Source organism: Polyodon spathula, chromosome 11 (genome assembly GCF_017654505.1).
Source record: "Polyodon spathula isolate WHYD16114869_AA chromosome 11, ASM1765450v1, whole genome shotgun sequence".
In the NCBI taxonomy this organism is placed as follows: domain Eukaryota; kingdom Metazoa; phylum Chordata; class Actinopteri; order Acipenseriformes; family Polyodontidae; genus Polyodon; species Polyodon spathula.
Genome location: NC_054544.1, coordinates 1,182,784 through 1,254,872, shown reverse-complemented (window position 1 = coordinate 1,254,872; position 72,089 = coordinate 1,182,784). Strand labels below are relative to the sequence as shown.

Here is a 72,089-nt window from a genome sequence, read left to right as displayed (position 1 = left end):
ACTCTTAACCCTTCATTAAAGAATGCTGTCTCTCAATGAAATGTAAACTCTTAACCCTTCATTAAAGAATGCTGTCTCTCAATGAAATGTAAACTCTTAACCCTTCATTAAAGAATGCTGTCTCTCAATGAAATGTAAACTCTTAACCCTTCATTAAAGAATGCTGTCTCTCAATGAAATGTAAATTCGGTGGGGTCTCACTATGCCCGCCCCATATATATTATTACCATGCTGGTTAGTAATGAAGCCACAGCTCAAACTGAAGTAATCTTAACTAATATATTTTCATTTCTTACTAATGCAGCGCAATGTGTTATATCTATGTGTATATAATATATATATATATATATATATATATATATATATTCTGGCAGAGCAGAGGATTTGCACAAACGTCTGTGGTGTGTGGTGGTGTGTTGGTTGGGTGTGTGTGGGTGTGGGTGTGGGTGTGGGTGTGGGTGGGTGTGGGTGTGTGTGTTTGTTTTGTGGAGAAACAGCCTAGAGTCAAGATGGCCACCTTTTGCACCGCCACATAGTTTCAATTGTGTTTAATTATTAGTTTGATTAGAAAAGTGTGGAATGTGGCCATGCTATATAAGACAAAGGAATGTTTGTTGGTAGAGTGTGTAAGAGTGTGCCAAGGAAGGGAAAGGGGAGAGTTCAGTGAAGGCGTTACCCAGCCTGAACAATGCGTGAGAGCTCCCTATCGCACCAACATAAGACTAATGAGCTGCTGAGTCCACAGTATTGTTCTAAGCAGACATGATGAAATCCCTGTTTAGCAGCAGCCTGTGTAGTGTGCAGGTGTACCCTATTAATGGGGTTCATCGCAATGCTCTACACTTTGAGCAGCCTGTGTAGTGTGCAGGTGTACCCTATTAATGGGGTTCATCGCAATGCTCTACACTTTGAGCAGCCTGTGTAGTGTGAAGGTGTACCCTGTTAATGGGGTTCATTGCACTGCTCTACTGCAGATACACTTTGATCACTGCAAAGCTTTGACTGTGCATAGGGAATGGCTGGAGGTAACAGCTTCTTGTAAGCATGAACACACATTGCAAAAGAGGAACTGATTACCTAAAGGTCTTATAATCCAACGTGTCTGAAGAAAACATCGTCCACAGAGTATGTTTTAAAACATTACAAAACAGATGATCTATGAAATAGGCAGTGTTGCATGATACCCCACCGTTACAGATTCTGACCCCTGTCAGTGACATGAAATCAGGTTAAAAGCTCTATAACCATAAATGTAGATGAGCCTTGCTCTTTTGCATCGTGATTAAGAAGCTTTTTTCCACTGATTTGTGCCCAGCCTCCACCCTGTTACATATATCAGTTTTAAAATTATAAATCTAACCAGATTTTATTGAGAAAAATAATTAATCTTCTCGCCCTTATTGCATCCAATTGTTGTATTCTTTCCCAATACTAATAATACTCAGGTACTGGGTTCAGCACCAATTGGTTTACTGTGCAAGTCAACAATAGCTTTGAACCTTTGAAAGAAAACCATCTAGTAGAAATTAAAGGCATCTGTTAATTCAGTATGCAGTACATCTAACCAGTATAAAACATCAGTTGGTCAATACAGATCGTTTAATTCACTGCTGCCACAACTGATCAACTACTCCAGCTAACAGCCTTTCAGAAACAATCCCAATTGAAAATGAAGCATCAGTAATAAGTGAAAGCTTAAGAAGTGGTGTGACCGGCGTGCCCTGTCTCAAAGCTCTGAATCCAGTTAGAGATGAGCTGTCCGTTACCGTCATGAGCAGCGTTACAGGCAGTATGGTGCTGAAAGATAACTTTGATGAGGCTCCTGAAGCAATGCAGCCTTGCAACACAGCTTTCTGTACTGCATATTGCAGGGGAGTGTCAAAGAACTATGATTACTGCTTTTCCTGGCTTTAAACCACAGCAGACCATTAAAGCCAACCACATAAAATTGAAGAGACAGTTCAGCTCATTGGATACGCATGTCAGTAACTAAGTAGCTTAGAATCCTGACAGACTTGCAAACAATGTGTCGAACACAGTCAAAGATAAAGGCAGCCAAGGCAATGGTTAATGCTGTGCAGTGCTTTGCTATTGTGTAGGGATATGAAAGGTGTATTTCAGTTTACATTAAGTGTCTCTAATTACTGGGTATTTACATCATGCCATTGTTAACCCTAACTCTAACAGTTGTATACTGACACAAAGCACACAAAAAGATTTACACATTAAGTACATTGTAACTATGCATAATAACATTGTAATGATGTGTAAGTACATGTGGATTTACTAAGTAGCTACTATGTAAATACACAGTAATTAGAGACACAATGTAAAGTGTTACCCAACTTTGTTTCACTCAAAAAAGTTCTGGAGATTTCTTTTCACCCTGCCAGTGTATAGCAGAGGATGTTTTCAGTATGCTCTCCCTCATGTCCACAGTATTGTCATGACTGGATCATCATTATCATCATGATCATCTTTATAATCATTATAACCACCTGCCCATCACCTGTCCCGGCATCCCTGACGTCACGGGAAAACTGAAATTGTCAAAAACAGTCAAACTATTAAACGTCAGGGTTTTTCTCTTTTGTATTCTCATTTTGCGTGACCATCGCTGAGCTCACTGTAGCAGGGGAGGAGTCCTTGGACAAGGTTCTTGGGAGGAATGGACTCCATTAGGTTAGGCAGACCCACTAGGCAGAGCTTTCTGGTGCAAATATTGCAAAACTGAGCACAGTCATCCTGGTAGTGTACAGCAGACTGTAGGGGACAGGGTTACCAGCGAGTCCTTGTCCGGCGAAACATTCATTCATTGGGAACTACTGTAAGTTTGGGGCAGCTGCTTGGGGAAAATCATGGTCACTGGTGGCCATCTGAACCCTGGTGGAAAGCAAAGGTGAGCTATTAGGCTTGGGCTGCTGGAAAACATTGGGAACAGGATACCAGGGTCTTTAACCAATACCTGTTAAAATGGTGTTGCATCAGGAGCTTGATTTATCATTCTCTTAAGAAGAGCTTCCATCCTTAACATTAACCTTAAAATAACACTTTCCCATTGTTCAGCAGATTAAATGTTTATCTTTTGTAATTGTGAGCCTCATTTGAGCAGGACTCATGTTCCAGTATCTCTCTTTAAAGGACCTCTGCTGCAAGGTGAGTTGTTAAATTGGTTATGTTCATTAAGTGTGTGAAAATGAGAAGTAAAAGTACTCCAGGTCAAAAATGTCATCAATGGCTACTGAGATGATAATCAAGTTTTTAAGGAAAAAATCACTGCACTGTCACAGCTAAAAATAATCAGTTTGACAGAATGAACAGGACTACAAAGATCTGAACTTTTAACACACTCCTTGTCCAAAGTAAACATGCAAGAGCTGCAAAACAGGGGTTTCATTCTTCTCCAAACCTGTAACCCGTCCTCCTTTAGGTTTTGCATGATCAAGAGCATGCAGAGGTATATTTTTCTGCACAAAAGTTTAATTTGAAAAGCTTGCTTCTCCTTTAAAGCTGCTCCCTCTGCTTTCATGTAATTGTTTGAGATACTGACCTGCTAGTTGCTTAGAACTTAATTTAGTCACTTTTCTGTAGTTCTGTGTAAGGATTCCCCGTTGCATTGCTGCCAATTCAGAAGACTTGGACTGATCACTTCCTATTTTCACAGTGAGTGGAAACAAACGGCAAAGAAACTGATCTCCTTCTTCAGATAGCATGGTAGGAGCAGATCTCCTTCTTCAGATAGCATGGTAGGAACAGATGTCCTTCTTCAGATAGCATGGTAGAAACAGTCTACCTATGTTTCTTCTTCATGAGATATTTCTAGTGATTGTTGAGTATCCTGTTGGATCCTAATCCTCCTTGGATAGAGAGCTATTGCTGAGCTGCTGCTTTTGAATTCTCGGTGCTCGCAGACAATGTCTAAAATGACAGAGAGGAAGACTGTGAATTCCAAATATACTCAATGCATCCTCTTAGCTAATATACTAGATAACAAGTATTTTTAAAAATGCTTCCACTCCAATGGGACCCTTTGTGACACTCGGCTGTCTAAACATAATCATGCAGTGTTCTCAGAGGATAACATGATTTGGAATCCCAGTGGAAGAGAATGGCAGCGAGAAGCAACTTGTTATCTAATGCCCTTTCTACAGCAAGAACTTGAACCACTTAGATAGATCACACCCACACAAGCACACTGCAACACTGACTACAACCACTTACACAGATCACACCCACACAAGCACACTGTAACACTGAATACAACCACTTACGCAGATCACACCCACACAAGCACACTGCAACACTGACTACAACCACTTACACAGATCACACGCACACAAGCACACTGCAAACACTGACTACAACCACTTACACAGATCACACCCACACAAGCACACTGCAACACTGACTACAACCACTTACACAGATCACACCCACACAAGCACACTGCAACACTGACTACAACCACTTACACAGATCACACCCACACAAGCACACTGCAACACTGACTACAACCACTTACACAGATCACACCCACACAAGCACACTGCAACACTGACTACAACCACTTACACAGATCACACCTGACTACACAAGCACACTGCAACACTGACTACAACCACTTACACAGATCACACCCACACAAGCACACTGCAACACTGACTACAACCACTTACACAGATCACACCCACACAAGCACACTGCAACACTGACTACAACCACTTACACAGATCACACCCACACAAGCACACTGCAACACTGACTACAACCACTTACAGATCACACCCACACAAGCACACTGCAACACTGACTACAACCACTTACACAGATCACACCCACACAAGCACACTGCAACACTGACTACAACCACTTACACAGATCACACCCACACAAGCACACTGCAACACTGACTACAACCACTTACACAGATCACACCCACACAAGCCCACTGCAACCACTGACTACAACCACTTACACAGATCACACCCACACAAGCACTCTGCAACACTGACTACAACCACTTACACAGATCACACCCACACAAGCACACTGCAACACTGACTACAACCACTTACACAGATCACACCCACACAAGCACACTGCAACACTGACTACAACCACTTACACAGATCACACCCACACAAGCACACTGCAACACTGACTACAACCACTTACACAGATCACACCCACACAAGCACACTGCAACACTGACTACAACCACTTACACAGATCACACCCACACAAGCACACTGCAACACTGACTACAACCACTTACACAGATCACACCCACACAAGCACACTGCAACACTGACTACAACCACTTACACAGATCACACCCACACAAGCACACTGCAACACTGACTACAACCACTTACACAGATCACACCCACACAAGCACACTGCAACACTGACTACAACCACTTACACAGATCACACCCACACAAGCACACTGCAACACTGACTACAACCACTTACACAGATCACACCCACACAAGCACACTGCAACACTGACTACAACCACTTACACAGATCACACCCACACAAGCACACTGCAACACTGACTACAACCACTTACACAGATCACACCCACACAAGCACACTGCAACACTGACTACAACCACTTACACAGATCACACCCACACAAGCACACTGCAACACTGACTACAACCACTTACACAGATCACACCCACACAAGCACACTGCAACACTGACTACAACCACTTACACAGATCACACCCACACAAGCACACTGCAACACTGACTACAACCACTTACACAGATCACACCCACACAAGCACACTGCAACACTGACTACAACCACTTACACAGATCACACCCACACAAGCACACTGCAACACTGACTACAACCACTTACACAGATCACACCCACACAAGCACACTGCAACACTGACTACAACCACTTACACAGATCACACCCACACAAGCACACTGCAACACTGACTACAACCACTTACACAGATCACACCCACACAAGCACACTGCAACACTGACTACAACCACTTACACAGATCACACCCACACAAGCACACTGCAACACTGACTACAACCACTTACACAGATCACACCCACACAAGCACACTGCAACACTGACTACAACCACTTACACAGATCACACCCACACAAGCACACTGCAACACTGACTACAACCACTTACACAGATCACACCCACACAAGCACACTGCAACACTGACTACAACCACTTACACAGATCACACCCACACAAGCACACTGCAACACTGACTACAACCACTTACACAGATCACACCCACACAAGCACACTGCAACACTGACTACAACCACTTACACAGATCACACCCACACAAGCACACTGCAACACTGACTACAACCACTTACACAGATCACACCCACACAAGCACACTGCAACACTGACTACAACCACTTACACAGATCACACCCACACAAGCACACTGCAACACTGACTACAACCACTTACACAGATCACACCCACACAAGCACACTGCAACACTGACTACAACCACTTACACAGATCACACCCACACAAGCACACTGCAACACTGACTACAACCACTTACACAGATCACACCCACACAAGCACACTGCAACACTGACTACAACCACTTACACAGATCACACCCACACAAGCACACTGCAACACTGACTACAACCACTTACACAGATCACACCCACACAAGCACACTGCAACACTGACTACAACCACTTACACAGATCACACCCACACAAGCACACTGCAACACTGACTACAACCACTTACACAGATCACACCCACACAAGCACACTGCAACACTGACTACAACCACTTACACAGATCACACCCACACAAGCACACTGCAACACTGACTACAACCACTTACACAGATCACACCCACACAAGCACACTGCAACACTGACTACAACCACTTACACAGATCACACCCACACAAGCACACTGCAACACTGACTACAACCACTTACACAGATCACACCCACACAAGCACACTGCAACACTGACTACAACCACTTACACAGATCACACCCACACAAGCACACTGCAACACTGACTACAACCACTTACACAGATCACACCCACACAAGCACACTGCAACACTGACTACAACCACTTACACAGATCACACCCACACAAGCACACTGCAACACTGACTACAACCACTTACACAGATCACACCCACACAAGCACACTGCAACACTGACTACAACCACTTACACAGATCACACCCACACAAGCACACTGCAACACTGACTACAACCACTTACACAGATCACACCCACACAAGCACACTGCAACACTGACTACAACCACTTACACAGATCACACCCACACAAGCACACTGCAACACTGACTACAACCACTTACACAGATCACACCCACACAAGCACACTGCAACACTGACTACAACCACTTACACAGATCACACCCACACAAGCACACTGCAACACTGACTACAACCACTTACACAGATCACACCCACACAAGCACACTGCAACACTGACTACAACCACTTACACAGATCACACCCACACAAGCACACTGCAACACTGACTACAACCACTTACACAGATCACACCCACACAAGCACACTGCAACACTGACTACAACCACTTACACAGATCACACCCACACAAGCACACTGCAACACTGACTACAACCACTTACACAGATCACACCCACACAAGCACACTGCAACACTGACTACAACCACTTACACAGATCACACCCACACAAGCACACTGCAACACTGACTACAACCACTTACACAGATCACACCCACACAAGCACACTGCAACACTGACTACAACCACTTACACAGATCACACCCACACAAGCACACTGCAACACTGACTACAACCACTTACACAGATCACACCCACACAAGCACACTGCAACACTGACTACAACCACTTACACAGATCACACCCACACAAGCACACTGCAACACTGACTACAACCACTTACACAGATCACACCCACACAAGCACACTGCAACACTGACTACAACCACTTACACAGATCACACCCACACAAGCACACTGCAACACTGACTACAACCACTTACACAGATCACACCCACACAAGCACACTGCAACACTGACTACAACCACTTACACAGATCACACCCACACAAGCACACTGCAACACTGACTACAACCACTTACACAGATCACACCCACACAAGCACACTGCAACACTGACTACAACCACTTACACAGATCACACCCACACAAGCACACTGCAACACTGACTACAACCACTTACACAGATCACACCCACACAAGCACACTGCAACACTGACTACAACCACTTACACAGATCACACCCACACAAGCACACTGCAACACTGACTACAACCACTTACACAGATCACACCCACACAAGCACACTGCAACACTGACTACAACCACTTACACAGATCACACCCACACAAGCACACTGCAACACTGACTACAACCACTTACACAGATCACACCCACACAAGCACACTGCAACACTGACTACAACCACTTACACAGATCACACACACAAGCACACTGCAACAAGCACACTGACTACAACACAAGCACACCCACACAACACTGACTACAACCACTTACACAGATCACACCCACACAAGCACACTGCAACACTGACTACAACCACTTACACAGATCACACCCACACAAGCACACTGCAACACTGACTACAACCACTTACACAGATCACACCCACACAAGCACACTGCAACACTGACTACAACCACTTACACAGATCACACCCACACAAGCACACTGCAACACTGACTACAACCACTTACACAGATCACACCCACACAAGCACACTGCAACACTGACTACAACCACTTACACAGATCACACCCACACAAGCACACTGCAACACTGACTACAACCACTTACACAGATCACACCCACACAAGCACACTGCAACACTGACTACAACCACTTACACAGATCACACCCACACAAGCACACTGCAACACTGACTACAACCACTTACACAGATCACACCCACACAAGCACACTGCAACACTGACTACAACCACTTACACAGATCACACCCACACAAGCACACTGCAACACTGACTACAACCACTTACACAGATCACACCCACACAAGCACACTGCAACACTGACTACAACCACTTACACAGATCACACCCACACAAGCACACTGCAACACTGACTACAACCACTTACACAGATCACACCCACACACTGACACTGCAACACTGACTACAACCACTTACACAGATCACACCCACACAAGCACACTGCAACACTGACTACAACCACTTACACAGATCACACCCACACAAGCACACTGCAACACTGACTACAACCACTTACACAGATCACACCCACACAAGCACACTGCAACACTGACTACAACCACTTACACAGATCACACCCACACAAGCACACTGCAACACTGACTACAACCACTTACACAGATCACACCCACACAAGCACACTGCAACACTGACTACAACCACTTACACAGATCACACCCACACAAGCACACTGCAACACTGACTACAACCACTTACACAGATCACACCCACACAAGCACACTGCAACACTGACTACAACCACTTACACAGATCACACCCACACAAGCACACTGCAACACTGACTACAACCACTTACACAGATCACACCCACACAAGCACACTGCAACACTGACTACAACCACTTACACAGATCACACCCACACAAGCACACTGCAACACTGACTACAACCACTTACACAGATCACACCCACACAAGCACACTGCAACACTGACTACAACCACTTACACAGATCACACCCACACAAGCACACTGCAACACTGACTACAACCACTTACACAGATCACACCCACACAAGCACACTGCAACACTGACTACAACCACTTACACAGACCACTTACACAGATCACACCCACACAAGCACACTGCAACACTGACTACAACCACTTACACAGATCACACCCACACAAGCACACTGCAACACTGACTACAACCACTTACACAGATCACACCCACACAAGCACACTGCAACACTGACTACAACCACTTACACAGATCACACCCACACAAGCACACTGCAACACTGACTACAACCACTTACACAGATCACACCCACACAAGCACACTGCAACACTGACTACAACCACTTACACAGATCACACCCACACAAGCACACTGCAACACTGACTACAACCACTTACACAGATCACACCCACACAAGCACACTGCAACACTGACTACAACCACTTACACAGATCACACCCACACAAGCACACTGCAAACACTGACTACAACCACTTACACAGATCACACCCACACAAGCACACTGCAACACTGACTACAACCACTTACACAGATCACACCCACACAAGCACACTGCAACACTGACTACAACCACTTACACAGATCACACCCACACAAGCACACTGCAACACTGACTACAACCACTTACACAGATCACACCCACACAAGCACACTGCAACACTGACTACAACCACTTACACAGATCACACCCACACAAGCACACTGCAACACTGACTACAACGACTTACACAGATCACACCCACACAAGCACACTGCAACACTGACTACAACCACTTACACAGATCACACCCACACAAGCACACTGCAACACTGACTACAACCACTTACACAGATCACACCCACACAAGCACACTGCAACACTGACTACAACCACTTACACAGATCACACCAACACAATCACACTGCAACACTGACTACAACCACTGGCGCGGATCACACCCACACAAGCACACTGTAACATTGACTACAACCACTTACACAGATCACACCCACACAAGCACACTGCAACACTGACTACAACCACTTACACAGATCACACCCACACAAGCACACTGCAACACTGACTACAACCACTTACACAGATCACACCCACACAAGCACACTGCAACACTGAGTACAACCACTTGCACTGATCACACCCACACAAGTACACTGTAACACTGACTACAACCACTTACACAGATCACACCCACACAAGCACACTGCAACACTGACTACAACCACTTACACAGATCACATCCACTACTACACTAAACCGTAGCACAGGCACTGGCGGGGTACACCCACCCCAGTGCTTATCTTGTGTGGATTTTGTATTATTGTGTTGTGTTATTGTTTAAATGTACTGTTTTGTGTTTTTTTTACACAATATTTTTGTTATTATTGTTTTACAACATGAATGGTGTTAAAATTCCCCATCCAGTTAAACTCGTGCGTAATGTGGCCTTCTTCCAAATTTATCAACTGGGGAGATGGCCACATATTTAAAAACGAAGCAGCCGCTCCAGAGAGGTTGATGACAGTAGAGAGTAAGAATGTGAGTGAGTTGAAAAGGAAATGTACTACAATTGCTACTTGTGTGCTTTAGTGTTCAAATTCACTGTTTTGTTTTGGCCAACATTCCTTTTGTTTTGTGAACAGGTTTTGTTTTCGTTTAATCTAATAAATACATCTGATGTCACCCACAAGCCATCTAGGTGATAATGACCATTTTATCTTTTTGTGAATCATACAAGCAGCCCATCAGGATGATCACATGTATCGAGACACACATCGCATTGTGACCTGCATGTCGGGATATGTATCGAGATACATACCGTATCGTGACCTACATACATGATATGTATCGGATACACACCATATCGTGACATGTACATCGGGATACATACCAGGATAACACCGCTTCGTGACCTGCATATCGTGATATGTACTGGATACACACTATATTGTGACATGTATATCGTGATATGTACTAGATACACACCATATTGCGACATGTATATTGGGATATGTATTGGACACACACTGTACTGTATCGGGATATGTATTGGATACACACAGTATCATGACCTGTATATCGGGATATGTACCGTGTTGTGACATTACTGTATCATTAACCCCTACCTGTTAGATATAGCTACCAGATGCCATGGATTTGCTCTGATGACAAATCCATTTACTGGTGACATATATATTCTGCCACTGTTTCCTTGGAAACCTTTTGAAATAAAAGGAAGGAAAACAATCAAATACAATAATGATTGCTACAACCTGTGAATAGGGTGGCTTGAGAGGTGACGTCAGACTCAGAACAGAAACACACAGCAGGCAGTACTGGTATTGAAACTGAGACGCTGCAGCACTCAGCTTTTAATGAATCAAAAAAAAAAGGTTTGAACAAATCAGAAATACAGAACAAACAAAACAAATAGACAAACCCAGTGGATGAACAAATAAGTATTGTGAGGCCCTTCAGCATAATAGCAATTGTTATTATTTTTTATTATTTTTCCTCCTCTCTACATTCATTCTCCACTCACTGAACACACAACCCCGAGTGGGTGAAACACTGCAGCTTTTATGCAGCTGTACCGAGACTCGACTGCTAATCAATCATTCAATTGGAATCTCGGTACAACTGCACGTGAACTAATTTGTGCACTTCCTGTGCTTCCATACAAATAGCATTTTAATCTGCATGTGAAGTGATTGTGCCATCCTCAGGGTTAAATACAATTATGCATTTTACATCACCTATGCTACACAGACCCATTTGTATCCTGTGCACCAATATCTATACACCAACATTAACACACCACATGCAACATAAAACACAAAAATAGGACCGGGGCACCCCGACACTTCTTCTCTGCCTAAATTTTCAAAAGCCATTTGTTTTCAGAGATGGTCCTTCATTATAAAGCCAGCTGGAAGCTGCAGATTTTCTTTAATCATGAGAGAGGACCTTTATTATCGTGAAGATGGATGGATGGGTTAAAAAGATTTTCTCCACAATTACTTCTAATAGACCAATCATGATTGGTGTTATTAAAAAAAATATATATATCTTTTATAAGTTCTGTAATAACAGGAATTGGGAAGCTGACCTACAGACACCTGTAACCTTCAACAGAACATGTTGTGCTTGGGGTGTGTAAACACCCGAGCGTTCTGTTGAAGGTTACACAAAGAAGCACTCAAATAAATAAATAAGTGAACAAACAGATTTTTTAAAGTTACCTTTATTATATGCAATTTGGCATTAGTGATACTATTACAGTAAAATAAACTAGGACATAGAAAGCAGCGACTGAGGGTGCTTGTAAAATATTGCTCATAATTCGTTGAGTACAATGAAAATAGGGTGCCCTGACACCACAAGTGGGGAGAGATATGAAAGGTTTCAATCCCACATGCTGGACATTTGATAGTGTAGCTGCATGTGCTATCGACTAAATAATGGCTAAAAAGTCATTTTTAATATAATGATATACGTGGGTGTTTTTACATCGCTGAGAGAGCTCCAATTCATTTCCTTTTAAATGTCAATGAATCATTATAGAAGCCCTTTAACTTGCATGAAGGTTTTCTGCTTAAGACTGGCAGGATTAAATGGGTTTGCCCAGCATTTCTGTTTGAAAGACTCATCTGAGTTTGTACTTTTTTTCAATAGATTTTTAGCACACATGTTTTTAGGGAAATGTGCTCTTGCTTTTGAAAGGGGCTGCTAATTGTGCTAGTGAAGGCTATTTAAAAGTTTTTTTTTACTGTGGCAGTGTTTATATGTAAACCACAAAAGGTTTTACAGAGTGTCAGTAGTCAAGTAACGTAGCAACAGCAATCCGCTGCCTGTGGAAAGCAGGATGCATGACGAGAGAACGGGCTGCACTGAATGAGCCAGGACCACTGACACTTTAGAAAGATGTGGAGATGCTGTGGGCATAGGTACAGTAAAAACCCACACCAATGCAATCCTAGTGCAGCCACACGTCTCCTCTAAATAATTCCTCTTTCCCGGTATTTATCACTAGTTTTTAGGCATTAACTGTTTGCATAATCATAATCCATGCATTCATGGGATTTGGTCAAAAAATTAAACGGAACGAAGCCTCCCTGTCTGCTAATGATTATCATTCCCAGCAGGAATGTTGTGTTTTATCTGCTTGCTGTATGAAATCATACTGTGCCAAATGAAAGGCATAATTAAGTTTCTGTTTTCTATTAGCACACTTTAGAAAGTGTTAGCTGTTCCATAATCAATCTGACACACAATCAGACTGTACTTAGAGGTGCGTTTTCTAAAAGCATTTCAGACTCAGCTTATTACCCTGCAGACGTACCTTGGCAACTGTTATTAGCGATGGCAGGCATTACTTCGACATACTAAATCCTGGTCTGTCAAGATTGCATTTTTCAAACTCAAATCAAGATATAAATATTCTATTGTGTGTAACTAATTGCTAAACAAGAAATAGAAAAAATAAATAAAAACCCAATTTCATTAATGAGGCTTGTGGACTACATGTAGTCAGAACCCAAATCCCAAACACTCTGAATGGGGTGCTACAATAGACTCTGAATGGAGTGGGACAATATACTCTGAATGGGATGAGACACATTTCCGATCAGTGAGTTGTTCAGTGTACTGATCCTATTCTATACTACTCTACTAATTTCTTATATTCTTATGTTTTTTCAGACTTTCTCAACCATTTGAAAAAAATAAAAAAACACACAGACAGCTGTGCATGAACAAATGCTAAAAACACAAACAGCTGTGCATGCATAGATGCTAAAAACAGAGACAGCTGTGCATGCACAGATGTTAAAACAGAGACAGCTGGCATGCACAACTGCTAAAAACAGAGACAGCTGTGCATGCGCAGATGCTAAAAACACAGGCAGCTGTGCATGCACAGATGTTAATAACACAGACGCCTGTGCATGCACAGATGCTAAAAACAGAGATAGCTGTGCATGTACAGATGCTAATAACACAGACGCCTGTGCATGCACAAATGCTAAAAACAGAGATAGCTGTGCATGTACAGATGCTAAAAACACAGACATGTGTGCATGCACAGATGTTAGAATATTGAATATTAAAGTCTGTTTGTAAGTTGGAGTGTAGAATTCCCCCCTGTATATTTTTTTTTTTTTTTTTTTTTTTTTCCAGTTTTGTGCAGCATTTTGATCTCATTCGGTCATTTATTCTGAGTAATTGTATCTTGGTCTTTTCGAAGCCTTGTTGCTTATGACCGTACTACTTGAATTCTGCTCTCTAAAAGCTGTTTCAAAACCGCCTCTCTCTGTCTATTGCATTGTCTGCATTCCTTCATAGTGTCGCCTGATTCTTCTTTTTTGCTGTGTGATAAAAAGGAACATGCCCTTTGTTTGACCAGCATGTTAGCGGTGGTAAGTTTGGTGATGTAACCTTGGTCTTGCTGCAAGTTTACACTATACCAATAATCTTAGTTTAAAAGAATGAACTGCTTTCTGGAGAAACTTTGGTTTTGACTCAGCTTGGGCATTTAATAGCAATTACAGCATTACTCGGTGGTAATGGACATCACAGCATGCATCTAGTCTGAGGAATCTCCCACTGAGAAATCCATTCTCGCTTCTCAGTCAGTCAGAGAAACATTTCATCAATACGGCTGTGTACAGGAATCTTTTTACACTATCTGCTACAAAATGTGGCTTTATCTGTCTTTATCTAGGAAGTGTTACTTCTCACCTTCCTCAGAAAGAACGCTAATTGTATGAAAAGTAAATGGTGCATCCCTAGGATTCATGTATATACCCCACAGTATATACTGTAAAGCAATCCCACATCCACAATGTGCTTCCCGTTCCAGGAAGCATGGAACATTACAGTGGCTTTAATCACAGACAGAGATGGTAGATGCACAAGAATACATTTCTATGCAGCCGTTGTGCATCACAGACTTAAAAAAAAAAGAAATAAACAAAGCAACCAAAATATAGAAATTATGATTTTAATATAAATGATAATCAGACTATGTAGATAGTCTTTTTGTTTTAAATGTAAGAAAATGTGTCACTTATTAACTAATATACATAGACTCTAATGTATTGCCCTTTAAATTCTTATTTTATTGTTTTAAATACACACTGTATTTAGACTCAGATGAAAATGTGGTTGAATTTGTGGAAGACTCCAGTGAATTGACTGAACAGAAAATACTGTTCAATTGATCTTAACCATGTTAGATCTAATGACTGCCTATCCTAAACGAAAAGGTATCTTTAACATGGTCCATGTCTGAACAAGCAGCGATCATGTGATCCATGGACAGTGATCATAGGAATAAACAGCAGCTTTCATCCGTTCCCTGTAGGAACATCGTACAGTATGGGTATATTTTATCTTTGTTAATATATTTTCCATTTCATATCCTTAGAAGCAATGCCTATCATTTCATCAAAGCTAAGTCTAGCCACATGGACACACACCCTGGTGAGTGCTGAATTCAGGTGATGATGTTATTATGAAAACCTGCAAAAACACAAGATGCTGCACACGTTGGATTATGTTAAATCTCCCCTGTCTAAAATGACCATCAAAAGCATGAAAGTGGCATCATTGCATTGCAGAACTTAGATAAAAACACATGGATCATGTTGTGATCATCCTAAACACATTTTCAAAAGATGTTATGTACAGCACTTAAAACCAGTATTGATGGATGCCTTTTGTACACAGGCAAGTTACACGTGTGGCTCAGCCAAGCGCAACCCATTTTTCAAAGCTTTTATACTTCCATGACCGATTCATAATTAACCACACCAACAAAACTGCTATTGTTTTTTTTTTCCACCCATTATTTAAAGACTGTACCAAGGTGTAACTAGACCAACAGCAAATGCACAAGCCATGCAAATGTGCAGAATACCTACAATTAGGGATCAGCTAGGCTTAGAAAACATCTGCTTCTCTGTAGCAAAATGTTACTCCCCAGTATCATTACCCCAAATACTCTGTCTTCATACTCCCAGCATCATTATCCCAAATACTCTGTCTTCATACTCCCAGTATCATTATCCCAAATACTCTGTCTTCATACTCCCAGTATCATTATCCCAAATACTCTGTCTTCATACTCCCAGTATCATTACCCCAAATACTCTGTCTTCATACTCCCCAGTATCATTACCCCAAATACTCTATCTTCACACTCCCCAGTATCTTTACCCCAAATACTCTGTCTTCATACTCCCAGCATCATTACCCCAAATATTCTATCTTCATACTCCCAGCATCATTACCCCAAATACTCTGTCTTCATACTCCCAGCATCATTACCCCAAATATTCTGTCTTCATACTCCCCAGTATCATTACCCCAAATATTATATCTTCATACTCCCAGCATCATTATTTCAAGTGCTCCGTCCTCACTGGCTTCGTGCCATTTAATATCCTGGCTCTTTTGTAATTTGTATGAATTGAATGTATTTTTTTTTCTTCCTTCCCAAACATTATGCCTTGAAGTCTGTTAATTAGGTGGAAAAAGCCCTCAATCTCAAGGAAGAGCCAAGCCCATCCTCAGGGAATGCAAACAACACGGTGGGGGTGCAAATTCATTGGCATTGAAACAGTAACCCTGTTCACACCCTGAAGCTCATCACACTGGAGTGGCGTCATCGAGTGTTCACGCCCTGAAGCTCATCACACTGGAGTGGCATCATCGAGTGTTCACGCCCTGAAGCTCATCACACTGGAGTGGCATCATCGAGTGTTCACGCCCTGAAGCTCATCACACTGGAGTGATGTCATTGAGTGTTCACTCTCTGAAGCTCATCACACTGGAGTGGTGTCATCGAGTGTTCACACCCTGAAGCTCATCACACTGGAGTGATGTCATCGAGTGTTGCCCTGAAGTGGAGTGGCATCATCGAGTGTTCACGCCCTGAAGCTCATCACACGGGAGTTCATCGAGTGTTCACGCCCTGAAGCTCATCACACTGGAGTGGCGTCATCGAGTGTTCACGCCCTGAAGCTCATCACACTGGAGTGGCGTCATCGAGTGTTCACGCCCTGAAGCTCATCACACGGGAGTGGCGTCATCGAGTGTTCACGCCCTGAAGCTCATCACACTGGAGTGGTGTCATCGAGTGTTCACGCCCTGAAGCTCATCACACTGGAGTGATGTCATCGAGTGTTCACGCCCTGAAGCTCATCACACTGGAGTGGTGTCATCGAGTGTTCACGCCCTGAAGCTCATCACACTGGAGTGATGTCATCGAGTGTTCACGCCCTGAAGCTCATCACACTGGAGTGATGTCATCGAGTGTTCAGCCCTGAAGCTCATCACACTGGAGTGATGTCATCGAGTGTTCACGCCCTGAAGCTCATCACACATGTCTGTCATCGAGTGTTCACGCCCTGAAGCTCATCACACTGGAGTGGCGTCATCGAGTGTTCACGCCCTGAAGCTCATCACACGGGAGTGGCATCATCGAGTGTTCACGCCCTGAAGCTCATCACACTGGAGTGATGTCATCGAGTGTTCACGCCCTGAAGCTCATCACACTGGAGTGGCATCATCGAGTGTTCAAGCCCTGAAGCTCATCACACTGGAGTGGCGTCATCGAGTGGCCCTGAAGCTCATCACACTGGAGTGTGTCATCGAGTGTTCACGCCCTGAAGCTCATCACACATGTCATCGAGTGTTCAGCCCTGAAGCTCATCACACTGGAGTGATGTCATTGAGTGTTCACTATCTGAAGCTCATCACACTGGAGTGGTGTCATCGAGTGTTCACACCCTGAAGCTCATCACACTGGAGTGTGTTCACGCCCTGAAGCTCATCGAGTGTTCAGTGTTCGCCCTGAAGCTCATCACACTGGAGTGATGTCATCGAGTGTTCACGCCCTGAAGCTCATCACACTGGAGTGATGTCATCGAGTGTTCACGCCCTGAAGCTCATCACACTGGAGTGGTGTCATCGAGTGTTCACACCCTGAAGCTCATCACACTGGAGTGGCGTCATCGAGTGTTCACGCCCTGAAGCTCATCACACTGGAGTGATGTCATCGAGTGTTCACGCCCTGAAGCTCATCACACTGGAGTGGCATCATCGAGTGTTCACGCCCTGAAGCTCATCACACTGGAGTGGCGTCATCGAGTGTTCATGCCCTGAAGCTCATCACACTGGAGTGATGTCATTGAGTGTTCACTATCTGAAGCTCATCACACTGGAGTGGTGTCATCGAGTGTTCACTCCCTGAAGCTCATGCTGTTGCCCCATGCTGTTGCCATGGTTACAGTATGCATGCATTTAGCATAGTTTACCCTGGTTTGACATGTACCTCACCTCTCTGGGGTTTACAGTGCTTTACAATCACATTGCTCTGTGGATACTTCATTTGAAATTACAGACCCAAATCCATTATGTATTGTTTGGTAACACTTCATAGTAAGTGTTTCCAATTACACAGTAGTCCTTGTAAATCGCCATTAACCCAAAGCAGAATGAATTAATCTGTAGTGCACTTTGAGCTATATGTGCATGATGCTGCTTCAAGGATTGAGAGGTCTTTCATGCAAACTCAACCCATAGTTTCTTCGAAGGTCGTGTTCATGAACAGCTCAGTGTGATAAGCTGATAAGCTGATAAGCTGATAAGCCGATAAGATGTAAAAAGCTCTGTACAAGATCAATGCACCCAAGAACAACATGTAGTGCCTCACATTTTTTAATGTTTTATTTATTTATTTATTTATAAAAACAATATATGTGGGAAGTTTGTAACTTGAGCCCATTAAACCCATGTTAAAAATATCAGTCCATTTCAGAAAAAAGGATCACTTTTGCTGTACAGCAGAGATCACAAAAGACATTCTGCTAACACTTTAGATGAAGTGTCTCTAATTACTGTATAGTTACATAGTAGTTACTTAGTAAATACATGTCCACTTACACATTATTGCAATGTTATTATACATAATTACAACGTATTTCACATGTAAATCTTTTTGCATGATATATGTAAGTACACAATTGTATCAGAAAAGGGTTAAGGTTACAGTTAGGTTTAGAGTTAGGGTTAGGGTTATATCATGCAAAAAACAACACATTAGGCACATTGTAGCTATGCATAATAACATTGTAATTATCTGTAAGTAAACATATATTTACTAAGCAACTACTATGTAAATACACAGTTATTATATACTTCATGTAAAGTGTTACCCAATCTAGTACCCAAACCAGAAGAATTAAGATAAAAAACAGTACCCAAATATAGCAGTTGCCTTACTAGCTACATTTAAAAATGTTTCCTGAACTCATTTTTTTTGTGTGGGAAGACTGATATTATTTTGAAGTAGTTTTAAAGGGACACTCTCTCTCCCTCTCTCTCACTCACACACACACACACACACACACACACACACACACACACACACACACACACAAATAACACTTCACAACCTTTAGAAACTAAATTAAAGCTTTAAATTACTCTGCTCATTAAAATCCTAACAGGTGCTCTGCTGTTTAAAATCCTGTCAGGTGCTCTGCTGTTTAAAATCCTGTCGGGTGCTCTGCTGTTTAAAATCCTGTCGGGTGCTCTGCTGTTTAAAATCCTGTGAGATGCTCTGCTGTTTAAAATCCTGTCAGGTGCTCTGCTGTTTAAAATCCTGTCAGGTGCTCTGCTGTTTAAAATCCTGTCAGGTGCTCTGCTGTTTAAAATCCTAACAGGTGCTCTGCTGTTTAAAATCCTGTCAGGTATTCTGCTGTTTAAAATCCTGTCAGGTGCTCTGCTGTTTAAAATCCTGTCAGGTGCTCTGCTGTTTAAAATCCTAACAGGTGCTCTGCTGTTTAAAATCCTGTCAGGTATTCTGCTGTTTAAAATCCTGTCAGGTGCTCTGCTGTTTAAAATCCTGTCAGGTATTCTGCTGCTCCACATTGTTTAACACAAATGACAAGGCCAGCTTTTGGCCTAAACTAAATCCAACCTAATTGAATAATCCGAAACGACTAAACAGAATGTCAAACATCTTTATTAGCAAATTCAAAGTGTGCAAACAAACAAAAACAGCAACTTTGAATCCTTTCCTTAAACACAAGCGAGTTGCTTTTTCATCAGACTGTGGAACACTTAACAGTTTGTTTCGTTTCTCTTATCCACAACATGAGCTTGTTCTCTTAGTTACCAGGGACAGTCATTCCCTTCTACTGTAAATACACGAATAAACACACATAATGTTGTGTTGAATGCTCTCTGAATCTACATAGAAACCTGCTGTCACTGTGGTGCAAATGTCTGTAAATGCGATGGATTGCATGTAAATGTAATGCATGCTTCTGATTGGTTGCTTGGATTTTACTGCAGAGGATATAAATAGGGCAGCATGTACTTTTAGTGTCACAATACTTCTGAACTGAAAAGACACTGAAGCTTAGAGAGCCTACTGTTCAGAGATGCATTGTTAGAGCTGTAATAAATGTTTACTATTGATTTTCTATTTACCTGGTTGACTCCTTTCTTATACAATTCCCATCCTGCTGGTAAATCCACGGCACACAACTAGACTAGAAACTGCATCCTGATTTCTCTATTCAACTTACTGACAGATTGGATTTCTTTGATGTACATTTCAATATATGTAAGTACACAATTGTATCAGAAAAGGGTTAGGGTTAGAGATAGGGTTATGGTTAGGGTTATATCATGCGAACAAATGACACATTAGGCACATTGCAGCTATGCATAATAACATTGTAATGATGTGCAAGGTCACATGTATTTACTAAGTAAGTACTATGTAAATACACAGTAATTAGAGGCAGTCCATAGAAAGTGTTACCAGCATTCCTTACCACTGTTGCAGGACCATGCCTGAAGACCGATAAAGGCATTTGCCGATGCGCATGTCTGCTTGTCTGAGTTTGACTGAGGAAAAGACAAGACTGAAAAGACTGATTGGAAAGACAACTTGGTCCTGAATTAAATCAGTCGAGTTCTCTGTACCTTCCCAAGGGCAGTAAAGGATTTTTTTTTTTTTTTTTGTTTGTTTGTTTTGTCATGAGGTGACCAGAACTAAACACAGTATTCTCAGTGGGATCTAGAGAATAAGACAGTCCCGGTTGGAACTCATTGAAGACTCCAGGATAAATGATTAATGCTAGTGCACTGTAAATCTTATAAAATTAAATTATTAAAAGCCTCTTTTCTATTGAACATGGTATTAGTCTAGTCTAGGATTGATAGTAGCCACTTATTTCATTTCTCTCTATCTCTCTCTCTGTCTCTCTCTCTTCTCTCTCTCTCTCGCTCTCTCTCTCTCTCTCTCTCTCTGATTGCTTTTCTATTGTACCAATTTTCATTTAATATAAAACAAATATTAAAACTTGGAATGTGTAAAAAGCATAAGTGGACGTGTTAAAATCTCCAGGGGGCGTTCCTTTAGATACAGAGTGTATTATAAGTCCAATACTCTTTGTTAAATGAATAGCTGACTACTGCTCTGGTATGATGAGCCCCATTTCTGATACACTGTTTAAAGGACTGCGGCTTCGGTATTAACCCTTTATTAACCCTGAAGTTTGTCCTTGACGAGCTGCTTCTTTTTTTTATTTGTATCGGTTTCCCAAATGTGTTTTTCTTATGTAGTTTGTTAAGCATAACTTGGGTTAAATAAGAAAATATCTCTGGAGTACATTGTCAGTGTGCTAGATCTTCCTCATTTGAATGAAATATTTCCTGGGCAGAGTTTGCCAGTTCCGTTTTCTCCTGCTTTGGGAAAGAAATTCCACACAATGCTCCTTGGATACCATGTTTTAAAACAACAACAACAGTGGAATATGGCCAATAGATCCCACAGAGAATCCCCGAGCATGCAACACATTTAACATTAATAACTGTATTCAAACTGAGACGTTTATTATTATTATTATTATTATTATTATTATTATTATTATTATTATTATTATTATTATTATTATAGTAGTAGTAGTAGTAGTAGTAGTATTTCGATGTTTCCACTACTGTAAAAGGTTACACAAGTCTATAGATCTGAAAGGACTAAAGGTATGTGTATGTGTACTATATAGTATTTATTATCATACACTTAAAACATTAATGTATGTGCTTTTTTTTTTTTTAAATCATAACCTGAAAAAGACCCAGATTTTCTACTCATGCTGACCTATGTTTCACATGTTCTTATGTTCTGATATGTAAGAACATAAGAACATAAGAAAGTTTACAAATGAGAGGAGGCCATTCGGCCCATCTTGCTCGTTTGGTTGTTAGTAGCTTATTGATCCCAGAATCTTATCAAGCAGCTTCTTGAAGGATCCCAGGGTGTCGGCTTCAACAACATTACTGGGGAGTTGATTCCAGACCCTCACGATTCTCTGTGTAAAAAAGTGCCTCCTATTTTCTGTTCTGAATGCCCCTTTATCTAATCTCCATTTGTGGCCCCTGGTCCTTGTTTCTTTTTCAGGTTGAAAAAGTCCCTTGGGTCGACATCTTTTAGCCTGTTTGCATATGAAGTGCCTTTTAAAACCGGAATAATTCTGGTCGCTCTTCTTTGCAATCTTTCTAGAGCAGCAAAATCCTTTTTGTAGCGAGGTGACCAGAACTGAACACAATATTCTAGATGAGGTCTTACTAATGCATTGTACAGTTTTAACATTACTTCCCTTGATTTTAAATTCAACAGAGGACAGCATGTTTTTGTTTTTGACGCTCCCTAGTCAGCGTGGTGGAGGTAGTGAGGAGCTGAGCCTAAAAATAATTGGCTATTCTAAATTGGGAAAAAATGATAAAAAAAACAAACAATTGGCGACTACTAAATTATATATATTTTTAAAAGAATATACTTAAGAACAACACACAGTGCACTTACAACGCACAAGTATTTGTTTTTTTTTCTCTCAAAGTATCTTAGTGAGGGTAGATGGAGTTACAAAAAGCATTTTGGTACCACGTTCACAATGATACATTAGGGACTGCTAAATCTCACTTATAAGTGATCCTTAATGTCAAGTAAGAACTTGTTTGTTCATCTAAAAAGCTGTCTTTCAAACTAATGATCTAAAAACCCTGTCTGGTGTGCGCTGTGCGTAGAAGAATGAGTCACATTCAACCGCTGCCACTGCTCAACCTTAACTGGCTCACGAAGAAAAAAAATCTCCTGGTTTAAGTGTTGATGACAAAGATTCATTGATCTCTGCACTCCCCACTGCCTCTCCTATAAACACCTCATTGGCGCAGGTGACAGGGCTTCTTCGTTTTGACCTCCTTCTGATGTTGGGTAATCAGGAAGGTGCAAACACGAGATGTTTTATGCAGTTCATCACATCCCAAGTGTTAGTATTTCTCTTGACAAGTACTCAAAATTTTAAAATGGGTATCTTGAAAAAAGTTTTTTTTATCAATGACTTTATACATTCAAGGCAATAAGCAGAGTTACTTTTCACATTAGAAGACAGTTATACTGTTATCTAAAGATCTTCTAGTGATGCAGGGGTTCATCTGTAAACCGAAAGGTAGCAGATCTTCTCAGTAAGGAGCAGCAGGATGTCTGTTTCTAGACCTAATGTAGTAGTGCCCTCGATTTGCAGCAGCTCCCGTATAGACTTCAAGTTCTCATCTACTTGTGGATTGCCTAATGTTTTGCAGTTTGCAGTTGAGGGTGGGGTGTTACTGTTAGACATTGCATCCTTAATGATATTGCTACAGTAAGTATATGTTTGCACATTTGCATTCAACTCATGGAACAGGAATTTTTTTTTTTGTGTATATAGAGTTCTTTTTGCTACAATTATTATTTTTTTTTAATAAGGTTCATAATTTGAAAACTGTTTAATTGTCGCCTGTCAGACCAGAAGGTAGCGGATCTGGGATCTGGTACAAATGATCCCTGGGTAATAGTCTAGAATTGTTCTGGGAATGTACTGTGTGTAATATCAAGCATCATTCAGCTGTCTTTTGATATTGTTTTATCTTTTTTATGGACACTTCATGTACGTCAGTGTTTCTGAAGACTGTATACAGCTCTCCATGTACGTCAGTGTTTCTGAAGACTGTATACAGATCTCCATGTCCGTCAGTGCTTATAAAGACTGTATGCATCTCTTCATGTACGTCAGTGCTTCTGAAGACTGTATGCATCTCTTCATGTATGTCAGTGCTTCTGAAGACTGTATGCATCTCTTCATGTACGTCAGTGCTTCTGAAGACTGTATGCATCTCTTCATGTACGTCAGTGCTTCTGAAGACTGTATGCATCTCTTCATGTACGTCAGTGCTTCTGAAGACTGTATGCATCTCTTCATGTACGTCAGTGCTTCTGAAGACTGTATGCATCTCTTCATGTACGTCAGTGCTTCGGAAGACTGTATGCATCTCTTCATGTACGTCAGTGCTTCTGAAGACTGTATGCATCTCTTCATGTACGTCAGTGCTTCTGAAGACTGTATGCATCTCTTCATGTACGTCAGTGCTTCTGAAGACTGTATGCATCTCTTCATGTACGTCAGTGCTTCGGAAGACTGTATGCATCTCTTCATGTACGTCAGTGCTTCGGAAGACTGTATGCATCTCTTCATGTACGTCAGTGCTTCGGAAGACTGTATGCATCTCTTCATGTACGTCAGTGCTTCTGAAGACTGTATGCATCTCTTCATGTACGTCAGTGCTTCTGAAGACTGTATGCATCTCTTCATGTACGTCAGTGCTTCGGAAGACTGTATGCATCTCTTCATGTATGTCATTGCTTCGGAAGACTATATGCCCTGTTATTGGGATTGTTCACAGTATCCATTGCCTGAGTTGATTGGGTTTCAGCTGTGGAATTCGCACTTCTGCTTTTTTATATCAATCAGAGCAGTTCATCTGCCCACTTAGTTTTAGTATCAAAGTAAGTGGCCCTTTGAAGCAAAATCAGATGTGCACAAAAGGAAACTCAGAAAAGCAATTGATAGTTTTGCCTTGCATATCTGGTTCCAGCAAAAGTTCACGGTCACTGCAAAAAGAAAATGAATTAACGAGTTCAATCAAGAGCTACGGTTAGGGCCTATTATCAATCATTTGCACATGAAGGAAAAATGCAATCAATTCAAAAGGATAAGCTTTTTCATTCTGCTCTATCGTGGGATAAGGACACACTGCAGTGTTCTTGTGGGGCTGATGACTGCTTAGGGCTCTTGTTTTTTTTGCAGTGAATAATCTCTTTATTTGGTTTGGTTTGGCACCCCCTCTCCACCACCTTTGCATTGGTGCTTCCCTCTGGAGGGGGCTAGGGGCAGTTACCCAAGACCTATCTCTCACCTAGGCCAAATCACCATCCCCCCCCACCCCAACACTCACCAGGCAGTATCCGGCCTACTGAATTTATTGACAATTCATAAATTGGATTTATTATTAATTTACCATGAAGAGTTTATCAGGGTTATGCTTGACATATTCATTAGTATGCTCATAACGTTACTGTGTTATACACGTTAGTTAAAGGCATTATATACTGCAAAATGAATTGAAAGAGCTTCTGTAACACTACCACTCCCAATACCATTCGGCATGCAGTATCAAAGATGCTTTATTCCAAATGAGAGCAAAACTCCTGCAGAAAAATACTTATGGAACGATACACTCCGTGAAGCAAACTTATTCATTGTGTAAAAGCAAAATTATCATGAAACAGTGGCAGAAGAAACCAGCTTGGGTTTAGGGATAGGGATAGGGATAGGGATAGAGTTAGGATTAGGGATAGGCATAGGGATAGGGTTAGTGATAGGGATAGGGTTTCCTGATAGGATTAGGGATTGGGTTAGGGTTAGGGTTAGGGTTAAGGATAGGGATAGGGATAGGGTTAGGGTTAGAGTTAGGGTTAGGCATAGGGATAGGGTTAGTGATAGGGATAGGGTTTATTGATAGGATTAGGGATTGGGTTAGGGTTAAGGATAGGGATAGGGATAGGGATAGGGATAGGGATAGGATAGGGATAGGGTTAGGGTTACGGTTAGGGTTAAGGATAGGGATAGGGATAGGGATATCAATAGGGATAGGGATAGGGATATCAATAGGGATAGGCTTAGGGTTATATTATGCAAATGCAATGACACATTAAGTATATTGTAATTACAAAGCAAATCCTATGTAAATACACAGTGATTAGAGACAGTTGATGTGATGTCACCGGCATGTTTTGACAGTTCACTCACAAGGCAGGGAAGGGTCAGGAATGGGCTCTTGATGAATGGTTAATTAGGTCTGTGGCTGGAAGAGGTTTTATTTTCTTCTGACAGATCCCTCATTAGGTTTCCAGTGATACTACTGACTGACACCAAATGAGGACCAAATCATTACAACAAATGCTCAAAATATGATGGTGTAATAAACATGTCACTGTGGTGTGCTTGATGTACCGGTGTCTGTAGTTTCAAGTTTCTTGCTAGTTTAAAATTCAGAAGGATGTTCCTGTGTAGGTATCAGTTGGAAATGGTTCCACATAGAGACAGTCTGCTGTTACTCTGTAAATCCAACTGTGATTACGCTTTACAACTAAAAAAATATTAATAATTCAATACGCTATTACAATATGCATTATTTTACCCAATTCCTTTAAACAGCTTGATATTTAAGAACTTGCCTCATGAAAAAGAAAATCAAGTCCCTTTCCCAGCAGGGACTTGATGAAGTATGAAAAGGAAGCAAACGTGTCTGATTGGCTGAAGAAAGTACACTTTGTTAAACATGCTCCTTCCAAACATATACTGAACTCCACTCTAATGTTCCCTTCACTACAATAAAGCAAGCAGGCTTGCAAACCCAGTGTGGAACCACATCAACGGAACAATTGGCTACAGTGTAACCCAGGGGTGCCCATCCCTGGTCCTGGAGAGCCGCAGGGTCTTCTGCTTTCCATTCCACCCGAGTTCTCAATTACTTTATTGAAACAACTATTTTCTTAAGTGGTAAACACTAAAAATGTTTCTATTACCTATTATCACTATTTATTCATTTAAGGAAACTATGAATCAGATTCCAGGCATTTTTTTTCATAATGTATTATTAATGCTATGTTAATTTTGCTTCCTCGTTAATTTCCTAGTCCCTCCTGTAAATCCCTTTTATACCTCTGGTAAACCCACCCTGCATATCGGTTCTTTCAGAGGATGGTGGCCCCTCGCCATCCATACACCAAAATAAGTGTCCTCGATTCAGACAGTGAAGAAAATGTATACATGTGTTTTAATGACACTAACCAGTTGCTTTTGTGTTATGAATTTATTTGTATTTAAAGTATTATGGATTGTCTTCTTGTTAGTGCATCTTGTAAAGCGCTTTGTGATGGTGGTCCACTATGAAAGGCGCTATATAAAATAAAGACTGATTGATTGATTGATTGTGTTGCAACACTGCCAGTCTCCACCCCTTGTAACAGTTTACCGCAGTATTTTTGCAGTTTTCCCATAATTTACCCTGGTTGATCATGTTTATTAATATGCTTTACCATACCTCACTATTCTTTACAATGCTTTTCAGTGCTTATACTCTGCTTTGTTACACTTTGCTATGGTTTTACTAAAGTAAATTTTTATGAGGGCCTTCTCCCCAGATCTTACACGGGCCCCAGTCTCACTGGGTTCTCACTGGTTAGGTAATAATAATGTACATAATATTTAATAATATTTGTATTTCAAAGGAATTTTGAGTCAAACAAACAATCCTTAAAGTCTTCCTTTGATCTGTACATGAATATCAGTTGTTGCATAAATTATTCAAAAGGGTTTCTGTCTCCCCCTCCCATGTACAGAATGTGGTGTTCTTGTACTTTGCCTTTTCAGACGTTCATTTAAAATGTCTAGCATGGCTTCAATCAGTAAATGCAGATGTAAAACTTGAATAATGCTTTTAAAATGTGTTTGAATAGATGCTGATGCAGACGCTACATTCCTAGTGGATACTGCATAGTAATGGGTAATAGTCTATCATCTTGTGTTTTCTGTAATGTGGAAAACAGGAAAAACCTCCCATTTTTTGTATCGATGCTGATTAAATAAAGGCTGGATTGATTGGTTAGTTGGTTGATTGATTGACACACTCTAGCTCCTTATCCAGTGATAATAACATTACTGAACTGTAGAAAGAGTTGAGAGTCAAACCGCCCACTGATCTACATGTGAACACGTATGTGGTATGAATTGTATATTTAATGTAATTATTGATGAAGTGAGATAGTGTTACTATAATCACCCGTTGTGATCAAAGCCTTATCCACCTGGGAGAAGGAGCTTTATTTAGCTTAGAGTGTTGATACAATTTCATTGAATACATGTGGAATCTCTAAAGTAGACCTTCCAAATTCCTACTCTGTCTTTCTGGGAGCCTGATCATTAGCATACAAGATCCAGTGTGGGATAAATGTGATCCTGGGATTCCACAGGAAGGACCGGCTGAGATTGTGTGCATTGGATTTCATTAAAGAAACTGTTCCTCTGCTTTTCATTCCATGTGTATGAAATCCAGACTATAAAGTCGTTACAGCTGAACAGGAATGGTCGAAAATATTACGCAGCTCTGATTGTGTTGAGATACTGGCATCTCTCCCACAGCAAAGCCAAGGAGAAAAATGTTAGCAATATTTTGAGAGGTAAGACAGACCAAAGTTCCTGCTAACCAGGGTCTGTGAAACCTGGAACCAGAGTTATACTATTGTCATTTATTCAAAAAGGTGAAGAACTTCTTCTTCTTCTTATCATTATTATAATGAAATTGATATTGAAAAAAGTTGCATGAGTGGATGTCAGTCACTGTTACAGAGGAGACAAATTACACCCTTGCTCTTCTGCTAAATCTGACAATAAAAGTGAAAGTGCTGTTTTCATTCCCCTAGAATTATTAACTTCAATTTGAAGACAGCTTGAAATGATTCTATTGATTTTACAACGCAAGAGTCATTGTGCTATTATTGTGCCTGTGTTAAAAAGAAAATATGGTTGGTTATCATACAGATAGCTGTTCTTATCTACTGAGAGAGATATGTTCGGGTATGGACAATGCTGCAACACAAGAGCCGCTAGTTTGGGTTATGGGACGGTTAGCAGAGGTATAAATGGGGTTTCCAGGAGGGACGAGGGGATTTACTGATAATAAACACTCCTTCACCCCTTCAACAGCAATGTATTGCCATTGTATAAACAAAATACAAAAAACACTGCAACAGAAAGTGAAAATAGCAAAGCAGAGGAAACCATGACAATGAATCAGCAATCCATTCAACCAGCATCTGGAATCATTGCATCCTACAATATATACAATAGATCTTTTTTTTAAAACGTTGTATTATGTTTTTAAGCCTACAAAGTATTTATAACCCTGTCAGTAAGATGTCCCGGGCGGTGCTGATTGGACATGACAAGTCTACACAGTATTTGTAACCCTCTCAGTAAGATGTCCCGGGCGCTGCTGATTGGACATGACAAGTCTACACAGTATTTGTAACCCTGTCAGTAAGATGTCCCGGGCGGTGCTGATTGGACATGACAAGTCTACACAGTTTTTGTAAGCCTGTCAGTAAGATGTCCCGGGCGGTGCTGATTGGACATGACAAGTCTACAGTATTTGTAACCCTGTCAGTAAGATGTCCCGGGCGGTGCTGATTGGACATGACAAGTCTACACAGTATTTGTAACCGTCAGTAAGATGTCCAGGACAAATAATTCCGTGTGTGTAAGTTCAGTGACTACAACTTCATGATAAAATGCCTTCTATGATTGCTGCAAATCCATTATGAAAGTGTACCCAGAGCAACCTGAATACTTCACTTGACAACATAATGTAGTTCCTAGGTGCATTCATTTATCTATGGAACCGTCAGTCTCTTGTGTTGACTCTTGTGCTATAGGAAAACACTGGCTAATGCACAAATCTAAATCTAAACTACAGTGCCGTAGTTGTGAAACATTTACTCATGAAGGTTAGCTGCCAAAAGAAATCCCATAACTTTCAATAATGCATTGATCAGAAAACCAGATTCCCAGTGCATACAGCAGAACGGAATCCATTCCAAAATGCCTGTTTGTGTGCGGGATTCCAGGGCTCTGCTTGTTCTTGACATTTAATATTAATGCCCTGTAGTCAATCAAAGTTGTTGTGTGTCATGCGTTTCAGACAGTCAGGTTGTGAGCAGAGTGTTTCTCCCACAGGTGGAAGCCCTCTAAAAGCCAACGTTTCTTTTAATTGCATTAATATCCTCCACAGTGCTTGTTACCTGTATGAAACTGACCCTGTCCCTCAGGTCGGGTTACCTGCTGATGTCAGTTATACAGCAGGTAAGGACAACTACAGAGAACATTAATGCTGGAGTGTGAAGGTAGCCAGACTTCCAACTGGTCTCCTAGGAAACCAGCTTCCATTTTCCATTGGACCAGACTGCCACTGCATTTTATAGTGCACTCATTTTTATTTTTAATATATAAAACTGCCTGATAAGTAATGTTCAATATTTCCAACTCTAAACTAACACTATGAAATCTGAATGCAGTCTTGAGGTTATTGCATTCTAATTTATTATGGAGCTGGTGAGTCACCTCCTGCTGGATTCACTAATTCTATTGTAAAAACAACATTTATGTCTTGCTGGGCTGAAGCGAAAGGAAAGACTGCTGAATCTTATCTGTTGTATCTTTCCTTGCTAAGAAACTGTTCTGGAAACTTAAATCTGCAAAATCCCCGACATGCAGCAAGCAGAAAGGTATTTGATTTCATAGTAAGCAATGGGAACTAATCCCCAATTGTGTGTATGTGTGATCTTCACTACCAACTAGTGGTAGACTTTAAACTGTCTGTGTGAAATTTATCACCGCCAGTCTGACACCATTACCTCCACCAGAGTACCCTTACATACAATGGTAGTTGTGCAAGGCTCTGGTGTACCATACCCTTTATTATACAGTTCACACAGACTATTGTCGGCAGTGTATACCTGACATGCATTTGGTTGGCTTGCTCGAGTGGGGGTTTTGCAGTCTCTTCGCAACTACTCAGTTGCTTTGTTTAAACCGTAGGTGTTAATAAGGAATGCTTTGCTTTACTTCCAATGAAAACCATCATTCAATTCTGGTTCACTTGGTCCGGTTACTTCTGCACTGAGCACATGGCCAGTCAACTTCTCCAATGGACTTTGGTTTAACTGGACTTAAGAGGCTAGACTCTACTCTCAAAGGACCAGGCTTTTCTTTATGTTCAAAAAGACACTTTGACCAAACACGAATTTCCTTTTGTTAAAACGTTTGACTGCCAACACCCCCCTCACTCTTCATTAACTCCAACCTCTTCTCTCTGTGCAAACTCCCCTTGCCCCTTTTAAAGATGGCCACCTTTCAGATCCAGGTCACATGTCAATCATAGAGTTCTTTTCCTTTTCCTAGATAAGTCTATCCATTTCCCATAGCTCTATCTGAAACAGCGCCACCCCTAAAAGCGGTCTCTCCATTGTCATTACAACAAACCATATTTTATAAGTTGCATTTCAGGATAAAACATGTATAAACTAAGTATTATAATCCTCTATGTTACACTATAATACACCCCACTGTTCTATATTTGTAACATTAGCAATTATACACCTATTTATCACTATATATATACACACACATCATTGTGCACATGTATTAGAGCACCTCAAGATATGTCATTCTTTATGTACCTTCTCGCATCAAAACCTCAAAGTGAGAATTTCAATTTTAGTAATAGGTCAGTAATCAGTGCTATAGAAACAACAGGCAGTCGTGTGAAAACGTGAGACCACTTTGTTCTTTAACTAGGCATCCTAAACAACTTCTCATGCATTTTACCTTTTCTCTTACTATTTGATTATTACTAAAATAATACAAATTTAAGTCAGCTAATTTGCCTATTCTAACAATTGAGTTACAGTGGTTTGATTTCAGATGCACAACAAATCAAAACTACAGAAGCAATGGGGTGTTCCAATAATTTTGCACATTAGTGTATATGTGTGTGTATATATATATATATATATATATATATATATATATATATATATATATATATATATATATATACACACACACACATATGCTATTCTTAAGTAAGAAATACTAAAACACCTTTACCTGCAAAATAATTTTCCTTTTTAAAATAAAATGTGGTATTTTAATAGAATGTATGCTCATGGCTCCCTCTGCTGGGCAGACTGAGAATTGTAAACCGGAATTAAATCAAGCTCCTAGTCCAGACAGCTGCATAAATACACAGAACCTATTCAACAGACTCTGGACTTCAACGTCCTTTTACTACAGCTCTTGTTCCACGAACCAGTAACAGTAAGCAAGCTTTTTTTTTTTTTTAATTTGCTTTTAGTGAATGTGCCAGGTTATCTTTCTTCCTCTTTTCCCACTCAGGAAGTTGAAAGCAGATGGCAGCAAGCTTCCAGCCACTGGAACTAGACCTGCAGGAACACCAGAGCCACTGCGATGCTCCCTCTGGAGTCCCCTGCGACTTCACAGCCAGGATACAATCCTGCCCTCCTAACTGCACATCACATGGGCATGCCTTTACCAGGTGAGCCTCTTGCGGACCCACCAAACAAGCAGGGCAAGCACACTGCATAACTGCCTTCGTGATGATGAAAAACATTTTATGAAAGGTAGAAAGTGACTTGATTTTCAAGTGGAAAGTTCTGGAAGTATTCTAAAGCTCTTCACAAGAGGAAAATTAAAGAATTCTAAACACTTCAAACCACTGGGAGATCAATGATTGTACAGTATAGCTCTCAATATACATAGGGATTTGCAAGTGTCAAAATGTGATGAGTAAATTAATACACACACTTTAAACCACGCATTGCCATCTACTGAACTGAAATTTTTGGAGCCTGCTGGGAATAGGTGCAAGACTATATAACAGTTATATTTCATACAGCAATCTCCCAAAGCCAGTTTAGTTACAGATTTACAACACACTAGATTATTTTTAATTGACAGATTAGTGATATGCAATAATATAGCCCAACTGGTTATGGTTGTAGCAGCCAACACTATAATCCAACCTCCCCACATTACTTGTACCTATGATTAGAACTCCTATACCTGCAAAATTAAAGGATATCACCTCAACCTGTGAAAATACCTGCACTGCACACATCACAGTGATCTCAATTTTAAAGAAACACCTTTTACCAATCCAACTTCCCACAAAACACATATTCATTTTATTTTGTTGCCAAAAGAAATATTTACTTTTAAAAAAAAAAAAAAAAAAAAAAAAAAGGAAAAACAGGGAGGTACTACAAAGTGCAAGTCAAACTGCAGAAGGTCAGAAACAGACTCAGATCAGCCTTTATAGAATTTGGTTCAAAAGACTAAGACTTCTTGCAGACTGGTGGTCTCCTGGGCTCACTCCATTGGACTGTCCAGGTCTTGCATCTGGAGCAGTGGGTGCAGCGCAGTACGTTTACTTGGACCTCTGCCTCATCTTTCTCCTCTTACGCTTCAGCCTGGGAGTAAATGAGAACCGTTAAACCTTCCCAGCAATTTCTATCCACTTAAAACTAACTAGTAGCAATTCATAGAAATGCATTAGAACTGACACACAAGAGTGCTGTGGCTTGTAGTCTAGGAGGATCTGATCATGCATATCACAGTCTCACGACTTAACATTTTTTTGAAGTTTAATAAGTTGTGCAAGCTCTATGGAGTTCAAGAAGTTGTCCTGCCAAAACTTAATACAAGTTATAAAATATATAGGAAACAAATGTGTATAGAATTATAGTACAGCAACTGATGGATATACACCAACCATCAGCTACTGTTGTACTAACTTCATAGCTCACTGGTACAACAGTTACAAAACCAGCAAGTCCAGGTCACATCTGCACGTCTTACACTAGCTTCATACGCCGTTTCAAGGATTACCTTAAATAGCAGAGCCATCGGACAGATTAGCTTGACTACACTTATCTTGCAATAAAGTGCCAACCTTCAGCTCAGATTAAAAATAAATACATGGAGCACACAACCCAAATATAAGGCACTTCTGCCGCGGTCTTCATGCAGTTTACACGCTTGCATTTCAGGTAGACACTGCACCCCTATTTCCTGTGCTACTGGAATTCAATTCAGTCTAGAAAATGGATTCGGGTGATCTGTTAATTACCTAGAAGTTGAACTGGAAAGAGAAAGGACGGAGATGAGATATTGGGGCATTTTATAAAAAGTTATGCAGAATCGTACCTGCGCATGCGCTTCTTCCGCCACTGTAAAAGAGAAACAAGCACTTTAACGTAAAAAACCTCACAAGAGTCTGATAACATTTAGCAGACCTTGTTATCCAAAGCGACTTCCACAATATTCAACAAAAATTATACACATTACAGGCAATAAAAATGCAAAACACGTATACAAAATGCTAATAAAAAATATATGTACATATAAAGTAGGAATTTACAAAAAAAAAAAAATTGAATAAGTGAGTTCTGAAAAACGCAAATCAAGACGTGCACATATAAACGGGGCTTACGGCGAAATGTGTTTGACTTGTTTGCTTGTATTAGCAAAACACAGCAGGCCAACACTACGCGGCGACTACTCATTTGGTTTTATTATTAAAATAAAATGTTAAAATGATGCTTACCTTCGCCCGCATCGTTACACGGAGAGATCTGGAAGAAAGTCAAAGTATATATGTAAGCAAACAATGGGATGGATTATTTAAATGCTTGATTAAAACAGATTCAAATGTTTAACAATACTAAAACTTTACTCACTGCTTCCGCCGCTCACAACAACTGCGTAGCCCGGATAAGAGACCAGCTCCTCCAACAAGGATAGAGAAAAACGTCGCAAGTCTTTATTTATACTTCTGCGCCACCAAGTGGTTGGAGTTCAATTACTTTTATTTTATTGTATTATTTTCTTTCATTATATATTTTTTGAATACACAACACATAAAAGGGACTCCGATCATTTTAACCCTTTCTGAAGCCCTAACGAATTTCATAATAATAATATTTCCTAAACCTGTTCGATTTTAGATTGAGAAATATTTGTCCGAAGGCCCGACAGAGAATCACTATGGCAACAAACAGCCGACCCTCCGTCATCGACGTTGCAGACAAATTAATTAGATGTATTTTACTTTGATAAAATAACTTCTTATGAACTTTTTTTTTTAAGTCTTACGCTGAAAAATGAGAAAACATACATTATTTTGTTATGTAAATTGAAGGGGGGATGTTTTGATTTTTTGAGACTGTAATGCATAACCTCGCCTCTAGGTGTCTCCAGTTTGCTTCTTAGAGCAGAGCACCCACAGACACCTAGTTTGTATTCCAGTTTCTCTTGCACATTGTCATTATGCAATAGTTTTTGCTATAAACGTTTTGCCCGGAGAGGGGTTCATTTAACCATGGTACTAAGTAGACACTGCTTTCCCATTAGATGACACTAATTAACGGTACATGTTCTAAAACTACTGCTTAATGATGAAATGCTTCACATTCTACAAATAGCAGCACGCAGTAGAGTGTGTGTTATTCCTTTGACTTTATCCTTCATCACCGGACTGTCAGTTTAATCTTTAGCTGTTTAACCCTAACATTCATCTTCCAGAAGCCAACACTCAAGCGTTAATATAGAGGGAAAAAACAAAAACAGAAATAAAACATTAAACATTCGTCAATGTGTGATTGAAATGTGCCGTCTTTACTCATTCTGATAATTTCATCAAAGATCCTAATTATAAAAAAAAAACTTAAAATCCTCTCAAATTTCATTTTACAAATGAAAAATAAAATAATAAAGCATGGCAGTTGGAGCTGCATAATGTCATGACTACATTCTGGAGTGAGCATTTGATCACTGCTGCCCTGGCTCAGCTGTGTCCTCCACTTCTCCACCAATACGCTGCGATCAGCTGCGACTGTCAGGCTTCTAGAAACTTTTGTATTTTTAAACTTGTGTATTTAAAGGATGCCTCCACCCAAAGCAAGGGGGCACTCCAGTGGAAGGCAGTGCAGTATGAACTCCTGGGATCCAGTCTGGCTAGATTGGCTAGGGCAGACTGTATGAACTCCTGGGATCCAGTCTGGCTAGATTGGCTAGGGCAGACTGTATGAACTCCTGGGATCCAGTCTGGATCGTGTGCTGGAGAAGAAGCTGACGGGAACAGAGCTGCACATTGCTAGCTTTTTTCATGACTGCAATGGCCAAAAAAGCAAATTGTGGTGGCATGTGGGAGAATAATGAAATTATTTTAAGAACCTGGGCTGACTCTGAATTCCAGAAACGGTTAATTGGCTGTGCGGAATATACGCATGTTCATGAAAATAACCACAGTGACTGGAACACACCTGCCCGTGCTGCACTTCATAGGACTGGAACACACCTGCCCGTGCTGCACTTCATAGGACTGGAACACACCTGTCAGTGCAGCACTTCACAGGACTGGAACACACCCGCCAGTGCTGCACTTCACAGGACTGGAACACACCTGCCCGTGCTGCACTTCATAGGACTGGAACACACCTGCCCGTGCTGCACTTCATAGGACTGGAACACACCTGCCCGTGCTGCACTTCACAGGACTGGAACACACCCGCCAGTGCTGCACTTCACAGGACTGGAACACACCTGCCCGTGCTGCACTTCATAGGACTGGAACACACCTGCCAGTGCTGCACTTCACAGGACTGGAACACACCTGCCAGTGCTGCACTTCACAGGACTGGAACACACCTGCCCGTGCTGCACTTCATAGGACTGGAACACACCTGCCAGTGCTGCACTTCACAGGACTGGAACACACCTGCCAGTGCTGCACTTCACAGGACTGGAACACACCTGCCAGTGCTGCACTTCATAGGACTGGAACACACCTGCCCGTGCTGCACTTCATAGGACTGGAACACACCTGCCCGTGCTGCACTTCATAGGACTGGAACACACCTGTCAGTGCAGCACTTCACAGGACTGTAACACACCTGCCCGTGCTGCACTTCATAGGACTGGAACACACCTGCCCGTGCTGCACTTCATAGGACTGGAACACACCTGCCCGTGCTGCACTTCATAGGACTGGAACACACCCGTCAGTGCAGCACTTCATAGGACTGGAACACACCCGCCCGTGCTGCACTTCATAGGACTGGAACACACCTGCCCGTGCTGCACTTCATAGGACTGGAACACACCCGCCAGTGCTGCACTTCATAGGACTGGAACACACCCGCCCGTGCTGCACTTCATAGGACTGGAACACACCCGCCCGTGCTGCACTTCACAGGACTGGAACACACCCGCCCGTGCTGCACTTCACAGGACTGGAACACACCTGCCCGTGCTGCACTTCACAGGACTGGAACACACCTGCCTGTGCTGCACTTCACAGGACTGGAACACACCCGCCAGTGCTGCACTTCACAGGACTGGAACACACCCGCCAGTGCTGCACTTCACAGGACTGGAACACACCTGCCCGTGCTGCACTTCATAGGACTGGAACACACCTGCCAGTGTAGCACTTCACAGGACTGGAACACACCTGCCAGTGCTGCACTTCACAGGACTGGAACACACCTGCCCGTGCTGCACTTCATAGGACTGGAACACACCTGCCCGTGCTGCACTTCACAGGACTGGAACACACCTGCCAGTGCTGCACTTCACAGGACTGGAACACACCTGCCCGTGCTGCACTTCACAGGACTGGAACACACCTGCCCGTGCTGCACTTCACAGGACTGGAACACACCTGCCAGTGCTGCACTTCACAGGACTGGAACACACCTGCCAGTGCTGCACTTCACAGGACTGGAACACACCTGCCCGTGCTGCACTTCATAGGACTGGAACACACCTGCCAGTGCTGCACTTCACAGGACTGGAACACACCTGCCCGTGCTGCACTTCACAGGACTGGAACACACCCGCCAGTGCTGCACTTCACAGGACTGGAACACACCTGCCCGTGCTGCACTTCATAGGGCTGGAACACACCTGCCAGTGTAGCACTTCACAGGACTGGAACACACCCGCCAGTGCAGCACTTCACAGGACTGGACCACACCCGCCAGTGCAGCACTTCACAGGACTGGAACACACCTGCCCGTGCTGCACTTCACAGGACTGGAACACACCCGCCAGTGCTGCACTTCACAGGACTGGAACACACCTGCCCGTGCTGCACTTCATAGGGCTGGAACACACCTGCCAGTGTAGCACTTCACAGGACTGGAACACACCCGCCAGTGCTGCATTTCACAAGACTGGAACACACCCGCCAGTGCTGCATTTCACAGGGAGCGTGACTGTAACACACCTGCCAGTGCAGCACTTCACAGGACTGGAACACACCCGCCAGTGCAGCACTTCACAGGACTGGACCACACCCGCCAGTGCAGCACTTCACAGGACTGGAACACAACCGCCAGAGCAGCACTTCACAGAGAGCGTGACTGGAACACACCCGCCAGTGCTGCACTTCACAGGACTGGAACACACCCACCAGTGCAGCACTTCACAGGACTGGAACACACCCGCCAGTGCAGCACTTCACAGGACTGGAACACACCCGCCAGTGCAGCACTTCACAGGACTGGAACACACCCGCCAGTGCAGCACTTCACAGAGAGAGTGACTGGAACACACCCGCCAGTGCAGCACTTCACAGAGAGCGTGACTGGAACACACCCGCCAGTGAAGCACTTCACAGGACTGGAACACACCCGCCAGTGCTGCACTTCACAGGGAGTGTGACTGGAACACACCCGCCAGTGCAGCACTTCACAGGACTGGAACACACCCGCCAGTGCTGCACTTCACAGGGAGTGTGACTGGAACACACCCGCCAGTGCAGCACTTCACAGGACTGGAACACACCTGTCAGTGCTGCACTTCTGGAAATTAAGACTATAAATGTGCAGTAGAGCTGACATCATGGTACCAAGTAGGGGTAGAATGACTGCTAATTTGATAGTCCAGTCGGTCAACTAGTTGCCACTTATATAATTAAGATATTTGATAATGTGTAGGGCTCTATTCGTAAACATACTTTGTGTTGTTTTTGTACTGTATTTTAAAACCACTTCAAATTGTTTTAAAACTATTTATTAATGTTATATTTAAACAGATTGCAACCGCACCTTTCACAATTACTCCACAATGACGTGACGTGCGACTAGTTTCTGAACTTGACTGCTGGACTCGTGGACTGCTCAGTGCTGCCCTTTGTAGTGAATGTTACATTTAAAATAGTCCTAAGAACCTAGCACAGTGTTTTCTTATTGGTCCCCGGTCTTCATAGGGTCATTTCTGTATGTGATTCTCTGCTTCTGCTTTACTGTATGTCTCATCTCTTGCATTCAAACCATTTTTTTGATAGAAAATCATGTTCTGTTAACCAAAGGTCTCAGAAAATGTACAAGCACTTCAACTAAAAAAGAACACTGTACACTGTCAACAATTGACCCTGACCTTGCACGTTTGTAAAGATATTTCATGCACACACCAGGCTGCCCTTTAAATGCATGTGTTAATTGTACTTGATGCCTCACAATACACTTGCATTGGTACTTTCTGCTAGCTCCAGCATTGATAACATCAATGCGGTCTCATTTTACAATTCTTGAAAAAAGCTACAAATAAAAGGCCATTGTAGATCAAACGGTTCACAGCATACAAATTATGTGAATCTGCATAGACATGCATCCTAACCCAGTGTAACCTCCATCTGAGGAAGTACAGATTGCTTTCCCTGTGAATATGCAGCAGTCTTTACGAGCAGCACAATGGCTGTACTGAGGCACCACACTTGCCTAACCCAGTCGAGTAGCAATACTGACGGTATTATGAGAAGGAACATTTGCACGTGGGTAAGCCCTCTACATCTAGAACTCATTGCATTGAAACAGAGATGCATTTGGAAGGATCAACCAAAGCTGGGTTCACTGTGCAGTATCTAACTGACCCTCCTAGCTCTGCACACAATCACAGGCAAGAAGGCTCTACACACTATGTGGCAAATCCGGAGTTCCCTGACTCTTCTACTTGAACATGACTTCTCATTTGGGAAGCTGCACAGTACATCGGCACATTAATGGGAAATTAGTAAAAGCATTACAAACATACCCAACCTCTCGCTGCAGTTTTGTTGTACGATATGTGCCTTTGCTGGGCGTGCAGCAATGGAAATATGAAATGGGTTTAAATGTTGCAAACTCATGCATAACTGCTGCTCCATGCACTGCCCGGCCTGGGCACAGATCAAAACAAACCAGCTGCTTTTGTGTCCCCCGCTGTTATTAACTGGAGTGCCAATTACAAAATCATAATTGAAACTGGATGGAGTAACGAAAAAGGAATTTACTGATACAGAAGAAACGATCCAAGCTTGTTTGGAAACCCCATGCCTCTGAACCTCATCGTGGTCCCGAACAGAAACAGAGCACACCCAGTATGTAAGAGGGAGGCTCAGCTGTGTGGGCTGCACCAGCAGCCAGTCCTGCTCTGAGGTAGGGCTCCTGTTACACCACACAAGAACGATCACTTGCTTTTACTTTGTTCTATCATGTACTGCAAGCAATCTGGCATTCCTTCAAGGAAATTGGACTAAAATGCAAATTATGTCACAGGACAAAAAGAAAAACAAGAATATTAATAATACGACAGTTGAGAGGTTTGGGAGTTACATACATAGAAACACGGTCCTTTGCATCTCATGCAAAATGTATCAGTATATCTATGAAAGTCTGGAAATAGTTCATTGTTCTGATCTCATTTAAAAACTAGTTTGAGCTGTATAGTATTTACTTTACACCATCTTGCTTCAACATTTTAAAAAATGCAATGAAACACTTTGCACACTTCCAACACGCCGGCTGAAATTCATTGTGGCATTCAAACTTCACTTCACTTTTTTTCTGACACTGTTCTTGGACCTAATACAAACAGCCACTTTTTTTTTTTTCCTCCAGCGTTCGTTTACTTTTCTTCAGAGTAAAATGTGAAAACGGGGGCATTCGAATAGCAGTCTCTTCCAAACAGCTGCCCCCGTGAAATGGCTACAGAGGCACAAGTACAGCGTGTGTGCAATTACATAAATAAGAAAATGTTAAAGCAAGTACACAAATGTGAATTAATTAAAAAAATCAATTATATCAGACTGTTTCGGACCACATGTCCTTCAGCTGGATAACGAAGAAAAAACATGAGGGTGCAAGTGCTGCTAGGACAGCTAGACTATACTCTAACACCTGAAATCACTCAGTATTTTATTAAACCAGTTCAGTCAAGTTACTTCATCTTTTTCTCCTTGAGGAATACTGCATGGTGTATGCTGACACTTGTTTGTGGCCAGGACAGCTCAGCTGGAGGAGCGAGACTGTCTCTCTCTCTCTCATCCTCAGTTAGAAGCAGCAGGCAGTTCCAATGGTTTAGTTGTTTTGAAGCGAGGTGCCTGCTCTGCTCTGTCACAAGATGGCACACTGCAGTCTGTGAGAGCCACTCGCTCGTTCCTCACGCCACTTCCTTTTCTTTTGCATCTTGTGGCTTTTCTCTGGTATTTCTTGCCTAAGAGAAACAAGGAGCTGATGGTTATTTGTTTTGGATTACTTTCTCCATTCTTTTATGTCTTTCCAACACACACACACACGCACACATAGTTCTATCTTTCAGAAGAACTGTCGAGAGGCATTGGAGCCGTTTGCTTGTTTTTGTTTTATCATTTGCGACATTCACAAAGTTATAACTTAAATGAGATATTTAAAGATTTTTTATGATGAATAAAATACAGTTTGCAATCCATAAACAGTGTTTATTTCAGAAAAATAGACTTCTGAAAAAAAAAAAAAAAACCACACAACACATTCCTTAAAAACCTCACTGAGTTACCGCTCTGTTTACTGGGCTCACAAATAATCAACTTTACTAAGAGTCTTAGCAAAATGAGCAGTTTGTTTTTGCATGCCGGCAAATAAGAGCGTGCAAACGTGTGTGTGTCCACAGAGCTTTACTAAATAGAGCAAGTTGTTTAGCTGTTTTGTGTTTTTATCAGGGGGTTCCAGTCTGTGATTGACATCAGACATAATCTCCTCCAATGAAATAAGATGGAAAGGGAAACCCAATGGAAACCAGGTTTAAAAACAAAGGATGTCTTTTCCTGTTCTACGCACAAATTCCTGATTCTAGCTTTAACCCACAGAGTGCTGCAGACAATTACTCATAACATCACAGGAAACGGTTATATCCAGATTGATATTGAGGATTTACATACTGTCCACGAATCCCCAGAGAGCATTGCCACTGCCATTCACCACACCAGCGCAATCTATTGAGCATCGCAAACTTCCACTTCATTCAGGCCTCATCGGTTACAAAGGTGGGACACATCTGATGCCAGTAATGAACAGTACTTCAATGAGTCCTTTGCACGCAGGAAATAAACATGTGCATTATAAATATCATCTGATCCCAGTAATGAACAGTACTTCAATGAGTCCTTTGCACGCAGGAAATAAACATGTGCATTATAAATATCATCTGATCCCAGTAATGAACAGTACTTCAATGAGTCCTTTGCACGCAGGAAATAAACATGTGCATTATAAATATCATCTGATCCCAGTAATGAACAGTACTTCAATGAGTCCTCTGCACACAGGAAATAAACATGTGCATTATAAATATCATCTGATCCCAGTAATGAACAGTACTTCAATGAGGCCTTTGCACGCAGGAAATAAACATGTGCATTATAAATATCATCTGATCCCAGTAATGAACAGTACTTCAATGAGGCCTTTGCACGCAGGAAATAAACATGTGCATTATAAATATCTGATCCCAGTAATGAACAGTACTTCAATGAGTCCTCTGCACACAGGAAATAAACATGTGCATTATAAATATCATATGGGAGATACTGAAATTAAAGAAGGACTCTAAGAAAAAGACCTAGGAGTTTTTGTTGACTCAGAAACGTCTTCATCTAGACAATGTGGGGAAGCTATAAAAAAGGCCAACAAGATGCTCGGCTACATTGTGAAAAGTGTTGAATTTAAATCAAGGGAAGTAATGTTAAAACTGTACAATGCATTAGTAAGACCTCATCTAGAATATTGTGTTTAGTTCTGGTCACCTCGCTACAAAAAGGATATTGCTGCTCTAGAAAGAGTGCAAAGAAGGGCGACCAGAATTATTCCGGGTTTAAAAGGCATGTCCTATGAAGACAGGCTAAAATAATTGAATCTATTCAGTCTTGAACAAAGAAGACTATGCGGCTAGCTAATTCAAGCATTCAAAATTCTAAAAGGTATTGACAATGTCGACCCAAGGGGCTTTTTCGACCTGAAAAAAGAAACAAGGACCAGGGGTCACAAATGGAGATTAGACAAAGGGGCATTTCAGAACAGAAAATAGGAGGCACTTTTTTACACAGAGAATAGTGATGGTCTGGAACCAACTCCCCAGTAATGTTGTTGAAGCTGACGCCCTGGGATCCTTCAAGAAGCTGCTTGATGAGATTCTGGGATCAATAAGCTACTAACAACCAAATGAGCAAGATGGGCCGAATGGCCTCCTCTCGTTTGTAAACTTTCTTATGTTCTTATGAGTCTCAGTTTCACACTTTTAAAAAAAAAAAAAAGTGACTACTACAGCTAATTTCCCAACCCAGATTAGCACAAATCTTGGACTGTCCAATGTTACTTCGGGTCAGGCTGTGCTAATCGAAATCTGTGAAACCAGCCGTTTGTGTTTGTTTTTTTTAAATCATGCATAACAAATAAATTTAAATTTAAGAAAGAAAGTCAAAACAATTTTACAATTAGCAGCTGAAGAGAAGGGGCTCTCAAAATAAAAAGGAAAGGACACATTACATATTTAAATGAATAAATATGAACATATTCACAGTTCTGCACACACTGCAGGAACACATTCTCAATGCTGGAAGCAGCAGCTGACCAGGAGGGCACTGTTCTTGTACTGGCAGCATGGAATCTGGCACTGCTTCTCTCCAGAAGCACAATGTCAGCTGAAGAGGGGAAGCAGGGGTGATTTCGGGGGCTCGGTCTCCCCCAATCCTGAAGAATACTACTTTGTTAGTTTTAACCCTTTCAGTACAGCACGTATTCAGTGGTCTATTAGCTGATTTCAAAGTCGGGGGTCTACATATTGCACCTACATAATTACGTACAGATTTTTATAGATAGAGATAAATTAAAAGGGACAGATGTGCACTGCTAGATGCTTCATTTTCAGATCACGATAATGCTGATATTTAAAGCAGCAAAATGGCACTTAGATCCCTAGTCATTTAGGCAACCAATTACACTCATCTGTGTTTACGTGATTAGACTCATCTGTGTTTAAGTGATTATTCATCTGTGTGATTAGACTCATCTGTGTTTAAGTGATTAGACTCATCTGTGTTTAAGTGATTAGACTCATCTGTGTTTAAGTGATTATACTCATCTGTGTTTAAGTGATTATACTCATCTGTGTTTGTTTAAGTGATTAGACTCATCTGTGTTTAAGTGATTAGACTCATCTGTGTTTAAGTGATTAGACTCATCTGTGTTTAAGTGATTAGACTCATCTGTGTTTAAGTGATTAGACTCATCTGTGTTTAAGTGATTAGACTCATCTGTGTTTAAGTGATTAGACTCATCTGTGTTTAAGTGATTAGACTCATCTGTGATTTACTCATCTGTGTGATTACTGACTCATCTGTGTTTAAGTGATTAGACTCATCTGTGTTTAAGTGATTAGACTCATCTGTGTTTAAGTGATTAGACTCATCTGTGTTTAAGTGATTAGACTCATCTGTGTTTAAGTGATTAGACTCATCTGTGTTTAAGTGATTAGACTCATCTGTGTTTAAGTGATTAGACTCATCTGTGTTTAAGTGATTAGACTCATCTGTGTTTAAGTGATTAGACTCATCTGTGTTTACGTGATTAGACTCATCTGTGTTTAAGTGATTAGACTCATCTGTGTTTAAGTGATTAGACTCATCTGTGTTTAAGTGATTAGACTCATCTGTGTTTAAGTGATTAGACTCATCTGTGTTTAAGTGATTAGACTCATCTGTGTTTAAGTGATTAGACTCATCTGTGTTTAAGTGATTAGACTCATCTGTGTTTAAGTGATTAGACTCATCTGTGTTTAAGTGATTAGACTCATCTGTGTTTAAGTGATTATACTCATCTGTGTTTAAGTGATTAGACTCATCTGTGTTTAAGTGTGATTAGACCCATCTGTGTTTAAGTGATTAGACTCATCTGTGTTTAAGTGATTAGACTCATCTGTGTTTACGTGATTAGACTCATCTGTGTTTACGTGATTAGACTCATCTGTGTTTAAGTGATTAGACCCATCTGTGTTTAAGTGATTAGACTCATCTGTGTTTACGTGATTAGACTCATCTGTGTCTTACATCCTTTACATCCCTAAAGTAGACAAATCTAAATGTAAAACTAAATTGCCAAAATGGTTTAATAGATCAATTAAAAAAAATATTCAGCGAAAAAAGGCACTTTACAGAGTGTTAAAAAGGGACCAAAAAGAAAGTACACAGAAAGAGTACACGGAACTGCAAACGCAAGTCAAAAAGGAAGTTAGAAAGGCCAAGAGAGAAATAGAAATGAACATTGCTAAGGGGGCTAAAACCAATTTCAAAATGTTTTTCCAATATTACATCAGCAAGAGAACATTCAAAGAGGAGGTTAAATGTCTAAGAGATACAAATGGCAAAATCGTAGATGAAGAAAAAAAATAGCAAATATATTAAATGATCACCTTTCACAAGTTTTTACAAAGGAGGATACGGACAACATGCCCCACATGTCATCCAGTTCCTATCCAGTTTTAAATAACTTTAGCATAACCGAGGCAGAAGTGTTAAAGGGACTAGGAGCTCTTAAAATAAACAAATCCCCTGGGCCGGATGAGATCCTCCCAATAGTACTCAAAGAAATGAAAGAAGTTATTTACAAACCGCTAACCAAGATCATGCAATAGTCTCTTGACACAGGGGTGGTACCGACAGACTGGAAAATTGCAAACGTAATACCGATCCACAAAAAGGGAAACAAAACTGAACCAGATAACTACAGACCAGTAAGCCTGACTTCTATTATATGCAAACTTATGGAAACTATAATAAGATCCAAAATGGAAAAGTACCTATATGGTAACAGGGTGCTGGGAGACAGTCAACATGGTTTTAGGAAAGAGAGATCGTGTCTAACTAACTTGCTTGATTTTTTTGAGGATGCAACTTCAGTAATGGATAATTGCAAAAGCATATGACATGGTTTATTTAGAATTCCAGAAAGCTTTTGACAAAGTCCCACACAAAAGATTAATTCTCAAACTGAACTCAGTTGGGATTCAAGGAAACACATGTACATGGATTAGGAAGTGGTTAACATGTAGAAAACAGAAAGTACTGATTAGAGGAAAAACCTCAGAATGGAGTGTGGTAACCAGCGGTGTACCACAGGGACCAGTATTAGGTCCTCTGCTATTCCTAATCTACATTAATGATTTAGATTCTGGTATAGTAAGCAAACTTGTTAAATTTGCAGACGACACAAAAATAGGAGGAGTGGCAAACACTGTTGCAGCAGCAAAGGTCATTCAAAATGATCTAGACAAGATTCAGAACTGGGCAGACACATGGCAAATGACATTAATAGAGAAAAGTGTAAGGTACTGCACGCAGGCAATAAAAATGTGCATTATAAATATCATATGGGAGATACTGAAATTGGAGAAGGGTCTATGAAAAAGACCTAGGAGTTTTTGTTGACTCAGAAATGTCTTCATATAGACAATGTGGGGAAGCTATAAAAAAGGCCAACAAGATGCTCGGCTACATTGTGAAAAGTGTTGAATTTAAATCAAGGGAAGTAATGTTAAAACTGTACAATGCATTAGTAAGACCTCATCTTGAATATTGTGTTCAGTTCTGGTCACCTCGCTATAAAAATGATATTGCTGCTCTAGAAAGAGTGCACAGAAGAGCGAACAGAATTATTCCGGGTTTAAAAGGCATGTCATATGCAGACAGGCTAAAAGAATTGAATCTATTCAGTCTTGAACAAAGAAGACTACGCGGCGACCTAATTCAAGCATTCAGAATTCTAAAAGGTATTGACAATGTCAACCCAAGGGACTTTTTCGACCTGAAAAAAGAAACAAGGACCAGGGGTCACAAATGGAGTTTAGACAAAGGGGCATTCAGAACAGAAAATAGGAGGCACTTTTTTACACAGAGAATTGTGAGGGTCTGGAATCAACTCCCCAGTAATGTTGTTGAAGCTGACACCCTGGGATCCTTCAAGAAGCTGCTTGATAAGATTCTGGGATCAATAAGCTACTAACAACCAAACGAGCAAGATGAGTCGAATGGCCTCCTCTCATTTGTAAACTTTCTTATGTTCTTATGTTCTTATCTGTGTTTAAGTGATTAGACTCATCTGTGTTTACGCACAGATCTGCAGAGTGGTGACTTACTGGATTACTCGGACAAGGTCTTGAAATGCTTTGTCAACATTACTTGGAGGGTCCTTAGCACTCGTTTCTATGTATGGAATCTGTTAACAGTGAAAAAGCAGAAAGAAACATTAGTTATCATTTGGAGAAAATTCCTTCCAGATCTATTGGTAAATTATTAAATCAGATCTTTCTACATGGGGGTGCCACTGTGTACATTTGGGAGGTTTGTGGAAATTCACTGTCAGAAACGTTGATTTCAAGCAAGTCAAACTGTCAAAGAGGAATAAACTCATTTTTAAAATCGCCCTTGCTTCAATACAAGGTTCTAATACTATTAGCAGACAGCTGAGTTTCACAGCCATGCTGTGCCTTGTTTCAAGTGGCCAGTGTATAGCTGCAGAATCGTTTTAATTTAATAGATGTATTCCAAGTTGCCTCATAATCCTGGAAAACAGCATACCAGCTGTTACTACCACTGACAACAGCAACCCTTCTGTGTGTAACACTAATGTAACAGAATGCCGTCAGGCAGCTAAACTGTGATTGTTGCTATGCAGAAAATGATCTGAAATGATTATAAACATTCAGTATTATTTCTAGTTCAGTTTCCACAAAATCAATCTCAATAGTCGATCAGTAAATAAATGATGGACTTTTGAGACGGCCCCCACATCTGGTCCCTTTTTTGATTGTGTGGATTTATTCAACTCCATAAAAAAATGAAAACCTGCTGCATGAAGCATAGTGTACTTACGTTATGTTTAGCTGCCATTTCTTTGCCCTGCTCACTTGTAACTTTTCTTAAGTGCATTAAATCTACTTTGTTGGCAACCAGTATCATTGGAAAGGATTCCCTGGAGAAGAGAAGAATATGTACAGGCATTTCAGCATCAGGGTTAAAGAGACCCCAATAAATAACAAATACTCAAAGGGGATGTTGTGCATTGCCACGAAGAGAGGGGAATACCCAGTACCTGACAATATGAACATTGCAAAGGCAGTCAGTGTGTGTGTAGAATGACAGCTAGATAGATAGATAGATAGATAGATAGATAGATAGACAGACAGACAGACAGACAGACAGACAGACAGACAGACAGACAGAGATAGACCCCCCCTGAAATGTAATATTTCATTCACAAAAGGCTCATGACAATAAACTAGAAATGCAATGTGGTGGAAAAAGGATTTTTCAAAGAAAACAGAAACTTTCTAGCATAGCGACTGGCTGTGTAAAGCTGATGCAAACAGACTACAAGCAGCACGGCATATCCGCTTCACACAGGGGCAGCCTGTTGGAAAACATGGAACGAGAATTGATTAGCAGTTTGTTACGCATGTGGACTGGCAGAGCTATACTACTGAAAAGAGACTAGCATTGCAGATAGCAGACTGTTTGGTTCAAATTGCATGTACTGTTAAGAATTGATAGAGCCCTTGCACCTACAAGCTTCTTGTCCAGCATTGACTGCAAGCTATAAAAGCGCTGTGGACCAGAAGGGGCCAGGCTCTAAGACTTTTGGAATGCAATGCATAAAGGGGCTGAAGGCTCCCAGAGATTGCCGTTGGACCCAAAGGTTCTCAGGGAGAATAAGAGATAATGCCACTGGATTCAAAGGGTCCCAAGCAATACGGAGAAACATGAACAAGGAAGATGACAAAAACCAGATGTAAAGACCTTTTGGGGCACCAGGGGTCTGAAGAGGAATGCACTGAGTTCAGAGATCGTCACACTAGACTACACACACACACACAGAGACACACACACACTAAATTAAATACATACAGTACATGGTAACAGAATAATGTGTTGTACTTTTGCTAATGGTTAAGTGTCAGAGAAAGAGGATGTGGACCATCTATACAGAAGGGTATTTAATGTCATGCAAAAATTGTAAGAACGAGTAATCTGTTTGTCCTGTACCTGGGACCAGACTCCCTGCATATTTCAATAAACCTAACAACTGATTGAAGAAAAAGACTCTGTGCATTATCTTGAATCTACTTACTCACCATCACCTTTTTTTTTTTTTTTTTTTTAAGTTACATCACAGCCCTAGAGGAAACGTTTCCTGATCCACTTCACACAGGGACAGCCCTAGAGGAAATGTTTCCTGATCCACTTCACACAGGGACAGCCCTAGAGGAAACGCTTCCTGATCCACTTCACACAGGGACAGCCCTAGAGGAAACGCTTCCTGATCCGCTTCACACAGGGACAGCCCTAGAGGAAACGCTTCCTGATCCGCTTCACACAGGGACAGCCCTAGAGGAAACGCTTCCTGATCCGCTTCACACAGGGACAGCCCTAGAGGAAACGCTTCCCGATCCGCTTCACACAGGGACAGCCCTAGAGGAAACGCTTCCTGATCCGCTTCACACAGGGACAGCCCTAGAGGAAATGCTTCCTGGCTGACAGAAATCACTGGGCTGCACTTCGGCAAGGGGCACACAGGAAAAGACTAAACAGCAAAGTCTCTTACACAGCAAAGCACAATCAATTCTCAAAGCTCCAAATTGATTTGGAGAATTGATTACAATCCTAAAATAATTAAAAACAACTTAATACTATTTCCAAGCCCTAAATATTTCTGGTATGTTAACATTATTGTGACAGCTTTTCGGTTTGGAGCAAGAAGCATTGAGAACTAGTATTTCAAGCAGGTATTTGGGATGCTGAATAAGTTTTAAAGCTGTTAGCGGGTCTGAACAGTGTGTGTGTTCATTCTGCTACTTTTCCAATGACGTGGTAATACCACAGCACACACACCTTGCTCCGACCTGTCTTTGACTCTGAGAATGAGTTGGTGGAATGGGTCAACGTGCCAGAAGCTTGCTTTGTCTGTTCATACCGGTCTTTGACTCTGAGAATGAGCTGGTGGAATCGGTCAACGTGCTCAAAGCTTGCTTTGTCTGTCACCGAGTACACTATGAGGAATCCATCGCCCGTCCTCATGTACTGCTCCCTCATCGCGCTGAACTCCTCCTGTCCCGCTGTGTCCAGCACTGGAGGAGAGAAGAGAAGAAGAACACCATGAAGAGATCCTGCCATCCCAAATAAAGCATGTCCAAGCTGTGCAGTTTGTCCATGAGCAAGTGTGTTAGGAGGACTTACCACAGAAAATGCACACCTGCAATCACTTACACAGGGTTCCTGTGTACAGTACCTGGCAGAGCCAGCAGGCAAGTGTGTTAGGAGGACTTACCACAGCAAACACACACTTGCAATCACTTACACAGGGTTCCTGTGTACAGTACCTGGCTGAGCCAGCAGGCAAAGGCAGACACCATACCCGGAACGGTTCTATTCCTCTAATTCCATTGCAAATGGTACAACATATAGAATTTAGGATGTTAGGTTCAATTGAAAGGCATAGAGGGTGATGATACAGAATACCAGATTCAACAGCTTTGTAAATCGTAACTGCTGTACAGTGCAGGAGAACCGGCACCTTTGACGATTACAAACTGCTGAGGTAAACTCTGAACGGAACAGCTGTGCCTTTCATTGCATCCATTGCAAACTGAATTAACACTGCTCAAATTCATGAATGCTTTTGAAAACAACTTACAGGCGCTCCATCAGTGGTAGGGAGGTTTAGAGGAGGACGCTTGATCGTACCGAGTGGAGAGACAGATCCAGGGGTTTCAAAGGCTGGCATTATTTTTACATTACAGTAGCTTTAGTGTCTCATACAGGTCTAAAACAGAAACATTTTCATTCAAATGGTTATGAGCCAATTGTGAAAATATGTCAGCTAAAGGTATTTCCTAGAAAATTATTTTGTAACAAAATGATCACGTTCAAAAAGATAAAATCATCCCTTTCTTCTCTTTATACTGCTGTAAAGAGTATTACATTCCATTGCTGCAATAGCAGCAGAAGTGTCACTGGCCTCAATAACAAAAGGAGCCTGCATGTTTTCAAGGGTGTTGCCAAACCTGCCATTAGCAACAGATATCGCAGAAGGCTAAGCTGTGTGAGAATGTATTAAACAGGCACTTAATCAGCTGAGAACATAAAGTATGTCTTTTTAAAGTTCCTTGACTAACACCTTAAATAACCCCTTTGCAAATGTTCAGTACTACTGGTGGGAGATAACAGAAAGTGCATTGTGTTTTACATGCCACAGGGAAACGCAGGATTGGATTTGCCAATTCATGCTCCCTGCAAAGTTACTTCTTCAAGACGAACTGAATTATAAAGACTCTGCCTCCTGCATTTTCTTTTTTCAGTCACAGTTTTATATGCAAGCCCATCAAGCATGTATAGCAATAAATATGCAAATGAATACTTAGTTATTTTAGTGAACTACTGTTCTTCTATCAGTATTAGTATTTTATAATTAGTCACTATACATAACAACATAAGAATATTTACGAATGAGAGGAGGCCATTCGGCCCTGGTTCACTGTGCACTAGCGCCCCCTGTGGCTGAAAGGGCGCCTGCGGGTCTACAGTGGATCCATTCAGATCTGTGTTGTCCCTGGCACTATAGGTCTGGTGGCTTCGCTGTAGATCTGCAGTGTGAACAATGACGGATTAGCAGGAGCACGTTTCGGAGGACGCATGTTTCAGCCTCCGTTTCCCAGAGTCTCCGGGGGGTTGCAGCAGTGAACCGGGATAAAAACAGTAATAGGGTAGCCAAACTGCGCAGAAAAATTGGGGTAAAAACCACTGTCGATGACTAAATTATTTGCAAAAATAATAAATAATAATAAAGTATGTCAACTCCTCTCTGCTTCTTCTGTTTTAACCAGGAGGACCTTTTTCTGATGCAGTTGCTGTATAGATTGTTGTATAGATTCTTGTCTAGTTTCTTTCTGATGCAGTTGCGTTATAGATTGCTGTATAGATTCTTGTCTAGTTTCTTTCTGATGCAGTTGCGTTATAGATTGCTGTATAGATTCTTGTCTAGTTTCTTTCTGATGCAGTTGCTGTATAGATTGCTGTATAGATTCTTGTCTAGTTTCTTTCTGATTCAGTTGCTGTATAGATTGCTGTATAGATTCTTGTCTAGTTTCTTTCTGATGCAGTTGCTGTATAGATTGCTGTATAGATTCTTGTCTAGTTTATTTCTGATGCAGTTGCTGTATAGATTGCTGTATAGATTCTTGTCTAGTTTATTTCTGATGCAGTTGCGTTATAGATTGCTGTATAGATTCTTGTCTAGTTTATTTTTGATGCAGTTGCTGTATAGATTGCTGTATAGATTCTTGTCTAGTTTATTTCTGATGCAGTTGCGTTATAGATTGCTGTATAGATTCTTGTCTAGTTTCTTTCTGATGCAGTTGCTGTATAGATTGCTGTATAGATTCTTGTCTAGTTTCTTTCTGATGCAGTTGCGTTATAGATTGCTGTATAGATTCTTGTCTAGTTTCTTTCTGATGCAGTTGCGTTATAGATTGCTGTATAGATTCTTGTCTAGTTTATTTCTGATGCAGTTGCTTTATAGATTGCTGTATAGATTATTGTCTAGTTTCTTTCTGATGCAGTTGCGTTATATATTGCTGTATAGATTCTTGTCTAGTTTCTTTCTGATGCAGTTGCATTATAGATTGCTGTATAGATTCTTGTCTAGTTTCTTTCTGATGCAGTTGCTGTATAGATTGCTGTATAGATTCTTGTCTAGTTTCTTTCTGATGCAGTTGCTGTATAGATTGCTGTATAGATTCTTGTCTAGTTTCTTTCTGATGCAGTTGCGGTATAGATTGCTGTATAGATTCTTGTCTAGTTTCTTTCTGATGCAGTTGCTGTATAGATTGCTGTATAGATTCTTGTCTAGTTTATTTCTGATGCAGTTGCTGTATAGATTGCTGTATAGATTCTTGTCTAGTTTATTTCTGATGCAGTTGCTGTATAGATTGCTGTATAGATTCTTGTCTAGTTTATTTCTGATGCAGTTGCTGTATAGATTGCTGTATAGATTCTTGTCTAGTTTATTTCTGATGCAGTTGCTGTATAGATTGCTGTATAGATTCTTGTCTAGTTTCTTTCTGATGCAGTTGCGTTATAGATTGCTGTATAGATTCTTGTCTAGTTTATTTCTGATGCAGTTGCTGTATAGATTGCTGTATAGATTCTTGTCTAGTTTCTTTCTGATGCAGTTGCTGTATAGATTGCTGTATAGATTCTTGTCTAGTTTATTTCTGATGCAGTTGCGTTATAGATTGCTGTATAGATTCTTGTCTAGTTTCTTTCTGATGCAGTTGCGTTATAGATTGCTGTATAGATTCTTGTCTAGTTTATTTCTGATGCAGTTGCGTTATAGATTGCTGTATAGATTCTTGTCTAGTTTATTTCTGATGCAGTTGCTGTATAGATTGCTGTATAGATTCTTGTCTAGTTTCTTTCTGATGCAGTTGCGTTATAGATTGCTGTATAGATTCTTGTCTAGTTTCTTTCTGATGCAGTTGCGTTATAGATTGCTGTATAGATTCTTGTCCAGTTTCTTTCTGATGCAGTTGCGTTATATATTGCTGTATAGATTCTTGTCTAGTTTATTTCTGATGCAGTTGCGTTATAGATTGCTGTATAGATTCTTGTCTAGTTTCCCTCTCACGAGTGATGGGTTTACATGCTATGGAGGAGAAGCTGATGGCACTGTGGTTTCCTGGCTTTGCCTTAACTGGATAACTGGCCTGAATAAGAAGGCTGTACAGTGTGAACAGCTGTTGCAGTGGAACTGTAGTAGCTGCCAGGTCACTCCTCAATACAATGCAATTCCACCACACAACTCATACAGTTCCAGGTTGTTGTTTTTTCAGTAACACTGTAACCCCTGAGGGTTAGTTAGGTCCTGCTTTCCATTAGACATTTATCACAGAAGCAGAGCACACAGGCTTGCAGAAACAGGGTTTAACAAATTAAAGTTGGTCAGTTATTTTGAGACAGTTTCTTTTTTTTTATTATTGATGAATTGTTAACACTTAGCTTCCCAAAACGTTAAGTACCTGTAGCGTTTCACACTTTGGGAAATAAAGATATTCAGCTGCACACTACTGAGGTCTCTGGGGAACTGGGCCTGCGGTCAGTGTCTCGAGATGATCTTCAGTAAGTGGGCTTAGCGCACACTTTACTTTCTTAGCTGATAAAGTCCAGAAAAGTTACTTTGGGACATTGTGGGAATGTTTTGATATAAATCTCAAACAGCAGGCCAGTTTGCTAACTGTTGTAAATCCTGTAAATCCTGACTATGACCAGGATCTTGTCAATTGGAATTGTTTTATATTCATTTTGTTTTGCTTTTAATTTTGTATTACTGTTTTTAGGATTGTTTGAAGGGTTTTGGTCCTGTCAATGATTTGCCTATTTTTTCCCCTCATTGGTTTTATAATGTTATTTCTTGCCAGGACCCCCTTGGTAAATGAAATGTAGATCAAGGGTGCTATAGCCAGGTTTAATAAAACACATTTGAATGTGTGAAACTGTAACTTGCCTTTAAGATAAAGCAGGACAATAAACAGCAGCAGAAGAAAGACAAACCCAGATCATTTACAGCAGCCCAACCCCAATGTGAACCTCCCAACAGCATTCCCATAATCCCATAACAGACTCTTGTTTTGTATTTATAGCTGATGACATCACACTGACAGACCGTGCAAGCAAGCAAGCAAGCTGGGTTTTACATTTCAACACATCCTTGCCTCATCCAGGAATGATCTGCGTTTAATCTGATGTGCTGCAACACTAAATGCTGTTTCTTGTCATTGTTATTTACAGTACTGTGCGACCTGTATTCAGAACTATAGAGCTTTATGTCTCTTGTGCAATTAAGCAACTTGATCCAACTCCTTTGCTCCCACTCTTATTCACTTAGCATAGTCCCCCAAAAGAGAGGACCTCCATACAGGACTTGAGCCTAGCCTAGAATTAAATATCAATTGCTACACTGATATCCCTTAGAAAAGTTTACCACTTTATTGTTACAGTTTTACCATGCTTTTCCCATGGCTACACGATGCATTTACCACAGCCTACTATGATTTGCTGTGTTTATTAATATGCTTTACCAGACCTCTCTGTGCTTAACAATGCTTAGCTGTGCTTTATTACACTTTGCTGTGCTTTTACTATGGCATACTTTTACACTGGATCCTCAGTACACCAAGAACTATGATGACTGTGTGCAAATATGTTCTTCTAACACTGCATGCAATTTAGCACAGTTGCTGTTTGTTTTGCCATTTGATACCTTATTAAATCTGCTATACAGACAGGGGCAATTAAAATCCTAGGGCTAGCAAGGCACCTGTGAATAAGGTTAGATTACGGCGTGCAGATAAAGGAACTCACCATCAAGTATCGCCCACTGCCCATCGATCTCTGTGTGCTTCAAATAGGAGTCTTCTATCGTCGGGTCGTAATCGGGTACAAAGATCTTCTGGAAAAACTGAATGGTAAGCGCGCTCTTCCCAACGCCCCCGTCCCCCACCACCACTAGTTTGTAAGTAGGAAGGTTGTTGCTTGGAACCGCACTCGTTGCCATAGCTACAGTACACCTGCAACACAAAACACAGCAGGGCAATTAACCTCCTCCTCCTGGGAGCCTGTTTTCAGCAGTCTGCAGCAAGTGCTTCTGATGCCTCTATTAGCCAACGGATTAGAGCTTTCCATGGCTCTTCAACCACAGCTGCTAAACTGTAACACTTTACAGTTAGAGGTTAGGAAATAATTAAATCACATTGCACACCTTGCTTGGCAGTGATAAAGCACACAGAAGCCAGTCTCATTACGGGAGGCATTCCAGATAACTTGAGCCACTGCCTGTGGCAGAAAGGGAGCTTTTCTGAGCCTTCAGCAAGGCAGAGAGACGGACAGGAAGCCTGGTCTACACATGGATTACTGTACTTTGCAATTGTGGCTTTTGAAATAGTATAATAATGTTTCCAATAAAAATAATAATAATTATTAGATTATAAAATAATAAAAAGACAGAATGTTCCCTGTCATTTATTAGATTATAAAATAATAAAAATACAGAATGTTCCCTGTCGTTTATTAGATTATAAAATAATAAAAAGACAGAATGTTCCCTGTCGTTTTAATGTTCAGCATTTATTCAGGTGGCTCCCACTGAAGTTCCTGCATTTTAGATATGCCACAGCGTAAACAGTGCCATGGCACTCGACAGAAGGAGATCCGGAGCACAGCAGACAGCACCCTTGCTCAACTCCCACGCCCTCATCAAGCTTTCAACAGGCCTCATTTCAAAAAACAGCTTCTCCTCAATACATATTGTAACATAGCAGGGAGGGGGGGGAAATCCTCCCTGCCAGAAACACATGCATATGTGGGTTAAGTGGTTTGTTTATTGTATTGTTTAATTGTTTTAGCAGTTGGCAGATAATTGTAAATCAGCTTCAGCTGCCTATACTCATTTTGTGGGGCATAAAAGCCCCACAGATCATTTAATTGGGACTACTGAGTAGAAGGAAGCAGAAGGCTGTGTGCTCTGTTTCTGATCTCACTGCAAGTACTGTGTGTACGAAGTATACTGTGCATTTTTGTAAAACAGTGTATTGTGTTTTATATCAGGCAAGCAGCTTAGCTGTTTCAGGCTGGACAGGGCTGTTCGAGTGTTTAGCTAGCGCTCCGAAGGAGCTAGGTATTTATTTGTGTATTATTAAGCGTGCTTGTAAGCACTAAAACGTCAAGTTTTGTGTGCTGGGTCTCATTTTAAAAGGGGTAAATGAACTTAAGTGAGTGCAGCTCTGTTACAATATCTACACATTAAACACCCAGCAGTCCAGTAGATCATCCTGATACTAATTCATATTCTCAACAGAACAGCTTTGTGATAATACCCTGTGGGTAAAGATTGACAAACCCCTAGTAAAACACTCTCAGGCATGTAGGAAACGGCCTCATACATTGGCAACTGCTTTTCCTTCAGCACACAATGGCAGGAAACAGGCAGCTTCCTCTCGCAACACAAGCAACAGCACATCAGAGCCAAGAGCACGAAGAGCAATGCTACTCATGGGAACAGCAATTAAAGCAAAACCATCCATTAAGAGCAAGTTCCTAGCAAACACCGCCCCATGCTCACAGTACTGTCAATGAGCCTGCTTCACAAACAGTACTGTCAATGAGCCTGCTTCACAAACAGTACTGTCAATGAGCCTGCTTCACAAACAGTACTGTCAATGAGCCTGCTTCACAAACCTCACAGTACTGTCAATGAGCCTGCTTCACAAACAGTACTGTCAATGAGCCTGCTTCAAACTTCACAGTACTGTCAATGAGCCTGCTTCACAAACCTCACAGTACTGTCAACGAGCCTGCTTCACAAACAGTACCAATGAGCCTGCTCCACAAACCTCACTCACAGTACTGTCAATGAGCCTGCTTCAGCCCGCTTCACAAACAGTACTGTCAATGAGCCTGCTTCACAAACAGTACTGTCAATGAGCCTGCTTCACAAACCTCACAGTACTGTCAATGAGCCTGCTTCACAAACAGTACTGTCAATGAGCCTGCTTCACAAACCTCACAGTACTGTCAATGAGCCTGCTTCAAACCTTCACAGTACTGTCAATGAGCCTGCTTCACAAACAGTACTGTCAATGAGCCTGCTTCAAACTTCACAGTACTGTCAATGAGCCTGCTTCACAAACCTCACAGTACTGTCAATGAGCCTGCTTCACAAAAACAGTACTGTCAATGAGCCTGCTTCAAACCTCACAGTACTGTCAATGAGCCTGCTTCACAACCTTCACAGTACTGTCAATGAGCCTGCTTCACAAACAGTACTGTCAATGAGCCTGCTTCACAAACCTCACAGTACTGTCAATGAGCCTGCTTCACAACCTCACAGTACTGTCAATGAGCCTGCTTCACAAACCTCACAGTACTGTCAATGAGCCTGCTTCACAAACCTCACAGTACTGTCAATGAGCCTGCTTCACAACCTCACAGTACTGTCAATGAGCCTGCTTCACAAACAATACTGTCAATGAGCCTGCTTCAAACTTCACAGTACTGTCAATGAGCCTGCTTCACAAACCTCACAGTACTGTCAATGAGCCTGCAAACAGTACTGTCAATGAGCCTGCTTCACAAACAATACTGTCAATGAGCCTGCTTCAAACTTCACAGTACTGTCAATGAGCCTGCTTCACAACCTCACAGTACTGTCAATGAGCCTGCTTCACAAACAGTACTGTCAATGAGCCTGCTTCACAAACAGTACTGTCAATGAGCCTGCTTCACAAACCTCACAGTACTGTCAATGAGCCTGCTTCACAAACAGTACTGTCAATGAGCCTGCTTCACAAACAGTACTGTCAATGAGCCTGCTTCACAAACAGTACTGTCAATGAGCCTGCTTCACAAACCTCACAGTACTGTCAATGAGCCTGCTTCACAAACAGTACTGTCAATGAGCCTGCTTCACAAACAGTACTGTCAATGAGCCTGCTTCAAACAGTACTGTCAATGAGCCTGCTTCACAAACAGTACTGTCAATGAGCCTGCTGTCACAAACCTCACAGTACTGTCAATGAGCCTGCTTCACAAACCTCACAGTACTGTCAATGAGCCTGCTTCACAAACAGTACTGTCAATGAGCCTGCTTCACAAAACCTCACAGTACTGTCAATGAGCCTGCTTCACACAAACTGCTTCACAGTACTGTCAATGAGCCTGCTTCACAAACCTCACAGTACTGTCAATGAGCCTGCTTCACAGTACTGTCAATGAGCCTGCTTCACAGTACTGTCAATGAGCCTGCTTCACAAACCTCACAGTACTGTCAATGAGCCTGCTTCACAAACAGTACTGTCAATGAGCCTGCTTCACAAACCTCACAGTACTGTCAATGAGCCTGCTTCACAAACCTCACAGTACTGTCAATGAGCCTGCTTCACAAACAGTACTGTCAATGAGCCTGCTTCACAAACAGTACTGTCAATGAGCCTGCTTCGCAAACAGTACTGTCAATGAGCCTGCTTCAAACAAACAGTACTGTCAATGAGCCTGCTTCACACAAACAGTACTGTCAATGAGCCTGCTTCACAAACAGTACTGTCAATGAGCCTGCTTCAAACTTCACAGTACTGTCAATGAGCCTGCTTCAAACAAACAGTACTGTCAATGAGCCTGCTTCACAAACAGTACTGTCAATGAGCCTGCTTCAAACAAACAGTACTGTCAATGAGCCTGCTTGAGCCTGCTTCAAACCTCACAGTACTGTCAATGAGCCTGCTTCACAACCTCACAGTACTGTCAATGAGCCTGCTTCACAACTTCACAGTACTGTCAATGAGCCTGCTTCACAAACAGTACTGTCAATGAGCCTGCTTCAAACCTCACAGTACTGTCAATGAGCCTGCTTCAAACAAACAGTACTGTCAATGACCTCACAGTACTGTCAATGAGCCTGCTTCACAAACAATACTGTCAATGAGCCTGCTTCAAACTTCACAGTACTGTCAATGAGCCTGCTTCACAAACCTCACAGTACTGTCAATGAGCCTGCTTCACAAACCTCACAGTACTGTCAATGAGCCTGCTTCACAAACAGTACTCACAGTACTGTCAATGAGCCTGCTTCACAAACAGTACTGTCAATGAGCCTGCTTCACAAACCTCACAGTACTGTCAATGAGCCTGCTTCACAAACCTCACAGTACTGTCAATGAGCCTGCTTCACAAACAGTACTGTCAATGAGCCTGCTTCACAAACAGTACTGTCAATGAGCCTGCTTCACAAACCTCACAGTACTGTCAATGAGCCTGCTTCACAAACAGTACTGTCAATGAGCCTGCTTCACAAACAGTACTGTCAATGAGCCTGCTTCAAACCAAACAGTACTGTCAATGAGCCTGCTTCAAACCTCACAGTACTGTCAATGAGCCTGCTTCACAAACAGTACTGTCAATGAGCCTGCTTCAAACTTCACAGTACTGTCAATGAGCCTGCTTCACAAACAGTACTGTCAATGAGCCTGCTTCACAAACAGTACTGTCAATGAGCCTGCTTCAAACCTCACAGTACTGTCAATGAGCCTGCTTCACAAACAGTACTGTCAATGAGCCTGCTTCACAAACCTCACAGTACTGTCAATGAGCCTGCTTCACAAACCTCACAGTACTGTCAATGAGCCTGCTTCACAAACAGTACTGTCAATGAGCCTGCTTCAAACTTCACAGTACTGTCAATGAGCCTGCTTCACAAACAGTACTGTCAATGAGCCTGCTTCACAAACAGTACTGTCAATGAGCCTGCTTCACAAACAGTACTGTCAATGAGCCTGCTTACACAAACCTCACAGTACTGTCAATGAGCCTGCTTCACAAACAGTACTGTCAATGAGCCTGCTTCACAAACAGTACTGTCTCACAGTACTGTCAATGAGCCTGCTTCACAACCTCACAGTACTGTCAATGAGCCTGCTTCACAAACAGTACTGTCAATGAGCCTGCTTCACAAACCTCACAGTACTGTCAATGAGCCTGCTTCACAACCTCACAGTACTGTCAATGAGCCTGCTTCACAAACAGTACTGTCAATGAGCCTGCTTCACAAACAGTACTGTCAATGAGCCTGCTTCACAAACAGTACTGTCAATGAGCCTGCTTCACAAACAGTACTGTCAATGAGCCTGCTTCACAACAATGAGCCTGCTTCACAGTACTGTCAATGAGCCTGCTTCACAAACAGTACTGTCAATGAGCCTGCTTCACAAACAGTACTGTCAATGAGCCTGCTTCAAACAAACAGTACTGTCAATGAGCCTGCTTCACAAACAGTACTGTCAATGAGCCTGCTTCACAAACAGTACTGTCAATGAGCCTGCTCAATGAGCCTGCTTCACAAACACTGTCAAAACAGTACTGTCAATGAGCCTGCTTCACAAACAGTACTGTCAAAGCCTGCTTCAAACAAACAGTACTGTCAATGAGCCTGCTTCACAAAGCCTGCTTCAAACACAGTACTGTCAATGAGCCTGCTTCACAAACAGTACTGTCAATGAGCCTGCTTCACAAACAGTACTGTCAATGAGCCTGCTTCACAAACCTCACAGTACTGTCAATGAGCCTGCTTCACAAACAGTACTGTCAATGAGCCTGCTTCACAACCTCACAGTACTGTCAATGAGCCTGCTTCAAACCAAACAGTACTGTCAATGAGCCTGCTTCACAAACAATACTGTCAATGAGCCTGCTTCAAACTTCACAGTACTGTCAATGAGCCTGCTTCACAAACAGTACTGTCAATGAGCCTGCTTCACAAACCTCACAGTACTGTCAATGAGCCTGCTTCACAAACAGTACTGTCAATGAGCCTGCTTCACAAACAGTACTGTCAATGAGCCTGCTTCCACAAACAGTACTGTCAATGAGCCTGCTTCACAACCTCACAGTACTGTCAATGAGCCTGCTTCACAAACAGTACTGTCAATGAGCCTGCTTCACAAACCTCACAGTACTGTCAATGAGCCTGCTTCACAAACCTCACAGTACTGTCAATGAGCCTGCTTCACAAACAATACTGTCAATGAGCCTGCTTCAAACTTCACAGTACTGTCAATGAGCCTGCTTCAAACCTCACAGTACTGTCAATGAGCCTGCTTCACAAACCTCACAGTACTGTCAATGAGCCTGCTTCACAAACAGTACTGTCAATGAGCCTGCTTCACAAACCTCACAGTACTGTCAATGAGCCTGCTTCACAAACCTCACAGTACTGTCAATGAGCCTGCTTCAAACTTCACAGTACTGTCAATGAGCCTGCTTCACAAACAGTACTGTCAATGAGCCTGCTTCACAAACAGTACTGTCAATGAGCCTGCTTCACAAACCTCACAGTACTGTCAATGAGCCTGCTTCACAAACCTCACAGTACTGTCAATGAGCCTGCTTCACAAACCTCACAGTACTGTCAATGAGCCTGCTTCACAAACAGTACTGTCAATGAGCCTGCTTCACAAACAGTACTGTCAATGAGCCTGCTTCACAAACAGTACTGTCAATGAGCCTGCTTCACAAACCTCACAGTACTGTCAATGAGCCTGCTTCACAAACCTCACAGTACTGTCAATGAGCCTGCTTCACAAACCTCACAGTACTGTCAATGAGCTTGCTTCACAAACAGTACTGTCAATGAGCCTGCTTCACAAACCTTTCACAAAATTCTGTGTTCATCTCCACTCCACAAACACTAAAAAGGTTCAAAGTATCCTTTACTCATGAATCGTGCTAAAACAATTAAGCATCTGTAGCTGAAAGTGAATATTGGACTGGTGGCCACGATCGTCTGCCTACCTCATTAAAGCAGTTACTTCTGGAGGAGGTGTGGACCCTGCATGATCATGCCATGGCAACTCCAGGTCCACACTGCAGCACAGGTGGGCAAACCTGGCATTATGGAAGCCACTCCTAGTGCTTTGGTCCTCTCTGCTCTAAGAACTGGATAGAAGCAGCAGTATACCCAGGCACAAAGGGAGATCCTGCCACAGTGGCAGCCCTGGGTACAGAGCTAAAAATATACAACACCTTCTGTCAGTTTCCAATATACTACTGAAAAGCAGATAGACTCTCACTGAATTAAAATGCACTATACTACTGAAGAGCAGACAGGATCTCGCTGAATTAGATTGCACTATACTACTGAAGAGCAGACAGGATCTCGCTGAATTAGAATGCACTATACTACTGAAGAGCAGACAGGACTTCACTGAATTAGAATGCACTATACTACTGAAGAGCAGACAGGACTTCACTGAATTAAAATGCACTATACCAGGAAGAGCAGACAGAATCTCACTGAATTAGAATGCACTATACTACTGAAGAGCAGACAGGATCTCACTGAATTAGAATGCACTATACTACTGAAGAGCAGACAGGATCTCACTGAATTAGAATGCACTATACTACTGAAGAGCAGACAGGATCTCACTGAATTAGAATGCACTATACTACTGAAGAGCAGACAGGATCTCACTGAATTAGAATGCACTATACTACTGAAGAGCAGACAGGATCTCACTGAATTAGAATGCACTATACTACTGAAGAGCAGACAGGATCTCACTGAATTAGAATGCACTGTACTACTGAAGAGCAGACAGGATCTCACTGAATTAGAATGCACTATACTACTGAAGAGCAGACAGGATCTCACTGAATTAGAATGCACTGTACTACTGAAGAGCAGACAGGATCTCACTGAATTAGAATGCACTATACTACTGAAGAGCAGACAGGACCTCACTGAATTAGAATGCACTATACTACTGAAGAGCAGACAGGATCTCACTGAATTAGAATGCACTATACTACTGAAGAGCAGACAGGATCTCACTGAATTAGAATGCACTATACTACTGAAGAGCAGACAGGATCTCACTGAATTAGAATGCACTATACTACTGAAGAGCAGACAGGATCTCACTGAATTAGAATGCACTATACTACTGAAGAGCAGACAGGATCTCACTGAATTAGAATGCACTATACTACTGAAGAGCAGACAGGATCTCACTGAATTAGAATGCACTATACTACTGAAGAGCAGACAGGATCTCACTGAATTAGAATGCACTATACTACTGAAGAGCAGACAGGATCTCACTGAATTAGAATGCACTGTACTACTGAACAGCAGACAGGATCTCACTGAATTAGAATGCACTATACTACTGAAGAGCAAACAGGACCTCACTGAATTAGAATGCACTATACTACTGAAGAGCAAACAGGACCTCACTGAATTAGAATGCACTATACTACTGAAGAGCAGACAGGATCTCACTGAATTAGAATGCACTATACTACTGAAGAGCAGACAGGACCTCACTGAATTAGAATGCACTGTACTACTGAAGAGCAGACAGGATCTCACTGAATTAGAATGCACTATACTACTGAAGAGCAGACAGGATCTCACTGAATTAGAATGCACTGTACTACTGAAGAGCAGACAGGATCTCACTGAATTAGAATGCACTATACTACTGAAGAGCAGACAGGATCTCACGGAATTAGAATGCACTATACTACTGAAGAGCAGACAGGATCTCACTGAATTAGAATGCACTGTACTACTGAAGAGCAGACAGGATCTCACTGAATTAGAATGCACTATACTACTGAAGAGCAGACAGGATCTCACTGAATTAGAATGCACTATACTACTGAAGAGCAGACAGGATCTCACTGAATTAGAATGCACTATACTACTGAAGAGCAGACAGGATCTCACTGAATTAGAATGCACTGTACTAGGAAGAGAAGACAGGATCTCACTAAATTAGAATGCCCCTTTCCCTAACACTGAACAGTTAAAAGTACAGCACTGTACGCTCCTATTTATAATTTCAGGTTTGTGGTAAATTGGAAAAACTATTGGTTTTATTTGTACTTTGGCCACAATGAGCCCTGTTTCTATAATATATTCAAGGCACATGGATTATCTATTCTGTCCAACGGTTTAACAAAACACAACAACATCTAAGGCATTCTGAGTGGTGGGTGTTAACTCGATCACATCATCATGTTCACTGTCTGACTGTAGCTGCCCATAATAAAGCATGAATGTGTTGGCTCTGGAGCTACTGTATTACAGACTAACGTGTCAGCTTTCAGCCACAGCCACTACACTGCCAACAGCTCCACTTGTATTTTACACTCACCGAAAACAAAACACGGGCGCTATATACAGTGCAGGACTGTTAGAACAGCCATAGGGAGCGTTCACTCGCTGTCAATCACAACAACAATGAAAAGCATACCGCGCTGTAGGCCTATTGACTCCATTCAAAACAGCCATTTCTAAATACAGAACTGCTCCTTTCATTGTGACCAGCGAATTAGAAATACAAAATCCACTGTACTAAGAAAAGTAAAATATAAAGACATTTTACTCTTCCGATTTCTTCTTACGAGTAGCGTGCTTGTCTAACAACATAACTAACACACAAATTACAAGCGCTGCGCGATTATGAATTACTGACTGAAATCACAGCAAGGGTTCTGTACCACACACCATCCGTCGGGAGAGTTTCGTTTTTATATAACCTAAACTTTTAAAAAAATGTTGCAATTTTGTTTTGTTTTACTGTATTTATTTATTTTACTTTGAACTTAATAAAACAGAAGCAATACAAATAGTAATTCGATTTAATATAATACAGTATATGTATTGTTGTTACCTACTATTATTGTTGTTGTTTATTACTATGATGATGATGATAATACATAGTTAAATGATTCTTAACAACACAGCAAAACTCTATCGAAAAATAAAAGCTGAATATACCAGCACTGTAGCAGCGTTCACTCCATCCTCTGTCATCACTCCCAGTTCAGTAAATCCACTGTAGCTTTTTGAACCAATAACTTACCGAATTAACAGTATGCAACAGCAACCCGATTAACCCCTCCCAAAACCTGCTGCAGCCATCACATTGCCGGCTTTCTTTCACATGGAGAAGAAGAATAATCCCGGCTCAGAACTGCACTTCCTATCCGCTCCAACCCCAGACTCAGCCTCTCTGGTCAGCTCAGAGAAACGAACACACACGATTCTTCACATTGCAACAGCTGACACTATGAATAGAACGGCCGCCTAGGGGTGCGCACTGTACCACAGTAGTGCATCGCTCAACGGCGCTGAAAAATACATTGCAACAGCTGACACTATAAGGAACGGCCTCCCAGGGGTGCGCACTGTACCACAGGCGTGCATCGCTCAACGGCGCTGAAAAATACATTGCAACAGCTGACACTATAAGGAACGGCCTCCCAGGGGTGCGCACTGTACCACAGGCGTGCATCGCTCAACGGCGCTGAAAAATACATTGCAACAGCTGACACTATAAGGAACGGCCTCCCAGGGGTGCGCACTGTACCACAGGCGTGCATCGCTCAACGGCGCTGAAAAATACATTGCAACAGCTGACACTATAAGGAACGGCCTCCCAGGGGTGCGCACTGTACCACAGGCGTGCATCGCTCAACGGCGCTGAAAAATACATTGCAACAGCTGACACTATAAGGAACGGCCTCCCAGGGGTGCGCACTGTACCACAGGCGTGCATCGCTCAACGGCGCTGAAAAATACATTGCAACAGCTGACACTATAAGGAACGGCCTCCCAGGGGTGCGCACTGTACCACAGGCGTGCATCGCTCAACGGCGCTGAAAAATACATTGCAACAGCTGACACTATAAGGAACGGCCTCCCAGGGGTGCGCACTGTACCACAGGCGTGCATCGCTCAACGGCGCTGAAAAATACATTGCAACAGCTGACACTATAAGGAACGGCCTCCCAGGGGTGCGCACTGTACCACAGGCGTGCATCGCTCAACGGCGCTGAAAAATACATTGCAACAGCTGACACTATAAGGAACGGCCTCCCAGGGGTGCGCACTGTACCACAGTCGTGCATCGCTCAACGGCGCTGAAAAATACATTGCAACAGCTGACACTATAAGGAACGGCCTCCCAGGGGTGCGCACTGTACCACAGGCGTGCATCGCTCAACGGCGCTGAAAAATACATTGATTTATTAAGAACTGTAAAGGTATTTCAGGGATCAGCGCGTTTCTTATGGTATTATGTCCTATTACACCGACGTTTGTTAAACCGAGCGTACACTTTGGAAAGTGGACTGTTCCATTCTGCTGAGTCCGTGTTAAACATGGCTCCGGGCGCATGTAAAGTGCACGGGTAAACAGTACACGGCTTTAGTCCTGCTAGATTATTGGGTGCGTTCACAGAGATCCTTCCGCGCAGATTCTGGGCAGAATTTGACCAATTTGAACGCACCTAGTGTTTTCGGAGACGAGTCTACCCACCCATGCTCAGTTATAACGGTACATATGTTAGAAAATAAACCAAAGGAATTTAAAAACGATACTGCAGTAACTCATTTATGTTGACTGGTGACGGAAATAAAATAAATAAATAAAAATCTTGACCACGGACAAACAAAACGGACACTGATAACTCATGCCACGGACACGTGTGTGCGTCGCGTGTACAGAGAAGTTGCTGACACCTGATTATTATCTCTCAGTGCTATTCTAGAGTCGATCTCCACTGCTGGAGATAGTGTTGAGCTCACAGCGGAAATGTGTTGGAGACAGTGTTGAACTCACAGCGGAAGGCTGTTCTTTATGTGTTGGAGACAGTGTTGAACTCACAGCGGAAGGCTCTGCTGCTTCTTTATGTGTTGGAGACAGTGTTGAGCTCACAGCGGAAGGAACGCACTGCTTCTTTATGTGTTGGAGACAGTGTTGAACTCACAGCGGAAGGCTCTGCTGCTTCTTTATGTGTTGGAGACAGTGTTGAGCTCACAGCGGAAGGATCTTCTTTATGTGTTGGAGAGAGTGTTGAACTCACAGCGGAAGGCTCTTCTTTATGTGTTGGAGACAGTGTTGAACTCACAGCGGAAGGCTCTGCTGCTTCTTTATGTGTTGGAGACAGTGTTGAACTCACAGCGGAAGGCTCTGCTTCTTTATGTGTTGGAGACAGTGTTGAGCTCACAGCGGAAGGCTCTGCTTCTTTATGTGTTGGAGACAGTGTTGAACTCACAGCGGAAATCACAGCGGAAGGCTCTGCTTCTTTATGTGTTGGAGACAGTGTTGAACTCACAGCGGAAGGCTCTGCTTCTTTATGTGTTGGAGACAGTGTTGAACTCACAGTGGAAGGCTCTGCTGCTTCTTTATGTGTTGGAGACAGTGTTGAGCTCACAGCGGAAGGCTCTGCTTCTTTATGTGTTGGAGACAGTGTTGAGCTCACAGCGGAAGGCTCTGCTTCTTTATGTGTTGGAGACAGTGTTGAACTCACAGCGGAAGGCTCTGCTGCTTCTTTATGTGTTGGAGACAGTGTTGAACTCACAGCGGAAGGCTCTGCTTCTTTATGTGTTGGAGACAGTGTTGAGCTCACAGCGGAAGGCTCTGCTTCTTTATGTGTTGGAGACAGTGTTGAACTCACAGCGGAAGGCTCTGCTTCTTTATGTGTTGGAGACAGTGTTGAGCTCACAGCGGAAGGCTCTGCTTCTTTATGTGTTGGAGACAGTGTTGAACTCACAGCGGAAGGCTCTGCTTCTTTATGTGTTGGAGACAGTGTTGAACTCACAGCGGAAGGCTCTGCTTCTTTATGTGTTGGAGACAGTGTTGAACTCACAGCGGAAGGCTCTGCTTCTTTATGTGTTGGAGACAGTGTTGAACTCACAGCGGAAGGCTGCTGCTTCTTTATGTGTTGGAGACAGTGTTGAACTCACAGCGGAAGGCTCTGCTTCTTTATGTGTTGGAGACAGTGTTGAACTCACAGCGGAAGGCTCTGCTTCTTTATGTGTTGGAGACAGTGTTGAACTCACAGCGGAAGGCTCTGCTTCTTTATGTGTTGGAGACAGTGTTGAGCTCACAGCGGAAGGCTCTGCTTCTTTATGTGTTGGAGACAGTGTTGAACTCACAGCGGAAGGCTCTGCTTCTTTATGTGTTGGAGACAGTGTTGAGCTCACAGCGGAAGGCTCTGCTGCTTCTTTATGTGTTGGAGACAGTGTTGAACTCACAGCGGAAGGCTCTGCTTCTTTATGTGTTGGAGACAGTGTTGAGCTCACAGCGGAAGGCTCTGCTTCTTTATGTGTTGGAGACAGTGTTGAACTCACAGCGGAAGGCTCTGCTTCTTTATGTGTTGGAGACAGTGTTGAGCTCACAGCGGAAGGCTCACAGCTGCTTCTTTATGTGTTGGAGACAGTGTTGAACTCACAGCGGAAGGCTCTGCTTCTTTATGTGTTGGAGACAGTGTTGAGCTCACAGCGGAAGGCTCTGCTTCTTTATGTGTTGGAGACAGTGTTGAGCTCACAGCGGAAGGCTCTGCTTCTTTATGTGTTGGAGACAGTGTTGAACTCACAGCGGAAGGCTCTGCTGCTTCTTTATGTGTTGGAGACAGTGTTGAGCTCACAGCGGAAGGCTCTGCTGCTTCTTTATGTGTTGGAGACAGTGTTGAACTCACAGCGGAAGGCTCTGCTTCTTTATGTGTTGGAGACAGTGTTGAGCTCACAGCGGAAGGCTCTGCTTCTTTATGTGTTGGAGACAGTGTTGAGCTCACAGCGGAAGGCTCTGCTTCTTTATGTGTTGGAGACAGTGTTGAGCTCACAGCGGAAGGCTCTGCTTCTTTATGTGTTGGAGACAGTGTTGAGCTCACAGCGGAAGGCTCTGCTTCTTTATGTGTTGGAGACAGTGTTGAGCTCACAGCGGAAGGCTCTGCTTCTTTATGTGTTGGAGACAGTGTTGAGCTCACAGCGGAAGGCTCTGCTTCTTTATGTGTTGGAGACAGTGTTGAACTCACAGCGGAAGGCTCTGCTTCTTTATGTGTTGGAGACAGTGTTGAACTCACAGCGGAAGGCTCTGCTTCTTTATGTGTTGGAGACAGTGTTGAACTCACAGCGGAAGGCTCTGCTTCTTTATGTGTTGGAGACAGTGTTGAACTCACAGCGGAAGGCTCTGCTTCTTTATGTGTTGGAGACAGTGTTGAACTCACAGCGGAAGGCTCTGCTTCTTTATGTGTTGGAGACAGTGTTGAACTCACAGCGGAAGGCTCTGCTTCTTTATGTGTTGGAGACAGTGTTGAGCTCACAGCGGAAGGCTCTCTGCTTCTTTATGTGTTGGAGACAGTGTTGAACTCACAGCGGAAGGCTCTGCTTCTTTATGTGTTGGAGACAGTGTTGAACTCACAGCGGAAGGCTCTCTGCTTCTTTATGTGTTGGAGACAGTGTTGAGCTCACAGCGGAAGGCTCTGCTTCTTTATGTGTTGGAGACAGTGTTGAACTCACAGCGGAAGGCTCTGCTTCTTTATGTGTTGGAGACAGTGTTGAGCTCACAGCGGAAGGCTGCTTCTTTATGTGTTGGAGACAGTGTTGAACTCACAGCGGAAGGCTCTGCTTCTTTATGTGTTGGAGACAGTGTTGAGCTCACAGCGGAAGGCTCTGCTTCTTTATGTGTTGGAGACAGTGTTGAGCTCACAGCGGAAGGCTCTGCTTCTTTATGTGTTGGAGACAGTGTTGAGCTCACAGCGGAAGGCTCTGCTTCTTTATGTGTTGGAGACAGTGTTGAACTCACAGCGGAAGGCTCTGCTTCTTTATGTGTTGGAGACAGTGTTGAACTCACAGCGGAAGGCTCTGCTTCTTTATGTGTTGGAGACAGTGTTGAGCTCACAGCGGAAGGCTCTGCTTCTTTATGTGTTGGAGACAGTGTTGAGCTCACAGCGGAAGGCTCTGCTTCTTTATGTGTTGGAGACAGTGTTGAACTCACAGCGGAAGGCTCTGCTTCTTTATGTGTTGGAGACAGTGTTGAGCTCACAGCGGAAGGCTCTGCTTCTTTATGTGTTGGAGACAGTGTTGAGCTCACAGCGGAAGGCTCTGCTGCTTCTTTATGTGTTGGAGACAGTGTTGAACTCACAGCGGAAGGCTCTGCTTCAGACGGAAGGCTCTGCTTCTTTATGTGTTGGAGACAGTGTTGAGCTCACAGCGGAAGGCTCTGCTTCTTTATGTGTTGGAGACAGTGTTGAACTCACAGCGGAAGGCTCTGCTTCTTTATGTGTTGGAGACAGTGTTGAACTCACAGCGGAAGGCTCAGTGTTGAGCTCACAGCGGAAGGCTGCTTCTTTATGTGTTGGAGACAGTGTTGAACTCACAGCGGAAGGCTCTGCTTCTTTATGTGTTGGAGACAGTGTTGAACTCACAGCGGAAGGCTCTGCTTCTTTATGTGTTGGAGACAGTG

General features: G+C 42.1%; 1 protein-coding gene and 1 long non-coding RNA gene across 4 annotated transcripts; both read right to left on the bottom strand.

Moving 5' to 3' along the window:
• Positions 1-34,107: 34,107 nt before the first annotated feature.
• LOC121322673 lies at positions 34,108-35,693 on the bottom strand. Its single transcript, XR_005951072.1, has 4 exons — positions 35,619-35,693; positions 35,486-35,513; positions 35,086-35,108; positions 34,108-34,349 (listed from the first exon to the last, which is right to left on the bottom strand). It is a non-coding gene; the product is annotated as an uncharacterized LOC121322673 (long non-coding RNA).
• A 4,248-nt stretch (positions 35,694-39,941) lies between these two features.
• LOC121322602 (ras-related protein M-Ras-like) lies at positions 39,942-66,924 on the bottom strand. Of its 3 annotated transcripts, none has more exons than XM_041262759.1 (6): positions 66,703-66,913; positions 56,645-56,850; positions 51,201-51,354; positions 49,103-49,202; positions 48,367-48,446; positions 39,942-42,417 (listed from the first exon to the last, which is right to left on the bottom strand). In XM_041262759.1, exons 2-6 carry the CDS (start codon positions 56,835-56,837, stop codon positions 42,318-42,320), a joined length of 627 nt encoding a protein of 208 aa, XP_041118693.1. In that variant the 5' UTR covers positions 56,838-56,850; positions 66,703-66,913; the 3' UTR covers positions 39,942-42,317. The 3 variants fall into 3 exon arrangements, with proteins under 3 accessions (XP_041118693.1, XP_041118694.1, XP_041118695.1); XM_041262760.1 differs by lacking the exon at positions 66,703-66,913 and adding an exon at positions 66,618-66,674; XM_041262761.1 differs by lacking the exon at positions 56,645-56,850 and having other exon boundaries at positions 66,703-66,924.
• Positions 66,925-72,089: the final 5,165 nt, after the last annotated feature.

Bases quoted from the DNA above. Each gene is read 5' to 3' on its own strand.
- LOC121322602 (XM_041262759.1), bottom strand. From the start codon at position 56,837: ATGGCAACGAGTGCGGTTCCAAGCAACAACCTTCCTACTTACAAACTA. The intron at 51,355-56,644 runs GTGAGTTCCTTT...TCTCTCCTCCAG, and splicing joins GCAGTGGGCGATACTTGATG to TGCTGGACACAGCGGGACAG. The intron at 48,447-49,102 runs GTAAGTACACTA...CACTGTTAACAG, and splicing joins AAATGGCAGCTAAACATAAC to ATTCCATACATAGAAACGAG.